The sequence below is a fragment of the Daucus carota genome, chromosome 5 (assembly GCF_001625215.2).
Source record: "Daucus carota subsp. sativus chromosome 5, DH1 v3.0, whole genome shotgun sequence".
Lineage (NCBI taxonomy): Eukaryota > Viridiplantae > Streptophyta > Magnoliopsida > Apiales > Apiaceae > Daucus > Daucus carota.
In genome coordinates this window covers 36,362,336-36,420,289 of record NC_030385.2, presented here as the reverse complement: position 1 = coordinate 36,420,289, position 57,954 = coordinate 36,362,336, and the positions used below count along the sequence as shown (strand labels likewise).

The 57,954-nt window shown below is 34.6% G+C and overlaps 9 protein-coding genes, 1 non-coding gene and 1 pseudogene across 11 annotated transcripts in view; 6 read left to right on the top strand and 5 right to left on the bottom strand.

Annotated features, from left to right (window-relative positions):
- Positions 1 to 1,194: 1,194 nt before the first annotated feature.
- Positions 1,195 to 3,426, bottom strand: LOC108220576 (uncharacterized protein At4g13200, chloroplastic). Its single transcript, XM_017394380.2, has 3 exons — positions 3,083 to 3,426; positions 2,017 to 2,171; positions 1,195 to 1,542 (listed from the first exon to the last, which is right to left on the bottom strand). Exons 1-3 carry the CDS (start codon positions 3,285 to 3,287, stop codon positions 1,330 to 1,332), a joined length of 573 nt encoding a protein of 190 aa, XP_017249869.1. The 5' UTR covers positions 3,288 to 3,426; the 3' UTR covers positions 1,195 to 1,329.
- Positions 3,427 to 4,998: 1,572 nt separating this feature from the next.
- On the top strand, positions 4,999 to 8,081 carry LOC108223470 (vesicle-associated membrane protein 722-like). The gene is made up of 5 exons (XM_064093493.1): positions 4,999 to 5,417; positions 6,720 to 6,861; positions 6,979 to 7,099; positions 7,248 to 7,310; positions 7,773 to 8,081. Exons 1-5 carry the CDS (start codon positions 5,228 to 5,230, stop codon positions 7,920 to 7,922), a joined length of 666 nt encoding a protein of 221 aa, XP_063949563.1. The 5' UTR covers positions 4,999 to 5,227; the 3' UTR covers positions 7,923 to 8,081.
- Positions 8,082 to 8,630: 549 nt separating this feature from the next.
- LOC108223469 (pantoate--beta-alanine ligase) lies at positions 8,631 to 11,580 on the bottom strand. Its single transcript, XM_064093492.1, has 5 exons — positions 10,861 to 11,580; positions 10,137 to 10,250; positions 9,496 to 9,627; positions 8,834 to 8,960; positions 8,631 to 8,706 (listed from the first exon to the last, which is right to left on the bottom strand). The coding sequence occupies exons 1-4, from the start codon at positions 11,434 to 11,436 to the stop codon at positions 8,844 to 8,846; spliced, it is 939 nt and encodes a 312-aa protein (XP_063949562.1). The 5' UTR covers positions 11,437 to 11,580; the 3' UTR covers positions 8,631 to 8,706; positions 8,834 to 8,843.
- Positions 11,581 to 13,534: 1,954 nt separating this feature from the next.
- LOC108220038 (uncharacterized) lies at positions 13,535 to 16,829 on the bottom strand. Of its 2 annotated transcripts, XM_017393676.2 has the most exons (9): positions 16,602 to 16,828; positions 15,497 to 15,577; positions 15,328 to 15,416; positions 15,161 to 15,235; positions 14,592 to 14,914; positions 14,366 to 14,497; positions 14,207 to 14,287; positions 14,070 to 14,129; positions 13,535 to 13,910 (listed from the first exon to the last, which is right to left on the bottom strand). In XM_017393676.2, exons 1-9 carry the CDS (start codon positions 16,722 to 16,724, stop codon positions 13,798 to 13,800), a joined length of 1,077 nt encoding a protein of 358 aa, XP_017249165.1. In that variant the 5' UTR covers positions 16,725 to 16,828; the 3' UTR covers positions 13,535 to 13,797. The 2 variants fall into 2 exon arrangements, with proteins under 2 accessions (XP_017249165.1, XP_063950612.1); XM_064094542.1 differs by lacking the exon at positions 14,207 to 14,287 and having other exon boundaries at positions 13,653 to 13,910; positions 16,602 to 16,829.
- Positions 16,830 to 17,862: 1,033 nt separating this feature from the next.
- On the bottom strand, positions 17,863 to 20,041 carry LOC108222622 (uncharacterized). Its single transcript, XM_064094523.1, has 5 exons — positions 19,812 to 20,041; positions 19,230 to 19,317; positions 18,711 to 19,132; positions 18,405 to 18,612; positions 17,863 to 18,082 (listed from the first exon to the last, which is right to left on the bottom strand). Exons 1-5 carry the CDS (start codon positions 19,815 to 19,817, stop codon positions 18,063 to 18,065), a joined length of 744 nt encoding a protein of 247 aa, XP_063950593.1. The 5' UTR covers positions 19,818 to 20,041; the 3' UTR covers positions 17,863 to 18,062.
- Positions 20,042 to 22,806: 2,765 nt separating this feature from the next.
- Positions 22,807 to 28,196, top strand: LOC108222960 (uncharacterized). The gene is made up of 4 exons (XM_064094234.1): positions 22,807 to 22,972; positions 24,200 to 24,454; positions 26,509 to 27,747; positions 27,828 to 28,196. Exon 3 carries the CDS (start codon positions 26,571 to 26,573, stop codon positions 27,711 to 27,713), a length of 1,143 nt encoding a protein of 380 aa, XP_063950304.1. The 5' UTR covers positions 22,807 to 22,972; positions 24,200 to 24,454; positions 26,509 to 26,570; the 3' UTR covers positions 27,714 to 27,747; positions 27,828 to 28,196.
- Positions 28,197 to 32,302: 4,106 nt separating this feature from the next.
- On the top strand, positions 32,303 to 33,510 carry LOC108222474 (uncharacterized). Its single transcript, XR_010292498.1, has 2 exons — positions 32,303 to 32,700; positions 32,796 to 33,510. It is a non-coding gene; the product is annotated as an uncharacterized LOC108222474 (transcript).
- Positions 33,511 to 40,650: 7,140 nt separating this feature from the next.
- Positions 40,651 to 44,829, top strand: LOC108219740 (probable pectate lyase 8). The gene is made up of 7 exons (XM_017393244.2): positions 40,651 to 40,859; positions 41,118 to 41,174; positions 41,862 to 41,912; positions 42,873 to 43,515; positions 43,597 to 43,700; positions 43,811 to 43,949; positions 44,029 to 44,829. Exons 1-7 carry the CDS (start codon positions 40,789 to 40,791, stop codon positions 44,248 to 44,250), a joined length of 1,287 nt encoding a protein of 428 aa, XP_017248733.1. The 5' UTR covers positions 40,651 to 40,788; the 3' UTR covers positions 44,251 to 44,829.
- A 1,685-nt stretch (positions 44,830 to 46,514) lies between these two features.
- LOC108220141 (probable pectate lyase 20) lies at positions 46,515 to 48,414 on the top strand (annotated as a pseudogene).
- A 193-nt stretch (positions 48,415 to 48,607) lies between these two features.
- Positions 48,608 to 50,877, bottom strand: LOC108220142 (uncharacterized). The gene is made up of 4 exons (XM_017393821.2): positions 50,567 to 50,877; positions 49,762 to 49,823; positions 49,538 to 49,642; positions 48,608 to 48,974 (listed from the first exon to the last, which is right to left on the bottom strand). The coding sequence occupies exons 1-4, from the start codon at positions 50,766 to 50,768 to the stop codon at positions 48,834 to 48,836; spliced, it is 510 nt and encodes a 169-aa protein (XP_017249310.1). The 5' UTR covers positions 50,769 to 50,877; the 3' UTR covers positions 48,608 to 48,833.
- A 5,217-nt stretch (positions 50,878 to 56,094) lies between these two features.
- Positions 56,095 to 57,954, top strand: part of LOC108223714 (26S proteasome regulatory subunit 4 homolog A) — a 4,151-nt gene continuing 2,291 nt past the window's right edge. The window contains exons 1-2 of the mRNA XM_017398101.2: positions 56,095 to 56,681; positions 57,766 to 57,954. The exon at positions 57,766 to 57,954 is cut by the window's right edge and continues 57 nt beyond it. Of these exons, the coding sequence (XP_017253590.1) occupies positions 56,208 to 56,681; positions 57,766 to 57,954 (663 nt within the window). The 5' untranslated portion in view covers positions 56,095 to 56,207. The remainder of the gene's footprint in view (positions 56,682 to 57,765) is intronic.

Below are 57,954 nucleotides of genomic sequence, written 5' to 3'. Positions count from 1 at the left end.
GTAGATTTCTAAAAAAAGTGATAGTTGAATGATAAAAAAATTCATTTTCCCTTTTGTTTACCGTTTTATTTCATCATAAGACTGTAAATTGTACCAAAATACAATATCGAAAGAATCAAAAAGTTTCTTTCATATATGAAAATTTTTCATTTAATTAAAGAACATTTTGAAAAATCCCACAAAATTAGATAAAATTCAGATATCTAAAAAAAAACATTCAAAAAAAAAGTAAAATGTACGGGGAAAAAAAATTTCATTCAAAAAAGTCTACCGACTAACCAAAAGTCATGGAGAGATGATCTCAAAAATTTAGCCAATAAAACTTTAATGACTCAAAAAAAATCCCCGATGAAAGACAAAAATCCGCAGAAAGGAAAAAAATAAAGAGAGAGAAAAGAAAAGGGAAAAAAATGGAGTATCGAGCATGAAAGGTTATGTCAGCCTGCCAGACACCGAAACAAAGTCATCTAAAATAACACAGTCGTTTATTAACGTCAAACATAATTGCAATATACGATCAAAAAGCTATCAACTATGTCACTGCCTCGACAGGGGCACAATAATAAAACTAAATATACAACAAACCTTATAAATCTAGTTATAAACGAATCAATAACTAAATATCTAACCAATTACAAAGGACCTATAAGACAAATATACTTAAAAGCAATAGAACAAAAAGATTTTGAACTCATACCATTATCGTAAGGTCAATTCACACGATCCCTACCTTATTGAATATAAATATATGTAATCATCGGCTATAGCTAAAATTGAAACAAAACCGCTTAATTCGTTATTAACTCATCTCAATTGATTTATCACCAAATCAAAATCTTAAAAATCGCAGAACGGATTTGGTGGGGAGTATTATTGAGAAAACGAAAACAAATCAAGAGAAATAAACAGATTCTAAACTTTTTATCGGTGAAAATCAATGAAATCTTCGACGACTGCTTGAAAAAAGAAACATAATCGCAATAATTTTGATCTTGGCTTTCATGATTGAATATATTTAAAAAAAATATCATACCTTATCATGTATAAATTACCAGTGTATTTATCCAAATCGATAGAAATTTATAAATCAATTTTTATTTATAGATAACTTTCTTTAAATCAACCCAGATGCATCTGCCCCACGTGCCAGTTCCGTGATCACTGCAAACATTATGAGATATTGAGATCAACAGAGGCAACTGTAACATGATTTATTCTTTTGATAGTTCTGAATGCAACTATATAGTGTTCTATTGAAAATTTTGCTTATATATAATAAAGAATTTTGCTACACCAATAAAATGGATAATCAGGTAGTATATTTAAGATTTAACTGTCGTTTGGTACATCCGGAGTAGGTGTACTTGTGGGTTTCGGATCCTCATCAGTGATTACTATACTCTGGGTCTCATTAACAGAAGGCACAGTTGAATCAATTGTAGATGCTTCAATGGCAGATGATTTGGGGATGAGCCCTTGAACTTCCAGGGCTTCTTTTGCTGCTTTATCTTTGGATCTTTTAGCTCTTTCCAAAACCTCTTCCTGCATATGCATCAATATATTTCACATCATTTTTGCACTTGCATATAGTGTACTAGACTACCAGGCAAGTCTCGACATTATAATATCACCAAAGAGATCCCCTACCATATTTTGACATCACGAGAAAAATCTTTTTTTTAATATTATTAGCTTGACAAGGTAAGCATAACTTTTAGTGACAGAGCTAAAATGTAGTTATCACATCAAGCATCGAAAGATCCTAAATTTCACATTGATCGCTGCATGGCCGGTCAATATTGTTATATTGCAACTAGTGTGCATCAACAATCAGGAGTGTGGAAGCATATAAACTTATGTAGTATGTAGCCAGGGATCGAGTAAACAAAATAGTTGTAGTATTGTGTTCAAACTGGCAGAAACAGGAGTAAAAAATTTATGTTTATTCCAGCATATGATGAACGTAAAAAAACTGCTCTGTAGCAAGTTGAAGTAACTGCTCGAACAGCATTATACCTGGAAGTCCTCAACCTGCTTTTGTTGCTCGGCTTGTAACCTACCAATTGTGCTTAAAATCTCCCCCACAGTTGACTCGATACGCTCATTAAGTGTTTCTGCCAGAGCCTTTCCCAGAAAAAATGCATCTAAAACAGTCTTATTCTCATTTTCACCTGAAATTTAATTCATTTTTTCATATCAACAAGAAACCACTGACTTTTATATAATGGTTAAAGGACTTGGGCCATCCCCCACAAGCGGAAACCGAAAAAGCATTCCAAACCAGAGATCACAAAATTCACCAGTCTATCATATCTTTCCAAACCAATTCATCTTTTAAACACTTAATGAGCAAAGAATATTAATATAATAGAATATATTAAGAACGATTTAATATAATGAGATCCCTCATGTATGAAAGCTGCGCCCCTTCATAATCATGGGTCATATAAATATTGCGTTAATTTTCCATTTTCGTAGAGTACCTAACAACAAAAATATGTATATTGTCTCCCACATTAACTAGTCAAAAAGAAAAATATTACATCAAACTTAATAACTTATAAACTCTAAAGTAGGATTAAACCAAATATAACTGTTTCACCCGACAAAGGGAGTATAACATAGTTCAGTAGTTCACCATAAAAATACGAATACGCTTTGCATAATATACATTGCGTATATAATCCTCCCTACACCTCAAGGATTTATGAGTTGATAACCTAATGAACATGGTATGGCAGCTCTATTGACCCAAAATTCTCGAGTTCAAAAATCAGTTGTAACCCCTCTATCACTCTAAAGTGAGAGGTGCTTATTAGAACAATGCTCATGATATGCCAACTAAATGCTCCTCTTAAACCCCCAACTATCTGTACTTTTTAGAACCTGTTGGTAATGCATAGCTTTTATCATTAATACCACTCTATTGTAAAATTATTCGCAATTGACAATATTTGATAAGTCCTCGGCCGGAATTTAAACCTCCCCCCATTAGCGAAAATGACATAGAACACGACCAATTAAACCGAAACTTATAGTTATAGAACACAAAATTTAATCAAATTTAAGAAAGATATACTACCAGGAGAAGAAGGGCCACCAGGTCCAGAGCTGCTGCTGCTATTACACCTCAAAATGAGTCTGGGTTTCATTCTCACGGCTCCCGAGGCAGGAGGAATTACAGAAACAACTACCTTGGAGCTCCATGAAAAATGGCTCCAAGAAAATAGAGATAATGATGACGATGATGTATATGATGGTGGGGATGATGCTAACAATCCCCGCATAGCTGTATTGCTCTCTTCACGAAATGGGGTGCGTTAAATCTTGAAATTGGGTTGAAAAATGAAAATCTGCAAATGTTGAATTTTGAAATGGTAGTGAATCAGTGGTGATGGTAAAGCTACCGTGTCAGTTGAATGAGTATGTGCACTTTTCTATGGGCCTGGGCAATACGAGACGTCCTAAATAGCCCAACAGGCCTTCGCTTTGGTGTTGTATCTGTCCCAAATTTGTAACATATCCAGTATGATTGTCATTCAGCCTCCCCGCTCGACCCAAGGGGATTCGTTCGGGTCGAGGATTCGGAGAAATTTTTGGAGGCGTAGCGGCATCGGAGGAAGTCTTATAAAAATTTTGAGGATCGGATCGGGGTTGAGGATTTTTCTCTATCCACCCCGATGCCCGACCCCGAATGTATATATACGAAAATAATAATATGTTTATATATATATATATTATACTAAATAAATTATTAAAAACATATACCTTTTATAATATTACTAAAATTAAAAAATATTCTTTACTTTTATTGGTCGATTATAATTATAGTGTAATATAATATATTTTATAATTTTAAAATTATCTTTAATTTATATTATAAATCAATTTTAATGTGATTTGATGTTGAAAATATGAGATTAACACATTTTATTAGTATATTAGGAGTTAGTATGTTTTTTTATTAAAAAGTATGTTATATATTATAAATCATTATTTTTTTAATTAAAAAATAAAATTCCCCGAATACTCGTGGGGATCCCCGTTCCCCGTTCGGGGTGGGGATCGGGAGGAAAAGAAACCCCGTTCAGGGTTCGAAGCGAGGTCATGGATGGGTTTTGAATTCGGGGATCGGGGGTGGGGATAGCACTCCCCGACCCCGAAGTGCCCCGCGCCCAACCCCAATATCCGGGGACCAGGGCGGATGGGAAAAATATTATTACCGAATCACATAATTATTTCATAATATTTTTAATATTTATATATTTGAGTTATAGAATAAAATAATATTTTTAAATATAATTTGATAGCGAATTGTGTAACGGTTCTTTGGAAAATTTGAATAATAATTTTTTTTCCTGAAAAATATGAAAACTTTGTTTTTTTTGTAAAAGCAAATTCTCAAAATGTGTTATTCAAGAAAACTCTATTTAGATATATTAAACAAATATTTATCTTAGAAAAAAATTGTTATTACTATTTGCAATAACAATCTTAAATGAAGCACTAGTCTAGATAAAAATGATATTATGCATTGATAATTTGATATGAATAGATATAGTAATATATATTATCTAAGCAATTAATTAATATTTTAATAATTCAACATTATTTTGTAAAAGGAATTGAAAAAGTGAGCTGGATCTTTAGAAACACTTAAAGGACCAGGTAGATGGAACATTACTTGGGGGTTTAGTTTAGGTAGCTAACTACAGGGCAGATGCATTTCATGTGTTTGATCAAATTCCATATTTCACCCTTTAAACTTAGTAATCAATCAAGTGACTCAACAGGTACAACTAATAACCAAATGCTTACGGTTGTATGTTCTTTCCTTAACAAGCAAGGTGCATTATAATAAATTAATATATTTTAATTTAAATACTAATTTGTCGATATTGGATGGCAACAACATCATAATGAAAATTTGTTCATTGAAAAGAAAAAACAAATCAATTATGTATACTATCAATTTATTTATATAATAAAATGACCGTGGGAAAAGCGTGAATAACAAGAGACAGGGGGGGTATTAACTGTTACCAACTCAGCCGTACACACAACACAACTCACCTCCCTCCCCCTCGGCAAACACGCACCCCCTTTTCTATCTTTTTCCAACCCTTTTCCATTTCCACCTCCCCTCTCTGTTACACAAACAACACATCCCCTACTCTCTCTCCCCGGGTTTATCGGCACCAATCTAGAGAGAAACACAGCGAAATCAATGGGACAGCAATCGCTCATCTACAGTTTCGTAGCAAGAGGAACGGTGATTCTATCGGAATACACCGAATTCACCGGCAATTTCACCAGCATCGCTTCTCAGTGTCTCCAGAAGCTTCCTTCTACTAACAACAAGTTCACTTACACATGTGATGGACACACTTTTAACTATCTCGTCGAAGACGGCTTCAGTAATCTCTCATTCTCTCCTCTATTTTTTTTCTTTTTTTTTTTCCCATTCATCTAGTTTTTTTATGTGTGTTTTTTTGGATCTGATCTGCTTTGTGTTCGTCGCATTTGTCTTTTTTGATATTGTTGTTATGTTTGGTTTGGTAAATTAGGTTTTTGTTTGATATTGTGATCTGTCTGGCTATTTAGATTACTGTGCTTGTGGTTAGAGTTAGGTTGATCGAGAAATAGATTTTGATTAGGTTATGTTTGAGTCTGATTGAATGTTTTTCTGTTATAAATGCGAGGAGTTAGCAGTGGAGAATGTTTTTAGTAGCTGCAATGATCTATCTGCCTCGATAATATGCTTGAGAATCAAATGCTTGTACAGTTAATTTTAGTTTGGTTTGATTGTTTTGTTGTTGGATTTGAATATATGTGATAAGTTTAGAGTGGAGGAACTCATTTACTTGTTTATCTTGAATGATCTATTTTTTTGGTCTGCTAATGCAATGTTTTTTTGTTGATCTACTTGCTATTAAAATTTGTCGATCACTATATAATGCAGATATGAGATATTGTAAATTGTAACATGTTCTGTTTGAAAGAATTATGCTCAAGCGCCTGAACGTATCTGTGTTCCGAATTTATATTGACATTTGGTGATTTAGTTGGAGGAAAGGGATCAATTTGAACTTATTTGGTTGATATTTTTAACAGCTTGGCTTGAATAAGGTTTTATAGTGTGTCAGATTGTTTGATAGGAGAATTCTGTCACCACTTTTAGCCTTTAGGATCAGAGAACTGCAATGTTTATCTGCCCGAATATTTATTCATTTGGTGACTGGATAATGAGCTATATTTACCTAATGGTTACAAATGTTTTATTACCACATTTGTTATTATTTTCTTGGAACCATTAGTTGATGCAGACATGTCCTATATTTTTCTTTGATAAATATCTTCTTATCTGTCCTGAAGAAATTAAGCTGAACTTTTTCTTCTGTTTGTTTTGTTCCGTTCTGATAATCCATATCACAAGTCTACTTTATAATCACATTGAATTAGGTGTGAACTCCATGCTATACAGGTGTGCCAGAAGTTCCTTATTCTGTTTGTAATATATTCACATATGCATAAGATCTAAAAACAATAAGTAATGTATAAGAATCATTTTAGACTACTTAAAAAAGTTGTTCACAGTTGTAGAGGAGATAGAAGTGTAAAATTTCATTACTAGAATTATCTGTTTTTGTGTTTTGAATCCAGTTTTATGTTACTTAGTTTATTTACAAGTTGTAGTACCAATGTGTTCTATAATGCAGCATTTTGTGTTGTTGCTGTTGAATCTGCTGGTCGACAGCTGCCTATGGCTTTCCTTGAAAGAATCAAGGAAGATTTTACCAAGAGATATGGTGGGGGCAAAGCCGCAACAGCTGTTGCAAATAGTCTAAACAAAGAGTTCGGGTAATTCAACCATGTATCCCAGCACTTTCTACCTCTCTATCCCCCCCCCCCCCCCCCCCCCCCCCCACACACACACACACAAAGGCAATCTTGTAATTTTGTTACTCTTGAATGTAGTCCGAAGCAGAAAGAGCAGATGCAGTATTGTGTGGATCATCCAGACGAGATCAGTAAGCTTGCAAAGGTGAAGGCCCAAGTTTCAGAGGTCAAAGGAGTAATGATGGAAAATATTGAGAAGGTAAGCCTAGGTAGATACCCTGGTTGGTGAAATTTGTAAAGAAAAGCAAGTGAATTTTAGTACTGGTCAAGTGGTCATCGAGCAGTAAATAACTTCTGGAAGCTGCAACCTGTGCATTTTTCTTACAATGTCCCTTCTGAGCTTGTAGGTCCTTGATCGTGGCGAGAAGATTGAGCTCCTGGTGGACAAAACTGAGAATCTTCGCTCGCAGGTCAGTGATTAAACATAATGTTCTTTAACAAACTGACATAATAAATGTATCTTCTACATGCTTTTGATGATTTTATGGTAGAAAGTAATGTATACTGCTCTCCTGTTTAGTAGCCAGCGAGTACCTGTACTATAATTGTACCATATATGCCGAATATTATTTTTAGTAGAGGGCATCTGATCATAGCAATGGAAGTTTAGATTGCAAATTAAATAAAGAAACCTTGGTTTGATAAAGCCCTTTATATTTCTTAATTTTGTGGAACACCATAGGACATTTTTTAATTTTGCGGAACACCATGAGTTATCATTACAAGTTAATAAGATCTATGGAGTCACTGTTGTATATCATTTTTAAAACATGCATACCTTTTGCTGATTCTTCATCTTACAATCAGAATTGCATTTTCCCTGTAATTTTTTTTCCTAATATGGCCTCAATAAAATGGTGACTTTGTTGCAGGCACAAGATTTCAGGACACAAGGAACACAGATGAGGAGGAAGATGTGGTTGCAGAATATGAAGATAAAGCTGATAGTTCTTGGGATCATTATTGCTCTAATTCTTATCATAGTTCTCTCAGTATGCAGTAACCACAACTGCTCGAAGTGATTGGTTCCTATGTGCTTGGTCGTTAACCAAATCCTTGAACATCTTGCTGCTTATTTTGGTGGCCTGATTTTGTGCTGTGTACTATAACTAAAATTGCGACAGTGTGTATACTTGTATTTGGATTTTCCTATCTGGTGATATAGTAGGTGTCTTTTCCAATTCTTTAATTTTTAAGGAGAGAATATACATTTATTATTTTGTTATGCTTAATGATAATTAATCATCAACTTAATAATTTTAATGGGAGAGACTGGCTTCGATGCATGTGTTGTCCAGCTTTTGTGCATGAATTGGTTGTTTGTATTGCAAACAAGAAAAAAGAAACTGTTAAGTCTAAGGTCAAGTATTGACAGGGAATCTGAACTAAGAACTTTTTAAAGGATGCATTTGTATTTGAATAAGCAACATTCTTTATTCAACATAAACTTTATGAAAGGAATTGATGAGTATTGTTATTATGTTATGTGAAAATAGTCCATAGGAGAAATACAAATGAACAATACAAGGGAAATGTAGTCACAAAGTGTTACATTTTCATTGGGTTTTGTGGTGCTAAAGATGCTGTCTGGAGGCACATTGCACCAAACAAGGGTAACAGCTGTTTGTTTTTGATACTAAAGAACAATCTTGAAACAATGCTTATAGCTGACATCTATAATACATTAAGCGCTTTGTCTCCATACCCCAGAACAAGAAGAAACAAACTGATTTTTATGCTTGCTAGGCTCTTAAGAATTTCACGAATACTTCTGATTATTATTGTTGCACAGACATTAATACATACCACAAAAAGAATCAATTCAGAGGACTAAATGGTATAACATATAATGCAAGTAATTGTAACAAATTGTAAATATTCAAGCATAGAGCAAGCTGAGATTGTTTAATTGTAGTTACTCTATGATATTACCAAAACTCAGTTTAGCCACTGATCTCAATGTTGTCAATCAGCCTGACTTTTCCAAACCATGCAGCAATGCAGAACACAACTGGACTTGTAATCTTTTCCACTGCCTTCAAACTCTCTTGATCTACTATCTGTAGCAACAAAGATATAGGAAGATTGCATTTATCACAATTTTTATTACTAAGCTCTATATTAGCTCGCTTGTGTGAAAGAGAAATGTCCTGTACAACTTTTAAAAGATTAAGATCACACCAAGTTCAGCTAAACAGCTACTATAAAACAAGATGTCAGATGGTAAGGACATCCATTATTCAATTCCAAGACACATTCTGCCCTTTCAGAAAAGTCTTGAAGGTTCGTACTTATGACAGTAATTAAGTCATTTGATGTAGCAATATGCTAGACGCTATTTAGTTTTAATTGAAAGTCAAAGTCCAAAGGCCTATCAGATAAGAACGAGAAATGCCTTGTTATTGGCTGAAGAAAATGCTAGGTCCAGGGACCCAATTTTCCAGATTTACAAAAAGAACAATCACTAATCAGATAATGCTAATTTCTTGACATTTTTTAACATCAGGAAAACCAGAAACTACATGAGAGAGACATTTTTGTGTGCGCATGTGTTCAATTAATTATTAGAAACTAACAGAGGACAAGATGCCATACCTCAGCATAATCAATTTTTCCGCCAGCTTCCTGGACAGATTCAATTACTGTATTTATCAAATCTCTGCTGTTCATTTGACCCATCCCTGCAGCAGCTTTAGCTTTTGACAGTGATCGGTTGATTGACAAGGCCTGCCAGATGTATAGAGTTCCTAGTGTCAGCAGAGACACTTTTTCTCCAAGGACGAGAAATAGGAGCAACTTTCTTCAACAAAGCTATTATCTCTGTGCAATTATGGACCGACGTCATATGAATAATGATCAAGTATAGGTGGGATGGTGTAATGGTAAAGATTATATATACCAAACACAATGGCGGAAGACAAAGTATCTTGAAGGAAAAATATAACTACCAAACATCTTTTGCATAATTTTTTTGAGAATTTACTTCCAAAATTGACTATGAATGTTCATCGTACACATACAAGTTTATAAATGCATCTAACAATACACAAATCAGTTTATCATGTTCTTCATAATATTTTTAAGAAAGTTTGCTTATACAACTACTATCGATGTTATTCATACATATACCAGTTTATAAACGCATCTATAATTTCATATACCTCAAGCAAAAGTAAATAAATGACCAAAGATGTTTGGATCTATCGTAAAAAAAAGCATTTTATGGCAGTTGAAACCTTTTCCCTCTCATCGGGTGAGAGGTGTACATTGCGTGAGCTCATTGCAAGGCCATCTTTTTCTCGCGCTATGTCAGAACCAATTATTTTAATGGAAAAATCAAGATCTCTAACCTGAAATCAAATCAAATATAGTAGTGCAGTCAATTCGAAAGAGAATTTTAAGATATTGCATTAGCGCACAGTGATGATGCAATCATACCCAAGAGGGATAAGATATAAAACTCAAATCTAGCAGTGTATACAGATAATATTGATCAAACAATAAGAAACTAACTAAATTACAGTTTGCATCATGCTATGCTATGTCACTTAATTACTTAAACATGAAAACCAATCTGCTGGATAAAACCAAATCAAATAATAGAGAAAAAACCACACTAGTAAACTCCAGATATACCTGTACAACTTGATCAAAATAGTATGCAATTGACATTCAATTCAGACCAGTAAACAATTTATGGAATAATTACAGCGAGACTGAAGATCCCTTTTTCGATGACAGCCACTCTTCTTAAAGACCAAAACCACATCCATGGAATTGGGAGGCATAGCATATATCCATGATCACAAAGAGTATTAAATTGTGTTATGCTCGGACACAATTACAACAAAAAGCGAAACCAAAAATGTCAAACACAAACCATATAAAATTGTGTAGTGTTCAGACACAATAACAACAAATGGCAAGCAAAGGCAAACATTAAGATTCTAAAAAGCTCACCATTCTAGTAATGATTCTCCACTGCTGATAATCCTTCTTCCCAAATACAGCAACATCAGGCTCAACTATATTAAACAACTTAGTAACAATCGTCGCGACCCCGCGAAAGAAAATAGGCCTACTTTTCCCACACAATCCCTTCTCCAATCTCTCAACTCTGACCCAAGTTTCATGCCCTAACCCTCCATCTTCCACACAAGACACCACCCCATCCCTCTCTATCCCACCTTCACTATTCCCAACACTACCCATACCATAATCATACAAATTATGGGGATGAAAAACAACATCAACCCCACCAGGAACAGACATGAGCTTCTTGATATCACCATTAAAATCAGATGGGTATGTTGAAAGATCCTCATTAGGAGAGAATTGACCAGGGTTTACATAAATTGAGACAACAAAAACTTGGGTATGTTTATGAGCTTCCTCAAGAAGAGAAAGATGACCTTGGTGCAAAAAACCCATCGTGGGGACTAACCCTATAGTCTTGCCTTGAGCTCTCATAGATCTTGACCACTCTCTCATTTCATTTTTGTCTGTGATGATTTTTGGTTCTTTGGGTCCTTCCATTAGGATCAAGATCACAATGAATAAATCAATTTGTACAACACAAAACAAAACAAAGGGGGCTGTACTTCTATCGAATATGTAAGTGAAATATGAGATCAAAAGATCTTGTTTGTCCAAAAAAGGGTAGATTAGAAAACTGACAAACCTGAAATTCTTAAAACTTTTCCCCAGTGGAGTAGGTGTCCGGGCCCTCAAAATGTGTGCCAATAGTTTTAGATTAGTTTTGACGCCAGAGCAGAATAACACTAGAGCCGTTCTGTTTTTTTACGGTGATGGATGAAAATCCCTGGATCCTGGTAAATATTGCTAAATGCAGTAATTTTTTACTTCGTGCACTAATCAGAGATTACTGTTATGTCCTTCACTTGTTTGACTTAGTTTTTTGTGTATACTTAATCCTTTGAGCCCGTTAATTAATTTTGCATTCAATACAGTCCATCTTGTGCAATACAGCCCACCTTGTTTTTCATATAATGATTATGTTATTAAATATTTATTTAATAAAAAACACTAAATTTTGTGCAATTCTAAAAGTTTATTCATTTACAAAACAAAATAATTTTTATAGTAAAGATTTTAATTTCGTATATTCTTTAATAAATAAATATTTGATTTTCTTTGATACCTTTTATGTTTGAGAATAAAAGTAAAGTTAAGAATTTAAGTTAATTTTACTGAAAATGATTATGATGAATATTTAAAGAGTGATATTTAAATTGATATAAGAGAATTAGAAATTTATATATAAACTTCAAATTAGTCGTAAAAAAATTATAACGGGTAGGAAGAATTTTTTTGTTTCTAATTTGCGTGAAAGACACGGCGAAAAATATAAAATCAACAACAACAAAACATAGAAAATAAAGACAATATAATAAAAGTAAAAATTTATCGTAAAAGTATATCAAAATTTATGTTACAATGGACAAGTAAAAATCCCTTTTATTACATTTTCCGCATGTTCTCGACGATTTACCTTAAAAAAGTTAATTGTTGTAATTAAAAGAAATAATAAAAAATTGGGTAATTAGTTTATAAAATATTCTTGTATTAAAATTTTGACCATTTAACACTAAAACTTTTCAAAACAACTGAAATATCTCATGGAGAATGAGATATATGGCTGCCTCGTGAATACATAACCTGGTTAAAGGTGTATTAGATTCATGGTCAACCAGCGCTAAAAGTTAGGTCTTATATTTAATGACAGGTAAGATATTAGAAGGTTAGCAAAGTAATTTCTGATTACTGCACAAAATAAAATTTTACTGCATTTAGCAATACCCTTTACAAGTGAGTCCACAAATTTGACCATGAAAGATTAGATTTATTATTTTTAACAAGACTTCTCGGTTTAGCTAATCAAGTTTCTGAAATAATAGACGATACACGCTATTATTTTTAACAAGACTTCTCGGTGTAACCATAGTCAAGTTCACGAAATAACAGAGAGGATATACGCATCGCTTGTCAGGTTAAGCCAGGATCAAATTCGAGTTTCATAGACAAGTTGCGCTCAATGTATATAAATTTTTTAGATAGTGCTCTATCAATTATTTGTGATTGTGGCGATGTAATGATAATTTATAAGGAAGTTTAGTTGTCAGTTACAGAGACAAGATAAATCCTCTAACATTCGAGACCCAGCTCCAGTGGAAAACAAATTACATCTTGGTTTTTTTTTTTGTCTACATTTCGTTTTATTTGTTTCCTTCAATACTCAGCCAAGTCGTAGTTCCTATGAATCCTGAAAATTCGGCAGACACTTCAGACCTGACCTTCTGCAGAAACAATCAGCAAATAAGCAGAACTATTTACATTTACAGATTACATTCCTAATTTGGTAGTACCTGCCCATTATTTCGTCTCGACCATGCCGATGAACCTCTTTCAATATAACTTTTTCTCACAGATACCTACACCAACAGTCCTCTTACAATATAACTATTTTACAACTTGAAAACGACATACAACAACAACAATACTTTCATGATGTTCTTAATACACTTAACAAATGTGTATATACAGGAGAAGAGTATATCATAATTCTATATTTATTTGGGAGTACTATTTTGCTACAGTATAACTAGAGCAAATGGAAACGTCAAATCTGGAGAACATGATATAGAAAGATATAATAATGATCACATGGGATAGATACAATGGTAAAAGGGAATAAAACTGACTTGCAAGCTTGGCAGTTCAAACTTCATAAGAAAAATCCCCACCGATAATGAAAATCACCATAAAAAATCAATCTAAAAGCCTATTAATGCTAATTAATCTTGAAAACAATGTAAACCAAAAGTTCAAGATGTCAAAACACCATGCTATCCAATATATCAAAAGCACCAGTCCCAACTACTCCTGGTTGATATCATCCCTTGCATAGTTTCCCATTCTTCCACGACCACGACCACGACCATAACCACCTCTTCCCCTTCCTCCACCCCTGCCTCTAGCATCTTGGTAATCTGCCAACATACAACATTGACAATGTTAAATAATTAATTTATATCACTACTACACCAATGTCACCCACTAGTGGACTTCAAATAATAGATGAGATGGGACACTGATCGAACAATGAGCTGCAAACATTGTACAGATAAGTAAAAGATATGTGAACTAACCACGATTGTAGCCTCCATCACGGCCTCCACCTTGGCCCCGGTTCCGGAAGTTGCCAGTTTCTAACATACATATTAATAATAATCATTCAGATTCAAGACTCATGGCGAATAAGACAAGTATGACATAATTCTGATACCTTGAAAGTTCTCTTGATAGTTTCCTTGATAGCCTCCATCACGGCCACCGCCTTGGCCCCAGTTCCGGAAATTACCAGTTTCTAACATATATATTAATAAAAATCATGTGAGTTCAAGACTAAAAGGCGAGGAAGACAAATGTGAGATAATCCTGATACCTTGATAATTCTCTTGGTAGTTGCCTTGATAGTTTCCCCTATAGTTTCCTTCATAACTTCCATATCCACCTCTACTCCAACCTCGCCCTCTCCCTCTACCTCGAGCTCTGCCACGAACTCGCCCATATGAATCTAAAATTAAAATCAGGTCCATATAATTTAATACCAATATGGAAAAAATATTGACTTTACAAAAAAAAAGATTGTTCTTGTTTGGTAATATCACCTTCATTAGCAACATTGTAATTTTGCCGTGCATGTCTAGCAACACTTGGCTGCTGCTGGTCGTAATTGTTCTCTGTCCTTGATTGCTCCTGTTGATAATTGTTCTGCGACCTTATGGGCTGGTGTTGCTGATTGTTATGTGTCCTTGATGGCTGTTGTTGCTGATAATTGTTCTGCGGCTTTACAGGCTGCCTTTGATGATTGTGCAGTGGCCGCTGTTGTTGATAATTGTTCGTTGGCCCTTGCTGCTGTTGATGATAATTGCGTTGTGGCCTCGACTGTGGCTGCTGCTTTGCTTGTTCTGCATTCAATGGGGCTTGATACCTATATGAAATGAGATAGGTTATAACTTATAATATAAGAACTTCTTCAGTTGTTCACATAAAATTACCTTCAACAAGACATGCTAAATGAAGAGCCAAGATTAGCATGAACAGGGAAGCTTTTAAACTATGCAATAAAATTCCTACTAAAAAAATTCAGACATATTTCTGTCCTAAGCACAATAGAGATTGCAGTAATTTGTTTTGTGCTGCATGTATTGGCTAGTAAAATGAGTCATATATTTACCCTGGAGAGTTCTTGTTCAGCTCCTTAGTTGACAAGGTGATTGAAATCACCGAGACATTGCGGCTTGTCTCCACACTGCATTGGACATTAAGGTTCAGACATGGTAAGAACGATAACGATATATAAATTAATATAAAATAAGGAAAAAAAACAGATGGGATACTTACGGCAGAAGACCCTCCTCAATGGGCTCCCATACATCCACTATGCTTACTGAACTGATGACGGTATCTTGGTGCAATTGAGGCATCCGTCTCTGTCCAAAATAAATGCAATAAGCTAACACGTCAATTTTAAAGGAAAGGAGACCTCACTCAGAATATAAGATAAACCAACCTTTATAATCTCTGTGATGGAGACTGTCTTGTTTATTGCTTGGCCCATAGCTTTAAGAACAATTTCATTTCCATTCCCCTCCTAAAATGTTAACAATAGATTGTCATGTTCCTCCTTCATGCCACATCAATTAAGCCAAATGAACTTTTATTTGTTCCCGGAAAATAGTTAGACACTCACATATATATTGGCTTACAATAACATGCTTACTATAAAGAAATTGGCCTAATAGTTTCAAATGTCAACACAGCATAGAATATACCACAGACAGTATAATTTATTTATTTTTTTACAGATTTCAACACAGCATAGAATATACCACAGAGAAATGCACACACTAAACTTTCAACTCTGTGCATCTGTTGCCTAGAAGTATAAGGTAATCAATATATAATTTTCGACTCCGGCATTAAGCAACCAGCAGAAAGTAAACATATTAATTACTACTTTTGGAGTGCACAAACAATCCCCTGCCATTACAAAATACGCTATTCCTGCCTCCACCCATGAATCATGAAGATAAAGATTTTAACCAAGTATCTATAAAAGAACTCTAAAAACCTAATTTACTACTTCAGTATCCAATAAGTATCAAATCAAAACAACTTGAGATACTCAACAATCTACTATTTGAGCTAGTCAAACTTTATTGTTGTCGCATTCACACCCTACCTACAATTATGAATCAACCTCTTTAACAACACAAACTCAAAATTAGCCAATAAGCATCAATTCAAACATCACGAGATACTCAACAAGCTATTACTCGATCTAGTCAAGCTCTATGATCATCGTATCAACACCCTCCTTACAAGCACTGACATATCGACCTCTTTAACAACAAAACAACAAAATTACCCAAGAAGTATCAATTCAAAACATCTCCAGATACTCAACAAGCTACCACTCGAACTCCTCGAGCTCTATCAACCAAATAGATTCACATCATCTCGAAAACAAATAACTAACAGACAGAGTAGCAACTAAATCTCATCTACTACTATAACGAAAACATAAAAACCAAACAATCAACACAAATAATTACACAAGAACACAAATCAAATGTAAATCGAGTGAATAATGAAGATTAAAGAACGATTAGTACCTGAAGGAGAGAAGTGGCATAGCTGATGTAATTACGAACCAGACCTTTAGAAGTGATTCTGATCTCATTCTCAGTAATGGCGGATTCAGCCTTGGGGTTTTGAACTTTCCTGTATCTATCCATGGCAGAGAGAGACAGAGAGAGAGATAGTTGTGTTTACAGATTATGATATTCAGCGAGAGAGCGAGTTTTCTAAAACCCTAGTTTTTGGTACCGATAAAACCTCAATTTATTAGATCCAGACCTTCACTTAGATTTTTCTCTTTTTTTTTTTATCTAGGGTAAATTATTTTTTTATGTTACGTAAATTAATATTATGGACCCCTTCGTTTATTAATATTGGAATTATTCCAAATGGGCTTGCTATATTATTTCATTGGTTGAAATTTTGACGCATGAAGAACAATAATCATGCAATCAATGCATAGAAAATTGGAAATCACCCGAGGTGCTTTTTGAGATTACCTTTTTCCAAATAAACATTAACAAAATATTTTTTACTTAGAAAAAATAAATTAGTTGCATTTAACTTATTATATATTTTAATAAATTGATTGATGATATATAATTAACTAAATAAAAATAATGATATAATATTAACTATTGGAAATCTTTTTCTTTTTCCTCGATAATAAAATTTACTTATTCCATTTCAAATAATTTTTTGTTCCTTTTAATCTAATTTTCTAAATATTAATTTTGTATAAAGAATAGGATATTAGACTTTTATAAATATTTTTAAAATCTAAAGTATTGATTTAATTATGAATTAAATATTGAGGAATACGATCTTTTAATATTTGATATTTTAATATTTGATAGATGACAGAGGAAATGATGTTGGCAGGTGTTTTGGATTCTGAATTGGGATCGAATAACATTTATTTAAATGCCTAGTCTTTTATTTAATTATAAAAAAATTATAATTCTGGATTGGGATCGAATAACCGTTATTTAAATACCTAGTTTTTTATTTAATTGTAGAAAATTATGAATGTTGTGATTATCAGATCATCAATAATCTTCATAGATAATTCGTACAATTTTTGAAATATTTCAAGTAGTAAAAAAAATAATCCTGTATAAACCGTCACTCACCCAAAATCATTATTAGAATATAATTTAGTTTATAAGATTACAAGTTTACTTAGTTCTGCTAAATATATAGTTTCTTTTTTTGAAGCAATGCTAAATATATAGTTTCTTGGACAAATTTTTAATATTATTCCTGGAGGTGTAAGATAAGATATTATCATGATTATAATAGTTGAATCATTAATCTGCTGAGAACATAAAGGCACATGAACTTCTCTTAATTATAGAAAAATGCACATGACTTTCATGGCTGGCTTTTCATAATGGACAGTAGTTAAAAATTACAAAACACCAACAGCTTTAGTACACAGGCTAGATAAACAATTGCCACATTCTACAAACTGAGACCCCCTTCAAGATCTTTCTTTATAGCTCGAGCACCACATCTGTTACAAACCAAGAAAATTATGCATGTAAGTAAACTGGAGTAACATAAACACAATACATACTGTACAAATGCCAAAGATGCAGTGATGCAGGGGTGGAACAACAGGAGTATGGTAGACTTAGTGCCTGACTGATCTCGTAAAATAAAGCTAATAATGATTTTCTAGCATCGACTATCTTCAAAGTTAATATTTTTTTATATTTATTCACTTTAATCTCAGATCTTCTAAGATCCTGGTTCCGCATGTAAGATATAAAAATGTGTGTGCGGAATAAAAATAGTTGCGAGGATACACGTGACGGTGACAGCAGACTACTTACATTCAGAATCTGTTGTGATCCAGCTTCCTGGTTTACTAATTTGGTCAGGAATCCTAATCGAAGAAGACACTGAAACAGCGGAGTTAACAGAGGAAGATACGTTGGAACTGATCTCCGCATCCCACCTGAAACTAATTTTTGGAGACTCGTTGTTTAATTCATCATCTGGAATTGCTTTCAGTGTTGCCTTGTTTCTGAAATGCAGAACCTGAAACATAATAAAAGAAATTTGTTAAAAAAGAACCTGAACCTTAAAACTTGGAGCTAAATAAAAAAAAAATGTTTCATTATAATAACTTAGTGTACCTTGCAACTTGTACATTTCCCTCTCATTTCAGTCTTTGCAGCAGCAACCCATCTCAGAATCTCCTTCACTTTAGACGGTGCCTTTGTTTTGTCAGGCTTAGCTTTCTGAGCACCTTTTTCGTAATTTGTACAATATTGAGCGGATGATAATGCAATTGCAGAATCAGAGATAGGCAAAACCTTAGTATTTCGGACATGAGACCCCGTGGAATCTACCCCTTTGTTGAAACTAATGCCTAGTCCTCTAGCTATATTTTCTCTCTTTATCTTCATGGTGTAGATCCTCTGTAGATTGAGAGTGCTATAAAAGCTAGTTTCTCTGTAACTGTCAAAGTTCTTGCATGAACTGATTATCTTGAAACTTACAGTCTTCTGGCTCTGGTTGCTCCTAAAATAATTACTTGGAACAACTTCGGATTGAGCTAAAAAAAGACCAGCACAGCAACCTTTGTTAGTGGAAAAACTATATGCATCGACATGAATTAGAAAAAATTGTGAGGTGAAAAATGTATGTCTTACCAACACAATTTTTCTTTTTGTTAGTCGGAGTGGTGGAAACTCTTTCTCTTTGTGGTTCTTCTACTATCTTGAGGAGCCACTTGAAAATCTGTATATATAGACAAGTACAGCTTATTGTCAATAATGTGTGTGTGGCACTTCACCCAGGTTGGCAGTAATATGCCTTCCGTACAATACTAACAAGTAACAAGCAATAGCAGATGAAGTGATTCTACTAGTTCCACATTAAATAGTAAAAGTTTCTCTGGACCAGCTCCATGTTGTGTGTGTTTACATGTGTATAAAAATTGTAATTATTGTATTATATAATAAGAAAATGGTCCTTGTGGTAGCAACTTGTGCTACCCGTTTGCACAAGTTTGTTTCGATCAAGAAGTCTGTTTGATTGTTATTTTCCAACGAAAAAGATAAATATAATTTTAAAAGCGAAACTTGAGAGTTTCTGTGATATTCGGTTGTTGCAGACCACCTAAGGCTATATGCAAATTTTGAAGCAAATTAGAATAAAATCATAGCTTCCTAATTATCTGCATGTTATAATTGTGAACAGAGGATATATTAAAATAAAAGCTAGCTAATTACCTGCATGTTATAATTGTGCTTAAGGAATATCACAATGGATACAGTGAATATATGGCAACACAGAATGGACAAATGGACAGCACAGGGAAGATTATGTGTGCTGTCTGGATTACCAGAGATTTCTTCTTCTAACAAGAGTTTCTGCCTACTATAGCCTTTTCTGAAGAACAAAACAAAGGACCTTAAACTGAATCTCAGAAGATGATTAACAGCCTGACAGTTAGTGTAGGTTGGTTGGATTATGATTCCATTGCAATGTGAAACTATCTATATATAATACTAAAGCTACTAGGAATATAATACTAGCTTATCATGCAGATGTTGGGAACTACTGATTGAGGAAGTTAATCAAAGAATTGCGCTCCAATAAGAATTTAGTTAGTAGGATAATGAGTTCAGCCTTGGTGGAGCATCGCTATGCCTTACGCGTGTGCAAACATCGATACTCTGATGTCTGTGGTCCCTAATACAATTCCCATCTTTTGGGAGTGTTAAAGAGATTAAAGAGTTAAAATGAGGTCACTGCTGACATTAATGTTGTACTTAAACTAGATTACCCCTTGTAATATCTGCAACTGGAACTCAAGCTGCTCCCTGCCAAGGCAAGTTAATTTAATGAATGGAAGTTTACAATTGGAGCTTTTTATAGAAATCTGAACTTGCTAAGTTTATACCAATAGTTGACCGTGTCATTGTGAGAAACATATATATAGGACTAATACTGAGATATATTTTAGTACTATACATTATATATGATAGAAAAGTCATAGACTGTGCACAAGTCTCCCCTTCAGGGTAGAGTTCCACGCAACAAGTACACACTTGACTATCACGACAAATAGAACTTGATCTGGCTAGAGAGGGTAGGCACTCTGACAAACATTGCCTTCAGGATTCAAATAATACTATAATAGAAAACTTACTCTAGGACTCGGACTGAGATATATTTAGTACTTTACTCGCATATACATTATTTATAAAAGAAAAGTAATATATTGTGCAGAAGTCTCCCCTTCAGGGTACACGCAAAAAGTAGACACTTGATTAGCGCGACAAACACAGCTTGATCTAGCTAAGAGAAAGTAGGCATCGCGACAAACACTTCCTTCAGGATTCAGCTAATACTGTAATAGAAAATTTACACTAGAAGGAACTTGTAGCTATGTTACATTGGGATTGTCAAGTATGCATGTGTTTTGTGGTTTTCCAGCATTCTTCAGCCTTCTCCCTGTTTCGAGTAGTTTCAGGTGTGTAAGACACTGACGTGTTACTTTATTCTCCATACATCTAAGGTTTCGGAGGTTGACTTTCCACATTCAATTGGTTGCAGGTTGAGATAAACAAGGAGACGCTTTACAGCAAATCATATACAATATCTAACATGAACGAAATTAAGATATTTTGGGAGATATCAAGATAATTTAAACACCAGCAAGGTGAACCAGAGGTACTTATAAGTTATAAGCACTGTTTGGAGACTATTACAATATTAGGATTTGTGAGCTCAGATATGATTTAGTCTGGGTCATTTTAGCCGCTAACTAATAAGAAAAAATGTGTTATTTTCATAGCTGCAGTCTGTAGGCATGGAAGTTCCAAAAATCTAGTCTACCCGGAAAGCTTTGTACGAGCTTATTATAATGTCTACTTGCTATCTTTTAGGTCGTGGAGATGAGGATTCACGTCAAGATTTTTATTTCTACGGAAAGTGAGGAGCCTTATATACTGAAAATGCATGAGCCTTGTATACCTGAGTAGTGTGAGTACTAGTGTCAAGGTCTAGCTTGATGGCATCTCAGAAAATTAAGTAGCAACCTTTCATCAACGTATTAAAACAAAACTTTCGCTATGAAAGTAGCACACAAGTATAGCTTAAAAATGAAAGAGTTCGATTCTTACAATTCCTTCTCGTATAGTTGAATTTAAATGTAATAACAAATATATTAACTGAAAAAAAAAAAGAGAATCAAAAGAGATAAAGCAGGTTCAACTGTCCAAGCACACACATGTTGACATGGGCATGGCACATACCTGACCCAAGAATTGCAATATCTTCGGAGAACCCAAAATGTAACCAGAACCAACTCACAGAGGCATAGTACAAGTCCGCAAAAGCAGAATTAAGGATGTGTTTGGACTGTGGGTGCAAAGAGAATCGGAAACGAGGACATAACAATGGATGAAACGAGTATATGTAGGGAATGATTTATCCATGAGTTTGAGTTTCTGCCTCGCCAAATAATATGAATATAATAGTAATAAAAAAAACGCATTTAGGCGGTTATTCAATTGAGATTTCAATGATATTTTTTTATTCATGAAATTTGAGGGTATTTAATCTGAATTGAGATCGATGATATTTTAATTTATAATATGCTGGTAATATATTTATTTATTTTGAAAGATATATTAATAACCTATTATTATATTAGAATATTTCACATCATTACTATGTTAGAATAATATATATATTATAATAACTTGAAATATATATTGTTTTTATATATAGCACACCACGAATAAATAATTACTTATGGTTTATCCTGATTTGACGTGATAAAAATTACATATCACTAATTTCTCCCTTTACACAAGGTCTCAGTTTATTGTAATTTTAATTCAACTTCTGACTTGATATACAAATAAATATATTTTAGTTTAAAATTGAAAATGATTTAAATTCGAATACTAAAACCGAGAATGATTTTAAGTCTCGATTTAAAATATAGACTGTAATATTGAAATACAATGATAAATTTGATATTTTTCGAAATTTGACGTTTTTAAAAAGTGTATATTAAATTTTTTTGCCCAAGTTAAAATAGCATTTTTTTCCGGTTGTTTCCATTTTTGAAAAAAAAGAAAAAAAAAAGGCTGAGCTTTCTCATCAAAAAGGAGACGACCTAATTTTCCAACCGAAAAAGAAAAGAAAACAAAAAAATAATTAAAACATGAGGCGACTTAATAAAAAAACACACAAATCCCATTAACGTATAACTCCATTCTCTATATTATTCAACCCTCTTTCGTCGGTTACAATACACAAAATATGTAAACACAAATTCATATTCATATATATCCAATCTACAACCTCAATATTACGCAATTCTTGATCAACCAATTCAATCAATACAGACATAGCGTGAAGAACCAAAATTCTTGTAATTCCGTGCCTTTGATTTCTTCGTTTCGATTTTTATTTTGATCTGTTTATTTTTTATTGCTCATCCGATTGCTGTTTGTTGATGACTTTTGTGTATGTTCAATTATGTATTTAAGCAATAACTGCTTGATTCTGTATACAATACAAATAGATTTGATGATAATTTTGGGTGGACTAAACTAGGGTTTGGTTGGTGGAGAATTGAATTAATTGTTATGCTTATTGTTCTTGCCTGATCTTAATCTGGATACTGTTGTAGGGAGATCGTGGATAAAGTTGAAATTTTGACTTAGTTGTTAATCTGTTTGTGTATTTACGGGCTAAAGTTCTCTTTCGTGCGAGAATCTGCAAGAATCATTTGTTCTGTTAGGCAAATATGTGTTCGAAATTATATGTTTTTTCTTCAAATAAAACTGCTAAAAAATTTAGTTCGAGAATCTGACAGGAGTTTTCAGTAAAAAATATTGCAGAACTTAACATTATAAAGCGCAGGATGAATAATTCCCACACGAAAGTGGTGCCCTCCATAGTACGTAGCCTATATATATAAATATGCGCGCGTGTCGTTTTAATGTTTTGAACATAGTATAGGATGTCCAAAATATTTAAAAAATCTGAACTTTTAAAGTAATTTTGCGTCTTTTCCTTTGTAGGTTCTGTGTTTCCTTTTTATATATGTTGAGCTTTAAGTGTGATTTGTTCGTTTCTCACTTGCAAATAAAATGGGGCTTGTCTGTTTTTACTATGTATTTTACATAACAATTTATAATAATAATTTTCTTTAAAGAATGTTTAAAAACTTTATCAGTAATATAAATATAAAGAGACTGGAATATGCATTGTACGGTGTACTATTGGCTCTGTATATGCGAGATCAAATGTGAATCGTGCTATTATGATCCGATTATAGTGTCCCTGTTATGTTTTAAATAAAAAAGTTATTGTCTGATGTGTTTGGCTTCATCTTGTATCTGGTTTTAGTATCTTTTCCGGGGGTGCTAAAATGGGTCATGTACTCATGTTGTGTCAGTGTTCTCCTTTGTTTGTCTTATAAATTTCATCAACTATGTTCAGTGATATTTTGTACTCTATGAACCTTTGCTTAAGAAATCCTCTTGTTATAAAGTCGAATAATCTTAAAAAAAGTGATTAATGTATTTGTGGATTTCTGGACCGCAGTGCTATGTGAATAGCTTTTGCCTTATATTCTATGGAACAAGTGCAGGTCTTAAGACAGATTGGTGATTCTGACAAAAGAAAGAGTCAAAAAGTTTCTTTTTCAAGGCTGTTTTGCTTCAAGGTTATTAGAATTGTGTTTTACTGAATTATCTGTTTAATCCTTTGGAGCATTGCACGTGGACTTACATCGGATACTGTAAAGTTGCATAAGGATTCTATTTTCGTTCTGTGCTTACCTTGATCGTCTCACCAAGATAACGAAGCTCATATTTGGGAATTGTTCTAAACTTGTCTCCTCGTGGTGAGTGTCTGTGTTACTTTGATTACCTGTATGTTATTCTTGACCAGTGTTTTTTATTTTTCTAGTAAATAAATATTGAACATATTGCGGAACTATATCACACATTGGTTATATATGTTTAAACTATCACCATTTGGCATTTGTTTATATGAACTTCAGCTCAATTTATTGATGTGAGGCCACAAGATACGTCAGGTGTGTATATGTGAGTCAATGTTGAACTTCTTCTTGGTATACATATTTGTTTTTACAAATGTGTCAGAAATTAGCGAGAGTCAACATTACCCAACCACTTTGACGAACATAAGACTATGCCAGGAGTTCCGATTACTATGAAGCATATTATTGCTCCCAAGTTTGTACCAGTTACAGATGGAGGTGACTTATAAGTATAGTATGATTCTGCAACGTGGTCCACAAAATCCCGTGGATTTCTAATTTCCGGGAAAGTCCGCCCTCTTCACCTCATAGTTAAGAAGATGACAGACTTTCTTTAAATGCCGTTAACTAGTTAAATATTTTGGATAGTGTTAAGGCATGTATTTTCCTCGACTCTTTCCTATAGTTCATTGACGATGTATACTAGAGATGTGAAAGTAATTGATTGAGTTCTTGAAAACATTGGGGGGCTTGAAGGTAAAAAATCTCGAGACTGCGGCCTGGCCGGTCTCTAAATTACCCTCTAAAGACCAATATAGAATCAGGTTGGTGCTGGTATGTTTGGAGGTTCTGTATGGTAGTATTGATGGAATGTAGGCATGATATTGTTGCTATATCTGTGTTTATTATTATTATATTTAGTATTATTATCATTATCATTATCATTATTATTATTATTATTATTATTATTATTATTATTATTGGTAATTTTATACACTACATGAAACATTATTAGCGTTTGAGTTTCTACATTTCTTCGTGTTCTGTTCAGGCTTTTGGCTATACAGAGAATATTTCGCTTCATTTTTGTTTAACCTAAAAGTGTTCGAAGTTAAAAGATAATGCTAAAAAGAGTGTAAGATTTGTTAAATTACTTTGAAAATATAATATATATGTATACTGTATAAATCGTTAAATTGTAAAAAATTACTATTTTTGAATGTCATCCTTTGCTTTTACTTATCTTGTCATGTACACATCTGTGTGTGTGTTCTCGTCATACTGGTATCTGACAGGAAAGTCCTTCGAGTGTTGTTTGGGTTGGACTTTGGAGAAATTCCCTGATTGCTGGGTACTTTTAGAACTGCGTCTGCTTTTCTTGTCAGTTTGTAAGATTACTTGAAATTTGGTGCTCCACTCTCCTTTTTTAATTATTTTTTGTTTTAGGCCTGTGGGTGTTAGTATAGACTATAGATGCTTAGTTGGATCATTGGCATTACCTCTTACTGAAAATGCTATTTTTTTTAGTATTTAGTAGTGGATCCCTGGGAGCCATCTTTTGGGGAAATATTCAACCTTAACTTGCAGAATAAAATTAAAAGAAAATTGAGGGCATCAGGTTTTAATTTGGGCCTCCCATAGTACGAGCTCCTACCACGATAGCTTGGTAAGCTGCCAACTCCCATAATATCTTAGGTAGAAGACTAGAAGGCCTTTATAGACCATATATCCGTAAGTTGATGGTAATATTCTGATGGAGTTTACAGGTGTGTAAATATGACACGGAATAATGTTACTGTAGAAAGCAGACCAGTGGAATAGTTTTGTTGTTAGTTTCTAGCTACCTTAAGTTTACTTATAATTTATAATGAACTGGTAACTTGATTATTTGTATTTTTCTTATAAACACTTTAATTTTAAACTTGTATCTTTTAACTTGGCTAAAAGAACAAATGTATATGAATTTTAACAACAAACTGCAGATAATAGATCTGTAAAGGGATTAAAGCATGTAGAAAAGAGAAAATAACAGAAGTCATTGATATCCCACCAATTTATTAACACGCTGTCTCTGTTCATTCTGAGGATTCAACTGTGTATTTGTGAAACACAAGATATCTTGATACTTAATAATTAACATTCAGTTCCTTGTTTCCATGCTCTTGTTGGACTAGCACTGCTGTCCTGATCATTTCAATATTTGAGCAACATACTACATTCATTCAGTGAAACATAGATGGCTAGTAGAAAACGAAGCTTATCAAATGATGTAGATAGTAATGCCCTCCACAAGGAATGGGATGAAGCTTCATGCCCCATTTGCATGGACCACCCCCACAATGCTGTTCTTCTTTTGTGCAGTTCCTACAATAAGGGTTGCAGATCTTACATTTGTGACACCAGTTACAGGCATTCCAATTGTTTGGATCGCTTTAAAAAACTCAAAGCACAGGATGAGAACAGCACCTCTCCACCTGCATTGTTACCCAGGGATCTGCACAGAGACACTAGAAATAACACAAGTGACTCTACTTCAGTTCGTGCTCAGAATTTAATTCCTAATAATGCCATAGCATCTGAAGATATATCTGGAAGATCAATTGAGAGTAGAAGCAATGTTGCTAGTAGGTACTCTGGCAGGCCAGCAGGAGATATGGAAGATGGAGGTTCTGATGTATCCAGAAGGATTGTTCCAGCAGAGATCAATGACGGGAACTCTTCAGAACCAAGGTCAAAGTTGAGATGCCCTTTATGCCGTGGGGATGTACTTGGCTGGCAGGTTGTTGAAGAGGCCAGAAAGTATCTTAATACGAAGTCTCGGAGTTGCTCTCGTGAAACATGCTCTTTTTCTGGTAGCTATGGAGAACTGCGTAGGCATGCTAGGAGAATTCATCCATCAGCCCGACCTTCTGATATCGACCCAATTCGAGAACAGGCATGGCGCCACCTTGAGAATCAGAGAGATTATGGTGATATTGTCAGCGCCATTCGTACAGCCATGCCAGGTGCTGTTGTTTTTGGGGACTATGTAATTGAAAATGGAGAAAGAGCACCTGGTGAGAGAGGAAGGGGTTCAGGTGAGCGTGATGGACCTTGGTGGACAACATTTTTCTTGTTTCAGATGCTGGGCTCAATGGATCATGCTGCTGACCGTAGGAGTGGGAGGTCAAGGGACTCTACCAGGTTTAGGCGCTCTAATGGATCTGGACGGAGGTACTTGTGGGGTCGAAATTTGCTGGGAGCACACGATGATGACGATGACGATGATGACAATGATTCGGATGTTAATATATTAAGTGATACAAATGAAGATGTCTCTCCCATCCCAAGAAGACGTCGACGATTGACAAGATATAGATCAAATGAAGACCGATCATAGTCGAAGCATAATCTGGCAGTTTCCCTCTTTCTAGGTATTAATATTTACCCTCAGGAATAGTGATTTAATGTTACCATTTTGGTATTTATCACGATTCTTTCTGCTATTGTGCAGAATAGCAAACAGGACCTCCAATCTTGTCCAAGAACTTGGCTTCCTTGTCCAAGAACTTGGTTTCAAGTCTGCTTCATATAGCTGTATTAAGGCACCAGACATCATAATATCGGTGTGTTTCTGTAAAAGAATAGGCGAAGAACAAACAAAAGAAAGTGTTCAGTTTGGTTCTTGTTTGGTCGTCTGTACAGTTTTCATTTAGTTTGTTTTGTTGGATTTATTGTCGAACTAACAATGTCACCTTCATTTCATTTACATATCCTGCTCTAGTTATAAGGTGTGGCTCTTGCAATGGAAAAATATTGTTCATTTGAATGTTGGATTAATGTAGTTTGAAAATTCATTCAGTGGGATATATTTTTTGGTTGATATCGTGTTTTGCATCAGTTTGATATTCAGACACTAACGCCCTGCTCCCGAGAGAGTTATAAACAGGGAGGAAAGCTAAGTGAAGAGAAAGTAAAGTTATATAACTTTTGCTCATATTTGTGTTCTTAGAGTTTTTTAAAGGGATGAAAGCAAGTGAAAATGGATGCAATTATAACATAGTTTCACTCCAAAACTTTCACTCTAAAAATGGGATGAAAGTGAAAGTTCATTTGCGTTCACTTACATTCAAGTGCTTTCCTCCCAAAAAAACTCAGGAGCAGGCCTAAGCCTCTGATGACGGTTCTTTCCCAAACCTTAAAAGGGTTCCTCATCAGTTCAGAAAACAGAAAACCATTATCGGGCGTAGCTTTTGTTGGAAAACAACTGACGCTAGTAACAAAAGAAATGGGCTATTTTTACTGGTTAAATACAAGGCACTTTTAGACTATGCATTTCGGCTTTCAAAACAAAGAACACATTTCATTTGCTAGAACACATAGCTCTGATGATAAAGAATGCCGAACACGGGAGTATCTGTACCAATTTTTTGCCTGAGAAAATTAGTCGTTTTTCTTGGAAGTAACGGAAACTATCAAAAACATGAACTCGCTCATGGATTAGGCTTCATTCGGCCTCAATAAATTTGGTGGCGTTTACATGGTTAATTCGCAGGCTTGGACGCTTGGTTGTTTTTTGTTTGTAGCCACTTGTACGGTTTGCCGGTGCCAGAGCTAATTTAGTACTCCCTCCGTCCCAGTCATTTGTATACAAATGGTTGGGACACGGAGACCAAGAAACTGGGTAAGAAATGAGTAAAGTTGGATAAAAAGTAGGTATAGTGCTGGGACTCATTTATATTTAATAATAAATTTGAGATAGTGGAGGAAAGTAGTGGGTGTAATAGTGTTTATATTATTATAGAATGGAGATAGTGGAAGAAAGTAGTTGGTGTAATGATGTTTTATATTATAAAAGTTTACTACTTTTGGAATGTATACAATTGATGGGACGTCCCAAAAAGGAAACTGTATACAATTCATTGGGACGGAGGTAGTAGTAAATGTACAACACTACAAGTACAAGATGTAATGAGCTAAATTTAGGGGCCGTTTGAGTGAGTTTAAAATAAGTGCTTTTTGCTTAAAATAAAAAAGTGAAATAGAAGTTAGAAGTAAGTTAAAACTTACAATTGATTAAATTGTTTGGGAAACAAGTAGAAGTCGTGAAACAAAAGCTAGGAATCTTAACTTCTTCTAAGTGCTTCTCGACCTTTTGTACAAGATAGTGTTTCTAACTCATAAACCCAGAAGTCTCATAAACCCAGAAATCGGGCTTCTAAGCGGTTGCCAAACACCACCTTAGTAGTGGTATAGTGCAGGGTTTTATATATTTACTTATTATTTATTCATTGGTATTAGTTGATTTCAGAAATTAATTTAATCACAGAAATGCTGCCACTGAGCTAAAACCGTCCATCTCTTGCATCTTTCGAAAGGACGCAACCAGTAGGCAATTAAATCTAGAGATTCGCAGGAAACATTCCAGGGCGCTCCGGAAGGGAAGCTTCCAATAAATTAGCCGGTGCTAGAGAGCACAGATGGCTTGGAGAAGCAAAGCATCTGAGTCTGCAACAAGTATGGGGCAATTGTTTTTTCTTTGAATATTGTGTAGTTTTGGTGTAACTTCCTTCTACACGTCAATTTGCAGAACATGCAAGGAATATCAAGAAAAATCCGACAACTTGCATGACTTTGGCCTGGACATGTCAGAATGCACCTATATATATAATATTACAGCTACTTCCACCTATTTATTTCTTGGACTCTGGTATAAAAATTTTACTGTCAGTTAAATCAGTTACTAATTTACTGACGAATTTTCTGGTGCGTGCCCGTTGGGACACATTAGAAAGACCCCTTTACTGATATTGGTTTTGGCTTCTGTAATTCACACTCTTGCTAGGTGAAAGTCTGGAGAGTGTTTACTCTTGAAGTCATGAGATTGATATGGTATCGTTCACAAATAGTCTGTGTCCGAAAGAGGTACACACTCTTCCCTTAGTTTTCCATCATTCGGATTAATTAATGACGGATAGATAACCAGTAGACACTTGACCGTTGCCAAAAAATGCCTTGAATAATGTCTTGCAGTGACCACTGAACATTTACAAGGGCTTCTTTCATGCTTCAGTACTCTCTAAATATGCAACCACATGTAATTTGTAAACATGATATAATCCTATGGCAGCTCGTCTGACAAATGATAGTAGCATATGTCCGACGGAAAAAAAGTGCAGGACATGAAAAATCTGACGAATGATAGTAACATATGTCCAGCGAAAAATAGCGTTGGACATGAAAAATTCTAGAATATTGAGGTAATTTTGTGTTTAATGATACTTGTAGCACCCTTATATACATTAAAAAAGCCTACGATTAAACTATTCAGCGTTCTTTTTTCCGTTAAACATATGCTACTAACGTACGTATGTCAACGAGATCGACGTGGATCATAACATGCAATTTGCAGTACAAATCAGAACTATGACTGAACTTTACATTTAGTCACATCCTTTACAAACTAACTAGAGTCTATTCCATATAGCCCCATAACCTACTGAGTGCGAGAAAATGGAAAAGAGAGTAGTTGAGCTGAGGCCATTTGCATGCAAGAGATAAGAAAGAAAAGAATGCTATGCCACTTCTAAAATGTGAAGGCCACCACTACTACTAGAACTAGGGGTGAGCAAAACCGAACCGGAACCGAAAAACCGAACCGAACCGTGTAAATTCGGTTCGGTTCGGTCCTAATTTTCTGAAAATTCGGTCCATTCGGTCCGGACCGAATAGACCGAAATAAAGTTCGGTCCGGTCCGGTCCGTAAAAAAATATTTTGGTCCGGACCGAATAGACCGAAATATATATGATTTTAATTAATATTTATATTATATATCTTATATGTTACTCCCTCTGTCCCATTTTAACTGATGTTTGACTTTTTAACACGTATATTGAGGCGTAAAAAAACAATAGCTACACTCAATAAAAAAATTCAATTATTATATCAAATAAAAGTTTAGATTCCAAACTTTAATTTGATATAAATTTTATAAAGAATAACTATGTTTAGATTTGATTTTTTTAATATCTTAAAATACGTGTAAAAAAGTCAAAAGCAGTTAAAATGGGACGGAGGGAGTATAATTATAATATCTAATTTGTAAATTTAATTATATCCATGTTTAATGAATTGGGGGTGATTAATTAATATGAAAATTTTAAAATAAAAGATGAATTTTAGTTTTATTTATAATATAATTTTTTATTTTAAAAATAATTTCGGTTCTTTCGGTCCGGACCGGACCGAACCGAATTATTTTGGTTCGGTCCGGTCCGGTCCATTATAAAACTTCGGTCCGGTTCGGTCCGAAAAAAATTAAAACTTCGGTCCTCGGTCTATTCGGTTCGGTCCGGTTTTGGACCGGACCGACCGAATGCTCACCCCTAACTAGAACACTGACCAAGTGGGGACTGATTTTTCAAGCTTTTAAGTTCACCCCAATCCCTTGCCTCGCCCACAGGCCACTCCATTTCTGATTACCACCCACATCATTTACTGCCTATTGATGCCCCCATTCATTGCTCCCACCCCACTTCTCTTTCCCTTTGCCATATAAAATGAATAATATTTTACGGTAGATAATAGTAAAAGAAATAATTTCCTACAAAGAGGTGTTCGTGGAAACACTCTGATATTGAGCGGGACATTAAGCGGAACATGCTGGATATGTTTGATTTGATTAACCGGAAGAAAGAAAAACATCAATTGATGAGTTGTGGGACATTATGTTTGTTACTTAAATGGACATGATAAACCTTGAGACACTGATTTTAAGGTTGTGCAGGAAGGACTGTGGAATCTAGCTACCCTGCCTGCACTATTACAAATTTGGTTAAGCCTTTGTCAAACACAGAGAGAAGAACTATTGTAATGTACTATTTATGACAAAACTTTTTAACAGTTTCACAGGAGAGCTAGCAGTACATAACTGTGAGAGGACTACACCAAAGAAACAGAAACTTACTGTAAAAAGAGCAGCAGAAAAAGGAAAGCCCAAGTAAGTGGGCATGAAACCAGATAAAATGTCAGAAAGAGAGACAGATTCCATTTCCCAATTCATGCATCTCTCTTCCCACCAATCACTCTCTTTGCCTCTCACCATGCACAAGCATCATAACCTCATTGGAGTCTCTCTCTCCCCCCCTCTCTCTCATATCTTCTGTTCCCAAGCCCATACATCATCTTGCATCTTCTTCTGCCATTACCATTACATTACATTACCTCCTTTATTAAATACCCCCACCCCTTGGCTTCACATTTTCCAACACAAAAAACTCTTTCAAATACCCCCTCTTTACATCATCATCAGCTTCTAAAGCCAAACCTAAACACTTCATATGTACTTTGCTTGTTTCTTTACATTCTCTCTTGCCTAAACTAACTAGTAACTACTTCAACTCATCTTTTCTTCATTAATTTCTGTTGCATGTTAGGTTCTTGTAGTAAAGATCAAAGCTCTAATTTCATTTTTTGTTGCAGATATGGATGGTGAAAACATTCACAACACTGCAGAGGACTCGACAGCAGCCGGGGCAGCAAGATCATTCCCCTGTCTATTCTGTTCAAGAAAGTTTCACAGCTCACAAGCCTTAGGAGGCCATCAGAATGCTCACAAGAAAGAAAGAACCGCAGCCCGAAAGGCGAAAAGAGCTTCTTCTACTTACAATCTGGCCTCAACTTTCCAAACCCCTCCCCTGTTTTTCACTCCAAATCATCAATTTGGACTCCTCAATCCTTCCCTCTACATAACTGCCCATGCAGCTAACCTCTGTGCATTGCCTAGCCCCCCATTTTCGGATCGTCTGGTCTCGAATGCCGGGGCTCCAAGATTCGAGAACCTTGTGTTCTACCGCGGGAACTACATGAACAACAATTCATATCAGTTCGAAGATGATGATCAGCAGAGCCTCATGAACTGGCAAAGAAATGGATTTGTTAAAGAAAGTTCATCTCAGAATAGGCTTGTTAGCACTAGTGGGAATAATGACAGTGTGGTTAGAGATCAGAAGCTTGATTTGTCTCTTCATTTGTGAGCAAACAAGCTGAAAGATTTCGGTTTTGATTAGACGGCGTTTATTTATGTAGAAGATGCAATGGCAAAAGTAGATTTTTCTCTTACTGTTTCATCACCATTGTGTTATAACGAGTATTAGTTTTCTTTTGAGAATAAAAAGTATGCTATGACTTATTTGTTTATTGCTTTACAGTTTACATCGTATGTAAAGGATATTTCTCTTTTCACAAAAATTTTGCGAATAAATTTATTTACGTACAACTTACTCTCTCTTATTTCCGTACATCATATTGTTATGTCGCATTCTGCTCGTGCATATATGTTTCTTTCCTTTTCTTCTTAGTCTGAAATTCTCGATTTATTGAAAAGTCCATGATTAATTTTTAATATATATTTTATTGATTTTTCAATTACATCATGATTTAACTAAAGAATTTGTACTGTATTTATAAAAAAATCTCCGAAAAATTTCTGATAAATACTGAATTGGGAAGTCAAACTGATTAATTTTTGATTTTTATAACCATCAATCATAACTCGTTATTTTGTGCTAACGATATCAGCCTCGTCTATATTAAAGATTGATATAGATGAGAATAGCTATAGCCATCAATCATATGTCACTATTTTGTGTTTATGACATTAGCCTCGTATATATTAAAGATTGATATAAATGGGATTAGCCGTGTATAGTTGGCATAATGAGCATCAGGTGCTATTATATTTAGGGTCCAGGTCCACAGCCATTGTATGCTGTGGAGCTGTTAAAACACATACAGGTTCCTGGCCGTTGGATGCATATCCAGCGGCCAGGATTAAAACAAAATCTTAATATGTCCAGCGCTTTTTTAGTGCTGGACGGGAAAAACCAATTTTTCCCACGTACAGCGTTTTTTTAGCGCTGGACAGGGTTTCCCCCGTCAAGCGCTAAAAAAGCGCTGGACATATTAAAACTTTATTTTAATCTTGGCCACTAAATATGCATCCAACGATCAGAAACCTGTATGTTTTTTAACAGCTCCACGGCATACAATGGCTGTGAACCTGGACCCTTATATTTATCAAGGTAGTCACTACTCACTGCATATAAAGTAAAAATACTGAAGGGACAAAGAAACGAAGAATAGAGGCCATTGCAAGTTGTTTAGGCTAAACTAAAGATACTGAAAGCCCAAGTACTATATAACCATACAAAGGCCCAAATCAGCCAATTTGGTAAGGTTTACTTTCTTCTATTTCAATAAGTAGAACCGCCCATAGACTGGAAAATATTCTGCCTATCTGAACATCCTGCCAATAGGCCTATTCTTCGCAGTGCATCTGAGTTCTGACACACACATACCCCTGCTATAAAAAAAATTATAATTATAATATATTTTTATTTATAAAAATAAAAGTATCAAAATAATAACTTTAAATAAATAAACTAAGTATTTGAAAGTGTATGTCTAAAAAAAAAAAAAGCAAGCAGTATTTGATATTAAAATTTCTAAAAGATGTTAAAAAAACGGAGCTAGTGGGTTTATCCAGTTCGCACCCGAAGAGTAGCGGCCGCGGGAGCCTAAATAAAAAAAAAACTGGAGTTTTTCGAAATAATGAAGATTGAACAGATAAAAAACTTCTATTTTACAAGATTAGTGTGGACTTCAACCCTGCTTGTAGTGAGAAATTTTATCCGATTCGTTATCAAATAAGTAATAGTTTTCACTCAAAGGATTTATATGTACATATAATTTTGGGAGATCATTAAAAATATTATGCTTTTTCTTGAAAATTTTAAACTTACTGTCTTTAAAAATATTTGCGGAAAATAATTTTGTATATGATTTATAATTTAAAGTAACTGTTAGACCGTCTAGCGGTTAAAAGGTGTTGGACGTATTAAAAAAAATGTTACAATCCTGATCACCGGATATTCATCACACGATTTGTGTTGTTTAAAGTGTTGTTTAACAGCTCCTTGTCAATCATATGTCAGGGATGTTAGCGAATGAAAGATACTAAAGTATTAAAAAAATGATATAATACTAACCGGATATTCATCCACTGTCCAGTATCTGTGATTTATACTATGAGTTGTTTAACAGTTCATGCCAATTTTAGAATCGTCATCCCTGTATAAAAAATCTTAGTTGAATATAAAAAAAGAGGAGACGACGAAGGCTTAACTGATGGCGCAAAGTGCTACCCTGTTCTAGATATTTTTTTGCGTAGTTGCGTACACAGACGATACTACTACTATACTAGCAGTATGTACTCGTACGTTTAGGTGAAACAATTTCAATTGGGGCGCAAATTGTGGACGTGCTATTTCGAATGTCGTTGACAAGTACCAGCTTGTGTTATTTTCTACGGTAGCTTTATTGACTCCATTTTCTCAGTTATTAACATAACAAAAAGAAAAAACTTCTCTTTCAAGAAGCATTCTTGATGGAGTTGAAATCACTTAATCGAGGCGCAACTGGTTCCCGTGATGACTGCACTAGTAATTGTTTTCCACAATATTTTTTATCGGTATGCTCCACTAAATCATAGCTCGTCTCCACCATTCCTATAACTATTATACTCTCCATAACACCCGTATTTAATATATTAATATTAAAAATCATATATTATATTATGGGTCCTGTTCCTTGACAACCACGTGTTAAATAAGGGTTATCTAACACACTATACGGGGGCCGTTAGATCTATATTTCAAAGGCTTAGATTCAATCTGAGATTTTAATGTATCCGCTATAAAAAAACCGCGGATAGGGAAAACTCCCTTCCGCGGTAAATAACCGCGGACAGGGAGTTTTCCCTTCCGCGGAAAATAACCGCGGATACATTAAAAACCCAAAATTGGATCTGAGCCCTTGAAATATAAATCCAATGGCCCCTGTACAGTGTGTTAGATAACCCTTATCTAACACGTGGTTGCTGTAAAACAGGACCCTTATATTATCATCTTCTAAATAGTGATTTAAGAGTCACGTCGGAGATGTTTAAGTCCGTAATATCCTTGCATGTCTTAAAATTTTAGTATATTATTTTCTAAAAAATGATTTAGAAACTTCGTTAAAAATGTTCCTAATCCATGTTTTCATACAATAAAATGATCGATCGAGAATCCGATTCTCGATAAGCTCACGCTGGTCACGAACCGAACATCCTCTGAGGGAGAGATAGTGGTGCATGTGAGCGGTGTGTATGGCCTCTGCGCATGTACATGTAGTATAATTTAATTTTCTTCACCGACATGATATAATAGCTACATACACTGCCCGTGCTTGTCCAAGCGGAAACTGACAAACAAATCCCCTACTCATCTTTTTTCTTTTAAATATCAATATAACATACATCCATCAATGTACAAACTAAAGTAAAAAAACCCCACTTCACGGAATAAAAACACTTAAATGAAATATGTTTCGAAGTATCGATCCGTAAATTGTATCAAAATATTGTTACAAAATCGAACAATACTAGGTTAGAACGTTTGGCGAATAGATACAAGAAATAAATTAAAGCAGTCTGGCAGACGCAGATGTATAGAAATCTTTGAGATGGAGGAAGAGAGATTGATACAGTAGATCGGGGCATTGAAGGGAAAGAATGTAGTAATAAATATGTACAGGTAGAGTTGTTTCACTTGATGAGTCGGTGTGATCCGTTTCTATTTTTCCTCATGCCCAGTTGTCACCACCGCCACTCCACACTCTATACACTGCAGTTGTGTTGTGGTTAATCTAAAGTTCGATCATCACTTGTTATTTCAGCCTCAAAAGTCTATACATCTGCATGATATCACACTAATATTTTACTTTTAATTTCTTTTTTATGTAATCCAACGTGAAAAAACTGTTATTTTATCTCATTTTACGTGAATCAATCCTCTTTTAAATATATTAAAAAGAACGAACGTTCTATCTATCTAAGATTATTCCTAACTACACCTTCGTATACATATATTTTTATTTACACAATAAAAATCTCAATTTTTGTGGTCTAATTTAAATTCAAACGGTCAAACTTCTAAATAACATGTTAGAGCAAGTCCAACGATGTCCTAGCAAATGCCTTATAAATATAATAAAATATAGTGTCTTAGTGACTTCGGACATCATCTTAATATATCAACTCCAACAACAATGCCCCATTATTATGCCTTATTATTAAAATAATAATATATGTTTGAATTGTTATTGGAGGGAAATGAAAAGGAGGGAGGAGGTAGGAAATTATTTTTTAATTGATAGGGCATGCATAGTGGTGCCTCAAAAATAAGACACTTGTTACATGTCCTAGTGTTTTAAGGCACTACTAGGACACTGTTGGAGCATTGATTTGCTTCAAGTGCCTTAAATTTTGATTTAGGACATCAATATAATGCACTCTTGGACTTGCTCTTAATCACTTAACTTACATGCGACGAAAGAGAATTTATTTTTACACATTATTTTTTAAATTCTATAATTTTTGAATAAAATAAAAATGTTAAAATTTTATATAGATAATTTCTGAAAAATACTCCCTCCATCCCATTTTAAGTGTCCAGTTTGCAAAAAAAAAATTTCCCAAAATATGTGTCATACTCTTTAACCCATGTAAAATTTATACTATTTCCAATATAGTATTAAATACAACCAACAACCCCTCATAAATATATTTAGAAGCATTATGAATGTATAGTGTGATTTGAATTGAGAGAAGGTCCAATACACAATAATTAATGAGATATGTAATTAATATGTATGAAAACTAAGCTGATTAGTTGTGGAAAGATGATGATAAAAATATTACATTAATTGTTTCTTAATATGTGTGAAAATTGCAAAGTTGACACTTAAAATGGGATGGAGGGAGTAATATATATATAAATATATTCTTTTAACATAGTATCAAATTGTGTGTAAAAATCAAACAACCATCATTTTGAGACTATTACTCCCTCTGTTTTTTAATATATGACGTTTGACTTTTTGGCACACATTTTTAAGTGCTTTGACCGGGTAGTTAAAAACATTTTTTTCGAAATTTTCTTTTCCTGAATAAAAATATGAAATCAAAATTTTAATTCACAAAAAAAATCAATTAAAAATAATGATTTTTACTACCCGGTCAACCCACCTAAAGTTACGTGCCCAAGTCAAAAGTGTCATATAAAAAAAACAGAGGGAGTATTATACAGGAACATGTTCATCTTTACTTAAAAAATAGAAACACGACAACTGTGAATCTGGTGGAAGAGTACTACTCGTTCGCTGAATTATATGGATTGGTGGCTGCCTGCGCTGAAAGTTATGTCAAGTTTGGCATTAAATTGTCAGATTAAAGGACACCCTGTCAAGATACGAAGGATCCACTGAACGAGACTACTGCCGTACGCTTCCCCATAATGTTTCTTCATTTTATCTTTTCGCATTTATGCATAAAATTCTGATAATCCCACCATTACATTAACATCAAAGTTTTAACAACAATCACAAGTCATAAATGTGAGTCTTTAGTATTTTTTTTGACAAATATGGCTTATAACCTTACATATGAGTATCTGCTCTACGAAACTCTCGGGGTGAGCCAGGGTCGAACTCATGACCTGGGACGACAGAGGATAAGCTCTTTACCACTGAGCTATCAACCGTGCTCAGTCTTTAGTATTTTAACCATACAAAAAATTATATGAGTACATATAGATCAAGAGATTATATGTCAGCTCCATGATCAATCAGTGTCTCGAAATATCGAAAAATATATTTTCAAGTAGAATTGTCTGTAGTTGCATTTTCTAATAATACTAGCTTATAGCCCGTGCAAGGCACGTGAGCTTTTTAATTATTTATAAATTTTTTAAATATATTTTAAATGGTGTGAAAAAATTTAATTTATAAATAATAAATTAAAATTGTATGTATCATGCCAAAGTATTAATTCTTTCTATCAAATTTTAAATTATTTTAAGTAAAATATGTGACGCCAACTCCTATAAGATTATATTTATAAATGTAATTTATATTAGCATTATTATAATGTGATTAAAATATTTTTTTTAAAAATTTTATGGTTCGAGATTAAAATTGATAAACACAGTTTGTTTTAAATTAAGAAGATGAATCATAAACATGCAATAAGATGGTAGAATTTGTTTTGGATTAAATAAAAAGTTTTTGTATTCGTTCCTCACATAAATCGGGCTTATTAATTTTAAAATATATTAGATAAAAATAATTTTGTGACGGCGCGATTTATATGATTCTACAAATAAAATTGGTAGAAAATATTTATTTTCGATTACAAAAAATCATAAACACATGAAATATAGAATTTGTTTTGGATTCAGAAAAGGAATTATAAACATGCAAGTAGATATCAGTTGTCTTATGGAACGGGAGTTAATTTTGTTCAAATCTAACGGTGCTTATTTGTTCAATATACGATCCGATGGATAAAAATAATTTTGTGACGGTGCGATTTATACGATTCTACAATTAAAATTTGTAGGAAATATTTATTTTGGATTAAAAAAAAACCAAAAACACTTGAAAGACAGAATTTGTTTTGGATTCAGAAAAGGAATTATAAACATGCAAGTAGATATCAGTTTCCTTATAGAACAGAATTTAATTTTTTTTCTAATCTAACGGTGTTATTTGTTCAATATACGATCCAACGGATGATAAGCTTTTGGACCATAGGACCATGCGACCAAGTTTCCTTATAGAACATAATTTAATTTTTTTCTAATCTAACGGTGCTTATTTGTTCAATATACGATCCAACGGATGATAAGCTTTTGGACCATAGGACCATGCGACCAAATTATCTCCCTTACGCTTATTATATATAAGTATATAATATATTTTCCTATAATTCTTTTGCCAATTATCTTATCAGTAAAATTCAATTAAGTTGGGTTGGCTTCATCATAAAAAATCAAACAAAGCACATTAATTGTGATAGAAGCAGTATTTTTGAATAATTGAAAATTTTATGCATTTAGTATCAAAGTAAATACCGAGCATGATGATTGATGAAATAGTATAGTGATATATAGGTATTTTGAAAATTGTTAGACAATTTTTTTACAAATCTTAATTGTCAATATATGATTGGTTCACATTAATAATAATAATGACAATCTTTATATCCAAATAAATTATTTAATTAAAATTATTTTATCACATCATTTGAGAAATAATTTTGGGGTCCAATTCGGGATAAGTAGCGTTCCTCGCGGAAGAATTGCCTCTACAATTTTTATTTATTTATTTTGTCATAAGATGCTTCTACAATTTTTGATTTAACCACAATTATTAGGTAATTATTGCAAGCTTAGAGACAGAGTAAAATTCACTCTCACTCTTTCTCTGGTTTTCTGCTATAAAAAGACTGCTGCGTTCAACCTTTCATTTGCTCCCAACTTGTACGAGAACCTCAGAGAAAACTTAAGCACTCAACTTATCCTGAGTTACCACAATGGAGGTCTTGTTGAAACCTCTCTGCATTTTTCTGCTCTTCTTCATTGCCAAAGTTGTAACGGAATCAAGGTGTGTATAAATAGCTAATCACTGCATAATGCAATGTGCGTGCGCACGGTCATCTCAAATATCTTACTTCATTTTTCCGCAAGTCCATATCGTATTTTGAGTATAAAAAACTTGATCAAGCTAGTTCATTTGAACTGGCTAACATATTAGCTGAACCGCGTGATTTATGCTTCTTGTGATCTGTTTTTTCTTTATTATTCAGCGCGCTTTGAATATCTCTCTTGTCGAATTAATAACAACATAAACTGGTGATTACAGTGGGGAAGAAATGATTCAGGTGCAGAGCTCAAGTAACACGACATTGCGTGCCTACAAGTAAGTATTTCAAATTCTCAACTGTATCGAACTGTTTCGTCTGGCTATTATGTGTGCTCCAGTTTAATACAAGAATTGCGCGACAATCATAACCTTTAGTTTAAACAGAATAATGAATCAATAATCATCATTTTCCTAGTAAATGATAAGATAATGTTACTACAATGGCTCTCTGAAACCTAACTGGCAATTGATTAAGATTTTGTAAGGCTTTTACTTCTCATTGCTCTGAACTTATTCACTGCATTATGCTCACAGATCACTAGAATGTAGAATTTTAGACAATTACATGTGTTGTTCTCGTTTATCCAATAGCGTATTTCTAATTTAACTAGACACTTGAAAATCACGCCAAACATGTACTCGGTATCTCGTAAAAGTCTCCCGCCAATGGCATCTGCTCGGAAATTGTCTCCAAAAGTGTGCGTAGACTGTAATATATTCGCTCTGGTTTTCCTCCTATTATAGAATCATTTCACATGACAAGTCTTTATGGAACAAATCTTACATTTTTATCTGCTGCTACTTTAACTTTAACAGTCAAATAGCTACTCTGCCTACGCAATAGAATTATTCTTGCTTTAGTAAATATTACCACTATATCACATTAGTAAATATTGTAGTTAAACAGTTAATTTTGCAATTATTATAACATTGTCGGTGTTGTGTTGTGTATTATTTTTTTAGGCATGAGCATGCAGTGGATGATCCGGAATCAGTTGCAACCATGGTTAATATGTAAGTCTGTAACTGCTTGTTTTAGAACAGATTTTTTAATGAATTATATGTAAATCAACAATTTATTTGGTTTACTTATTAATTATTATGATTAATCTTGAATGTCTCTGAATTTTTTTAATCGTAAGTTCATTTGTGATCTGTCCATGTGAGTGAGTAATGGATCATACTGGAGACCGGAGAACAGAGTAATTATACATTGTTCAGTATCTTCTTGTTACAGTGTCATGTTGTTTACTAAGATGGTTTTGATTCAACCTTAATGCAGCCGGTTAACAGTAATCGGAATCTCGACACTGTCTCTAAATGCACACCTTTTATTTCTTTCTCTGCTTTCATATGTTACACGTTACGCAGTGGACTACCTGCAGCTTCTTGATTGATTAGTATTAAAACGGATCGCGTAATAATAAAAGGGTAGTTTAAGCACAACTGTTCTGCAGAATGTCATGTAACCCAGCTGGTGTAGGCCACATGAGTTTCTGTTTTGCCAGTGCTTTCTGGAAATGTTACTAATCCGTAACTTACACAACGAGTTGTCTGCTCTTTATTACTTCTCATCTTTACAAAACATACCTCGCCTCACCGACACTCCATTACTGTAAATTAATACCCCACCTTGTGCATTTCTTTTAAATTGAAAACATTTACGGAGGGTACTGCCCCCTCTGCATTCACCGCATCTTCGAGGACCGACAGAGTTTGAATTTACCTCCAACTATTCAGTTCTTTTGTCACGGTTTATAACATCGACATTGTGCACCAGCTGTAAACTCAAAGGGACTCCCTCCGTGCAGATATGTTTAGTCCTAGAAATCTATTCAATAAGAAATTTGCAAAAACGCCAATTAGTTTTAGGAGAACTGGTCACTTAAAGAGTATGTAATGTCACAGTGTCACTTAACTAGATGGATTATGTAAAGAAATTCCAAAGCTGACTGGAGAGTGTGAAATTTGCAGGGCAATTAGGAATAGCACTGAAAGGAGAAAACTAGGTTTCTTCTCTTGTGGGACAGGGAACCCTATTGATGACTGTTGGCGCTGTGACCGCAACTGGGAACGCAACCGCAAACGCCTTGCCAACTGTGCCATTGGCTTTGGACGCAGTGCTATTGGCGGCCGTGATGGCAAGTACTATGTGGTTTCAAACCCAAACGATGACGACCCTGTAAATCCCAGACCAGGCACGCTACGTCATGCTGTAATCCAAGACAGGCCCTTATGGATTGTTTTTAGACGAAGCATGGTGATCACACTAAAACAAGAGCTGATCATGAATAGCTTTAAAACTATTGATGCCCGAGGACATTCTGTGCATATTGCAAATGGGGCTTGCATTACGATTCAGTATGTGACCAATATTATTATTCATGGTCTCAACATCCATGATTGCAAACGAACTGGCAATGCCATGGTCAGGAGCTCACCAAGTCATTATGGTTGGAGAACAATGGCTGATGGTGACGGTATCTCCATTTTCGGATCAAGTCACATTTGGATTGATCACAATTCTCTTTCTAAATGTACCGATGGCCTGATTGATGCTATAATGGGATCAACTGCCATTACAATATCCAACAATTACTTTACTCACCACAATGAGGTAACCAATTACAGCCTGCACATATCATTATTTTTAACTGGTTCTGAATTCAGATTAATATAACTTGCGCACTATGACCAGGTGATACTATTAGGCCACAGCGACTCATACTGGAGAGATAAGGCTATGCAAGTGACAATTGCTTTCAATCATTTCGGAGAGGGTCTTATCCAGAGAATGCCAAGGTAGAATATAGTTATTACCAAGTTTGATTCCTTACAGGCACATAGGAAAAGAATTTTCTATCCATTTTTACTTCGCGAGTTCATAAATCATTGTTGATCTGCCACTGCAGGTGTAGGCACGGATACTTTCATGTGGTGAACAATGACTACACCCACTGGGAAATGTATGCCATCGGAGGCAGTGCTGATCCCACAATAAACAGCCAGGGAAATAGATATCTCGCCCCATCAAACCCTTTTGCTAAAGAGGTCAGTCAGAGCAGTAAAACCAAGAAAGACAGTCTCTCATCATTGTGTAGATGTTTACTGTATTGGTTTGAATGTGCAGGTGACCAAGAGAGTTGATCTCCGTACACACAGGTGGAGGCACTGGAACTGGAGATCAGAAGGAGACCTGATGCTGAATGGAGCTTATTTTACCTCATCTGGTGCTGGAGCCGCAGCAAGTTATGCCAGGGCCTCGAGTTTAGGAGCAAAGTCCTCTTCCTTGGTCGGATCTCTCACGTCTCATTCTGGTGTGCTTCTCTGTCGTATAGGCCGCCAGTGTTAACACAGAATTTACACATTTCGTAAAACTAGCACAAAACGGCCATAGGAAGAAGTCTTTTACAAATTACAGTGTTCCTTTACCCTATAAATTATGATAAGCAACATCCAGTTCAGAATAGTAGGTCAATTCAGTTTTCAACCGAGTGCCCGAGTCTCTTTGTTTGTTAAGTGTATATCTTTTCCCTCCATACACACACAATATATTAACCTTCCTTGATCAACCTCTAGCTTGCTTCAACTGAAAAAAATCACAGTTCTTGGATCAGGTTCAGAAGCGTTGTTCTTCCTGTTTTCGTGTTTGTTTATTATACTGGGATCCATTACTTCTTAGCAAAGTAATGCTTCCCTTTCCTATTCAACTCTTGTGGTTTTTTTACTTTGTGTCTTTTTTCTTGGGCCATTTATCATCCTTATGTCTCTAAGCCATACCTTGCTGTTGAGAACAGACAACATAAAGAAACTAAAGACTAAGCTTTGTCGTCTGTTGATGTGCTTCAGAACTCTGAGTCTGTTTTGTTGATGTGCTTAAGAATTCTGGTTCAAACCCTTTGATTGAATGTAATTATGATTTTTACTCTTATCTCTGTTTGTATTTGTAAATCTCTCTGTTGGTATTTACACACTCGATATGTTGCAGACAGCAAAAAATATTTCCAGAAGTTATCCGGCAGTAAAACTAGTATAAATTAGCAAAAAGTTTATATAAAATGAAGCAACATAAACACTACCTAGCTACAAAACCGCTGAGTACACATCTGTAGAGAAAAAGTAGGGTTAAAAACGGAAACGGGGACGGGGACGGGGACGGGGGCGGGGGAATAGGGAACCCGCCACAATCCGGTCCGAATGGGGCAGACCCGCCCCGCTAATATGGGGAATGGGGTAATGACGGGGAATGATTTTCTGTCCCGTCAAAATATGGGGCAAGAATGGTATTTGTTGAATCCCCGCGGAGATTCCCCGCCCCGCCCCGCATATATTTAATATAAATAAATAATTATATTTAATATAATATATTTATTAACATTAATATTATTAGTTTAAAATACACAAAACTATAATTTTACAATGTATAACATGTCTCTTTGATTTCTATTATATTTAATTTTTTGCTTTTAATATACATGTCTCGTATATTTTTATTAAATTTTAAAGAAAAAATTACTAAATTCTAAAGTAATTACTTAAAGTGTAATATTATAACAGCGGGGCGGGACGAAATTATATTAAATCCCCAGTGTGACGGAGATGGGGATTAAAAATAAATACTCACGGGGAATGGGGCGGGGACAGGGCAGAAAAAATATATATGGGGCGGGACTGGGAAATTAAATCCCTGCCCGAATCCGCCCCATTTTTAACCCTAAGAAAAAGTGATTACTCCCTCTGGTCCTTAATATAAGACGTTTTGACTTTCTACATATATTTTTAGGAGCTTTGACCACATATCTAAAATCAATATTTTTAAATATTTTTTTTTTCTGAATAAAAATATAACATAAATACTATTATTAAAAAAAAGAAAATTTTAAAAATATTAATTTTAAATATGTGGTCAAAGCTTCTCAAATTGTGTGTAAAAAGTCAAAGTGTCTTGAGGACCAGAGGGAGTAATACAGTAGATCGGGATTCGGGGGTAGTGAGAACTGAGAAGAGAGTGTAATTAATATGTGCGGGTAGAGTTGTTTCACTTTAAGAGTCGGTGTGGTCCATTTCTTATTTTTCCTCGTGCCAAGGTGTAACCACCGGCACTCCACTCTGCAAGCCACACAGTACGCTGCAGTTGTGTTGAGGTACACCTAGAACTACCGCTATATCTCTCTTGTTTTTTACAGCCCTTCCAACTCGAAATCACAGTATAATCTGTGTTCGGGGCTAATGGAAGATTCACATGTTCTTATAGGTCTAAGTTCTATCGTATTACAGTCGGAGATCTTCACCGTCCATTTGATAATAAGACAGGATGACAGATGACAAAAGCATATGTAGATTGCAGAACATGAAACTGAAAATTCTGGGCATCTTTCACCGTTGAAGATAGGATAGATAAAACCTTTTCCATACAACCTAGTTAAATCGGTTTAAAAATTTTCCTCACAACCCGTAAAATATTAATTTATAACTATAAAATCTAATTGGGTGCGATCATACTAGCACTAATGCACCGGATCCAAATTTATCAGTACACCATGCAGTAGTATAGTATGCACTAATATCTAACTAAAGATCAGTGCCGTTTACTTGGCAAAAAAAAGAAAAGAAGATCAGTGCAGATTATAAAATTTAAACTTAACCAAAGTTATTTGGTAACCATTACACGTCTAATGACCGGGTAAAATTCAATCTCTCTGTTTCTCTTATAAAGGACTGCAGCATTCAAAACATGTCACTTCACTCATCAATTACAACAATGGAGGCCTCCTTAAGGCCACTCTGCATTTTTCTGCTCTTCTTCATTGCCAAAGCAGCGACGGAAGGTGACTACCAACATCCCGAATCAAGGTGCGTATAAATAGCTATCACAGCACAATGCAATGTGCATGCGCACAATGAAACATGCAACTCCGATACAAATCTTTCTGCAAGTAAAAACAAATGTTCTAAAAATAACATATCTCTATGTTATAAGAATTCCAAATTATTCACATTCTCATGTAACTTCCGATTTTAAGATGAATTCAAAGCTGACAGAAGAGTGTGAAATTTGCAGGGCAATTAGGAATAGCACTGGAAGGAGAGAGTTGGGTTTCTTCCCTTGTGGGACAGGGAACCCTATTGATGACTGTTGGAGCTGTGACCGGAACTGGGAACGCAACCGCAAACGCCTTGCCAACTGTGCCATTGGTTTTGGACGTGGTGCTATTGGCGGCCGTGATGGCAACTACTATGTGGTCACAAACCCGAATGACGATGACCCTGTAAGTCCCAGACCAGGCACCCTCCGTCATGCTGTGATCCAAGAAAGTCCCTTATGGATTGTTTTCGGACAGAGCATGGTGATCACACTTAAACAAGAGCTGATCATGAACAGCTTTAAGACTATTGATGCCCGAGGATATTCTGTCCATATTGCAAATGGGGCTTGCATTACAGTTGAGTATGTGACCAATATTATTATTCATGGTCTCCACATCCATGATTGCAGACGAACCGGCAATGCCACGGTTAGAAGCTCACCAAGTTATTATGGTTGGAGAAGAATGGCTGATGGTGATGGTGTCAACATTCTGGGATCAAGCCACATTTGGATTGATCACAATTCTCTTCCAAATGTGCTGATGGCCTGATTGATGCTATAATGGGATCAACTGCCATCACAATATCCAACAATTACTTTACTCACCACAATAAAGTAAATAATTAAACCCTGCACTGCACATATCATTGTTCTCAAGTAATTGTCAACTCAGACTAATATAATTGGTGTAAATGACCAGGTGATGCTATTAAGCCACAGCGACTCCTACTGGAGAGATTACCCTATGCAAGTGACAGTGGCTTACAATCATTTCGGAGAGGGTCTTATCCAGAGAATGCCAAGGTAGATTTTTCTAGCCGTTGTTACCAACACGAAAGCATAATATTTGTGGATCTGCCATTGCAGGTGTAGGCACGGATACTTTCATGTGGTGAACAATGACTACACCCACTGGGAAATGTATGCCGTTGGAGGCAGTGCTGATCCCACAATAAACAGCCAGGGAAACAGATTTCTTGCACCTTCAAAGCCTTCTGCTAAAGAGGTGAGTCAGAACAGTAAAAGCAAGAAAGACGGTCTGTCATTATTGTGCAGATGTTTACTGTATTGGTTTGATTGTGCAGGTGACCAAGAGGATTGATCTCCGCGCAGACAGGTGGATGCACTGGAACTGGAGATCAGAAGGAGACCTGATGCTCAATGGAGCTTATTTTACTTCATCTGGTGCTGGAGCTGCAGCAAGTTATGCCAGGGCCTCGAGTTTTGGTGCAAAGTCCTCTTCCTTGGTGGGATCTCTTACTGCCCATTCTGGTGCGCAGCCAGTGTTAACATAGTGCGCAAAACGACCATTGATAGAAGTCTATTACAGATTGCAGTTTTCCATTACCCTGTAATAAATTATGATGAAGCAACATCTAAGTCTCTTTGTTTGGTAAGTGTATATCTTTTCCCTCCGTATTTACACAATATTCTAATCTCCCTTAATCAGCCTCTAGCCTGCTTTAATTGAAAAATCACAATTCTTGGATAAGGTTCAGAAGCGTATTCCAGCAACTCCACCTACATCACTCGTATACCAGCAAAATATTAAGAATATCAGCAAATTTTCTCATTTCGCTCATGTAGATGAACATGGTAAAGTATGTAACCATAGGCTCAATTGAGGACTTTTACTTCTTAGCTATACTGAATATTAAACACATTTGCTAAAAAATATCTATAATCCAGTATTCACTGTAAAAGTATATACAACAGAACATAAAGAGAACACATGATTTCTTGGGAATTTCATTCTTCGAAGAACAACTCATACCCAAGTCACCAGTCACTAGAAATGGGATGGAATCATTGATAGATAAAAATGAGAACCACCAAATTTAGACCTTCTATTTGTACTTCTCCATTATTCTTCTTGCTTCTTCCAGTGAGTCATCTGTAGAAGATTCGGTAAACGTAGTTCCTCCCCCTTTCGAGCTTTCATCCTTGTTTAATGCCAGAAATGCAAAATAGCAAAGTCCCATCACAGCCTGGCATTAAGTAGTAAACACAAAATTATCTTATGCACAGTTCTGAAGCAATTTAGACACATTTTACAAATTCTCTACGACATCCAAGCAAACAAAATATTTTCAACAGAGATCAGATAGCGCGCTGATCATACATTTGAAGTACTGATGCCACCAGTTCAACTTGAGTTTACAAGAGAGAGATAAACAAAAAAAACAAGCTAGACAGAATCTACTTGTTTACTTGATCTATAAATCTTAGGATTAACAACAATGTTTTTGTTGTGAAGCTGCACTGTTTTCAGGAAATAAATGTTAATTGAGTTTGAAAGCAACAAAACCATCAGAAGGAATGAATGAATTACGGTAAGCTCCTATTTCAACAATTAAGTCTTTGTGCAACAACTTCTGCAAGATCTTTCTCAATTTCTATAAGCTCCTATTTCATATAACTTCATGTAAGAGATACCCAATTGCCATTTTTAATTTGCTTATCAATGCATTAAAATTTCATTATAAACGAGCAGCAATTAAGCCATTGAATGTATAGTTTTGTCTCCTGAAAAATGAGCAGTAAAACATACCAGCGCAAAAAAAGCCGTGGACAAAAATGACTTGAGTACAAAGAGTGCAAGAGAAACTCCAACAACAGTCACCGAAAGCTTTGCTACCGGTCTTGGGACAGAATCCTAAATATCACAATGAATACAAGTCCGGGTTAAAATTTGTATTTGAAGTTCAAACATAAGGGGTTGATGAAGTTAATATGAGCAACTTCTCAATAAGAAAGACGTAAACATTAGCTTACAGGCACCAAATCCGTTCCTGCCTCAACTCCATCCTTCCCAACCTTCCACACTGTCTGAATAACTAATTCACCGATAACAAAGAGAAAGTTAAAACAACATATGCATACACATTGCCTCATTTGAGTTCATTCGGTTAAGCGATAAAAGATTAGACAAATTCCATGAAAGTTGCCAAGGGCATTCAACATAATTTAGAATGAGCAGATACAAGAAAAAGCCCCTCGATCAGGGTAACTTGTACTAAGCAAGCAGGCAAATTTTTTTCATCAGTTGCTTGAAGCAAACAATGAGAAATAATTTTTTAATAAAAATCTATAACAGACCAAACCAAACTCTACAATCAAATGATCTTGAAAATAAGGCCGATCAAACCCTTACTTCACTACTGATTATCTTCCCTTAAACTACACTGATTGATTTCTTTTAAAATCAGTCTACACACTTAAAACAACAAAGTATCGAGAACATCCCACAACAAATGCAACATTGTCATAACCTTTGGTCTTCCTATACCCCAATTTATCATCCTCACTAAAATCCTCTAACAAGCAAAATCTTAACTTCACTTTTTTATTTCATTTTCAGCCTAATAATCATATCCTCATAAACCACTTGTCATCCACAGACAAAATGCTCTACATAGAATACAAATTAAGTTGTTCAATTACACAATATGCAAGCATTCGGTTTTATCAAGAATCAGACAATTACAAATTATTAAAGCTTTTATATTCCACATAATTCAGAAGATAATATGTAGTACAAAAGAAACGAGTGGATAATAAAACAACACTGCAAAATTACCTTTAATAAAACTGGATTGTGCAGCGAAGACCACAGGCACGACATCATTTTGACGGCTTTTTAGCTTGTTGAATCTGAGTGAAGACCGACCCTTTAGCTTTAGCACGGATTTCGAGGATGGAAATAGAGATGACCTGAATGATTCTAGGGTTTTTGGGGAGCAACAGTTCGAATAATTACATAAAATCACCGTGGAAGCCATTGATTTTTATCTACGCTATCGAATTATATGTATACTCTGTATGTATCCGTACACTTGTACATGGCAGGGCTGACTGCTGAGCCACTAATATAAAGTTCTTATAATTGGTATTATCATTAATTTTATTGTTTCGTTGTTTGGTGTTTTTTTTTTTCCTTGATAAAAGCTACGGTCTTAAAATCCTTCATATATCAGAGGGCTGTTTGATTCGAGTGCTATAAGGTTGAAATGAGAAATCAGGTTTTATATTTGATATCATATGTTTGGTTGGGTGATGAAATCGATATATATGCAATTTTTCAAAAAAAATAAGCTATTAATTTATATTAATTAAAAATATTAATAAATTATAATTTTATATAATTTTTACATCATTGATTTAATTTGTTATCAAGCATTAATATTTCATTACTTAAATAGAGAGAAAAAAACAAAAAGATTGTATCTCACAACTCAATCTCATACTCACGTCTTTTTGGGTATTAAAAATCCATAAGAGTTCCATTTTCCGCTGATGCAGGCCGATTGGGGTTTAAGGTATGGATTTGAGATTTTGTTTTTTCCAACCAAACACCGTATATGCTTTTGGAATGGACAAACCTCATAACCGATTCTAGGTACTCATGATCTAAACCACCTCAAGTATTCGAGTTTGTTTAAACTCCTATTTTTTTTTTTAAAAAATAATTCAAAAGATAGTCGCACGAACATGAAAATAAAATAGTACAATTTTTTTAAGAGAAGTTCAACTCCCATTCTTTGTTATGCATTAGAAGTTAAATTCTTTTTTTCTTGCTCTTCATGTAGATTTTTCCGATATAGATAAGTTTGTAGAACTCGAATTTTTTCTTAAAAATGGACATATAATTGAAACGGAGAGAGTATTCAACTAATTTCTTTTGGATGCGGTAATTTTTTCAAAAAAGACATGTAAAAGGGAACAAAAAAAATATATCATAAGATGAAAAATGTTGAACAAAGATGAGAATAAAAAAGCAATCATATATTAAGCTCGTTGGACGAAGAAAATTTATACATGTTATCTAAACATTCTGACATTCAGGATCTAGCGGCTGAGGAGTGCGAGGGGAATCAGGCTTTAAGCAATAGCAGTGATCAGGCTCTCCTGGAATGGTGGGCATACAAATGCCATCTATATATCCTGCACCCTTGCAATAGCAACGGCAATTCGGTCTGCACCTGATACATGGTCCAACATCCACCAATACTGGACTAGCCCCTGCGCAATTAAAGACATACATACATGCTGAATATTGCTGGGGTGAGCGGAATTAAAAATCGAAATCGATATCGATATCGAAGAAAATCTTATTCGAATGACATGAAATTTACAGTAATCATAGTAATAAAGAGATGGAAATAAAAGGAGTGCTTACATGAAATCGTGTCCAGAGAAAGGAAAAGAACGGCAAGGAAAAAGCCTATGTATGCGTTCTTGCAAGCCATTTTCTTTAGAACTGTAAAACACAGTTTGTATGCGTATAGTAGTACTGCTGCGAGTTTCTTTGTCAGGCCTGTTACTTATGTTAGTTGGAGGCTGTAGCTATAGACTATATAGTATCTGCTACACCAGAATTTATCTTTAGATGAATTTGCAATTAACGTACAATTTGACTATTTTTATTATTCCCTCAGTGGGCCCTGCCCCACAACAAGAGTGGTGAATCTTTTGATTATGTATTATTCCATCAGCGGGCCCTGCCCCACGTACAGGTGGTTTTGATTTTTTACATGTAATTTAAAGGAGTGTATTGGATTGAAATCTTAATCAATTGTTTTGATCAATATATTTTAATGCATTGTATGTGATTTTGATTTTATGTGAGTTTTTAATAAAATGTCGTAGAGTTGATATAAATTCTTTAGGTAAACACTAAACACAATACTCCAAATCTCATAATTTTGATGGGATTTCAAAAACTTAAAATATACGGAGAAATCTAAAAAAAACCATCATTTTATGAAACTCAAAACATATCCACCAGCATTTGAATACCATCAGATTTAAGTCAATTTAAACAATCTCAATTAAATAACTTAAAATCCTGATGAATACCGCCAGATTTTCTAGCATCATTTAAAATCCAATTAAATACCCAAAGATTTTAATGAACTTTAAACAATCCCAATTGAGTTTCATGAATGAAAAAAAATCATTTAAAATCTCAATCGAATATACCCCTGTAAGGCGTAAAAAAATCATACTTCTATATATTTTTTATTTTTTTTGAATAAAAATCTAATATTTGTATTTTTATTCATAAAAAGAAAAAATGAAAAATAAAATGTGAAAACATATTTTGACATCTCAAATTACATAGAAAAAATCAAAAAAATCTTATCTATGGAAAGAGGGAGTATCGTTTTGGGAAATTTTTATCCTTGGGCACACACAAAAGTCACTAACTCTTATTAGAATAGTAATTTTTGATTGGTGAATGAATAATAAATTTAAATGAGTCCCTGCTATGTGCTAAAGACACATAATAAACACCAATTTTCATTTAACTCCAAAAATCCCAAAATTTTTAATTATATAATTGCATGAAATTTGCATAGAATGCTAAATCAGTCTATACAAATGCAATGATCTGGCTCTCCTTTAACTCTTTGCTCACAATCACCACTTATGTATCCCGCTTGCTTGCAATATTCACTGCAGTTCATTCTCAGTCTGATACATAATCCCACGTCCACGTAGATATCTCCACTCACCCCTGCATAATCATGCAACATATTTGTATCTTTGTAAAATATACCCCTTTAATAACAATAAGCTAGCCATAGATGAGAAATACACGATACTTCAAAAATTTCCGATGAGTAAACTTCTAACTAGAAAAATAGAAATTCTAATATTCTCGATGATACGTGGGCCCTATTGATTTTCGTCAGTACTGTTTTGAATCTTTGATCATTGATCGATTAAAATACATGTTTTGTCTATACAGTATTTTTCAAAAAAAAAAAAAAAACAATATATAATTTTATATCATTATTATACTATAAAAAATAAAATTCGATCACCAATTTTCTATCAATAAAATAGTCAATCAAGAACGGTCACATGTTATTAACATACATTCAATAAAAAAATCTCGACCAGTTTCAAGTAGAAGACTTTAATCGAGAGAAACTCTCGAATGAGGATTAATACTCCATCTATACATATAAAAAATCAGAATTAAGTGACAAAAATGCAAATAATACTATTTACTGATTTTTATACATACCCGACATAGCAAGGAGAACTTACTTGAAGTGAGGGCGACAGAAACAAAAAGAATAGCAATAAAAAAGCTGATAGATGTATTCTTGGAAGCCATTGTTACCCCGATGAAGGTCTTTCAAAAGAACAGTCTCGGGGTCTTACTTTATATTAATAGTTATAAACTTATAATACCTTCATATCTAAATTCATCAGTATCTCAACATTAATTATAATACCTTCATATCTAAATTTATCAGTATCTAGATATTAATTTTGTAATAGTAATAACATCTTTTACATTTACTCCTCATTAATTTTGGAGGTGTATTTGATTGATATAAATTTCAATCTTTTTTTTCAATTCAGATTTTAAAAAATTATCAAATCTTCAAATATTCAATTAGAATTTTAAAAAATCCTACAAGATCGGCGGTGTTCAATACAGATTTTAAATTATACTTAAAATTTTAAATTATCCTGCAAGATTGGTGGTGCACTCTAATGTTCCCAAAAACTACAGTTTCATAATTTATTTCTATTGTTTTTCTTCTTAATAAAAGTTTAGTATTTTATTAGAAAATATAATTTTAAAAATAAGTTATAATATTTAAATTTAATCGGATAATAAAAAAATCAGTAGAATGCAGGGAATATAATTTTTAGTAGAAGAAATAGGGGTGAGCAAAAAAAACCGAAAAACCGAAACCGAGCCGAAAAACCGAAAAACCACACCGAAAAAAACCGAAACCGACAAAAACCGAAAAAAACCGTAGCTCAACCGAACCGACGGTTACGGTTTTACACCTAAAACCGAACCGAAAAACCGAACCGCTTATATAATATTATATTATTTATTATATATTATATATTTTATATAAAATAAATTATTACATTGGTATTATTGGTATATCATCTGCTAAGCAAGGAACTATCCACCTCAACTATAGTTACAAGTCAGCAAGATACAGTGGTTTGTTATATTTAAGTAGAGAGAGAGTAGTAGAGTAGTTAGTAATTAACATCATTTCCGTAAAGAGATACTGTGTAACTAAGCCTTGTACTGAATTCTGATAATTTCTAAGTAATGCAAGTTCGTTTCCTTAAAAAAAAAACACTGGGCTGATTCATATTTTACATTTCTGGATCATCTTTACATACCGTAATAGTGCTCATCTACTTCATTTCGATTATATTAATAAGTATTTATATTTTAAATATTTTTTTTCTTATTTATTTTGGTAAAATACGTACTAATGAATAATATTTAATTAGTGATTATACTTTATTTTTTATTAATAAAATTTTTGAGTTGATTATTAAATTTGTATAATATTTTTTATTATAAGAAACCGAAAAAAACCGTAACCAAACCGACGGTTAACCGAACCGAAAAAAACCGTTTGAAACGGTTCGGTAACGATTTTAAGGTAGAAACCGAACCGAACCGACATGTACGGTTCGATAACGGTTTTAGTTAAAAACCGAGCCGAACCGACCCGTGGGGGTCGTTTGGTTCACGAGACGGTATGGGTTTGGAATCAGGAATCGGGTTAAGCTGGTATGGGGTTGAGGAATCATTCTTGATATCTTGTGTTTGGTTTAATACTGGAATGAAAATAAATAATTTATGTACTGGAATGAAAATAAATAATTAGTAATAACTAATATTACTAATTAATAGTAAATAAAAATAAGTATAACTTATTTCAGATTAAAAAAATATCATATTTAATTTATGTGTTTTGAGATTGTATTTAACTTTATAAATAAAAATGAATTAATAAAATTTTCATTTGATACCTCATACCCACCTCCCCTAAGGTATCAAATCTGATTCCAGGTGGGTTTGAGGTATGGGTATCAGATTATAAAAATAGACAACCAAACACCAGGTATGGGTTTGGAATGAACAAAACCCATACCTGATATCAGAATCAGCTGAACCAAACGACCCCGACACAAAGTATTTTTCTCCGCAGATTATCTCAAGTGCGAGAGAAAAAGTTCCGAGAATTGGGCTTGAACTACGAAACCATCAAACGTCCCCTGGGACAAAGCCCATGTAAATTAAGTTCACGTCCCATGTTACTTCAGGCCCATAGTCTCTTATATCTTTCTCTCTGTACACACTCCCAACCATTTCTTGAAAAGAAAGCCACTCCCAATCCCAAATCTCTCTCTCTCTCTCTCTCAATTTTAACGGAAAAATGGGACAAGGAACCCCAGGCGGCCTGAACCGCAACCCCGGCGACAAAAAACCGGACGGCGACAAGAAAGAAAAGAAGTTCGAACCGGCCGCTCCACCATCTCGAGTCGGCCGCAAACAGCGCAAGCAAAAAGGCTCGGAGGCGGCGTCACGGCTCCCAACAGTAACGCCGTTAACAAAATGTAAGCTGAGGCTCCTAAAATTAGATAGAATAAAGGACTATTTGTTGATGGAAGAGGAGTTTGTTGCCAACCAGGAGCGATTGAAGCCTCAGGAGGAGAAGACTGAGGAGGATAGAAGTAAGGTCGATGATCTACGGGGCTCGCCGATGAGTGTGGGGAGTCTGGAGGAGTTGATTGATGAGAATCATGCTATTGTTTCGTCTTCGGTTGGTCCTGAGTATTATGTTGGGATCTTGTCGTTTGTCGATAAGGATCAGCTTGAGCCTGGTTGTGCTATTTTGATGCACAATAAGGTATATTTGTGTGTGTATTGTGTTGATTTGGTGTTTTGTTAGGGTTTGATATAAATCCGGTAGATATAGGGCTTTATGTTATGATATATATGTATGATGTTCTGTTAGGGTTTAATTCTGCTGAAGTAGAGTTAGGGACTTATAATTTTTGATGGTGATTGAGCTTAGTTATTGATGGTGATTGAGCTTAGTTATTGAGGTATACAGAGTTCATGCTTTGGAATTGGTGTTTTGTTGTGGTTTAATTGTTGTTTCAATGTTTTGTTAGGGTTTGATTGTATTGAGGTAGAGTTAGGTTAGGTCAAATATGATATATGGATGTTGATTAAATTTAGTTGTAAAGTTAGGGGTTTATGATATGTAATATTGATGCATAATAAGGTAACTATATCTATATGCTGTTGAATATTTTCTGTTATAGTGTGTTTACTTTAGGGTGGAGTGGAATTTATGTTATATGATGTTGATTAGACTTGGTTGTTGAGTCGTGGTGAGGTTTAAACTTGAGCTGAGGAGATTCAAAAGCGAGGAGAGGTTAAGTTGTTCAAGTTTGAGTCTGTATAATTTTTTTAGGATATTGTTTGAGATATTGCTTAAATACATGATTGAATGCTTTTTAAACTTAAGTCTGGTCACTAATTGTATGTGTACAGCGGAATCTGCTTGGGTTTATTAGTAACTGGAATATATGAGTGCCTTCGGTCTGGCTTGGAATTCATGAGCATTAGACGTATGAAGTAGGAAATCACTTTGGGAGGGTCTTTGTATACTTACATATACGAAGTCTTTGTTATACATTAAATGTGGTAAACTTGAATTTATCGGTGAGAAATTTGTGTTTCCTTTTGCTGTATTGATGCTGAATAAGATTCGAGAACTGATCTGTGGGATATGATTTGACATATTTAATTACTCTGTAGTTTTTGTAGAGGAGGTTGGTGCTATTTATTTCCTGCTAAGCTAATACATAATTGTTAATCTCGAATTATCATAAAATCCCTTGGAGATTGGCAGAGGGAAGTTGCCTGATGCAGTACATGAGAGGATAATGTAGTATTTAAATTCATTTATATTATTGTTCCAGGTCCTATCTGTTATTGGACTGCTACAGGATGATGTTGATCCTATGGTGTCTGTAATGAAAGTTGAGAAAGCCCCTCTAGAATCATATGCTGATATAGGCGGCCTAGATGCCCAGATACAGGAAATTAAAGAAGCTGTTGAGCTTCCCTTGACACACCCAGAGCTGTATGAAGACATTGGTATCAAGCCA

What these genes read in the sequence shown, in the direction of transcription:
- LOC108220576 (XM_017394380.2), bottom strand. Translation starts at nt 3,287, where the DNA reads ATGCGGGGATTGTTAGCATCATCCCCACCATCATATACATCATCGTCA. An exon ending in TGGTGGCCCTTCTTCTCCTG is followed by an intron (nt 2,172 to 3,082) that starts GTAGTATATCTT and finishes ATTAAATTTCAG; the next exon opens with GTGAAAATGAGAATAAGACT. An exon ending in AGCAGGTTGAGGACTTCCAG is followed by an intron (nt 1,543 to 2,016) that starts GTATAATGCTGT and finishes ATGCATATGCAG; the next exon opens with GAAGAGGTTTTGGAAAGAGC.
- LOC108223470 (XM_064093493.1), top strand. Translation starts at nt 5,228, where the DNA reads ATGGGACAGCAATCGCTCATCTACAGTTTCGTAGCAAGAGGAACGGTG. An exon ending in TCTCGTCGAAGACGGCTTCA is followed by an intron (nt 5,418 to 6,719) that starts GTAATCTCTCAT and finishes TCTATAATGCAG; the next exon opens with CATTTTGTGTTGTTGCTGTT. An exon ending in AGTCTAAACAAAGAGTTCGG is followed by an intron (nt 6,862 to 6,978) that starts GTAATTCAACCA and finishes TCTTGAATGTAG; the next exon opens with TCCGAAGCAGAAAGAGCAGA.
- LOC108223469 (XM_064093492.1), bottom strand. Translation starts at nt 11,436, where the DNA reads ATGGAAGGACCCAAAGAACCAAAAATCATCACAGACAAAAATGAAATG. An exon ending in CACCCGATGAGAGGGAAAAG is followed by an intron (nt 9,628 to 10,136) that starts GTTTCAACTGCC and finishes TACATCTGGCAG; the next exon opens with GCCTTGTCAATCAACCGATC. An exon ending in GAAAAATTGATTATGCTGAG is followed by an intron (nt 8,961 to 9,495) that starts GTATGGCATCTT and finishes TTGTTGCTACAG; the next exon opens with ATAGTAGATCAAGAGAGTTT.
- LOC108220038 (XM_017393676.2), bottom strand. Translation starts at nt 16,724, where the DNA reads ATGGATAGATACAGGAAAGTTCAAAACCCCAAGGCTGAATCCGCCATT. An exon ending in CCATCACAGAGATTATAAAG is followed by an intron (nt 15,417 to 15,496) that starts GTTGGTTTATCT and finishes TATTTTGGACAG; the next exon opens with AGACGGATGCCTCAATTGCA. An exon ending in ATTGAGGAGGGTCTTCTGCC is followed by an intron (nt 15,236 to 15,327) that starts GTAAGTATCCCA and finishes TGTCCAATGCAG; the next exon opens with TGTGGAGACAAGCCGCAATG.
- LOC108222622 (XM_064094523.1), bottom strand. An exon ending in CAAAAAGAAAAATTGTGTTG is followed by an intron (nt 19,133 to 19,229) that starts GTAAGACATACA and finishes GTCTTTTTTTAG; the next exon opens with CTCAATCCGAAGTTGTTCCA. An exon ending in GATCACAACAGATTCTGAAT is followed by an intron (nt 18,083 to 18,404) that starts GTAAGTAGTCTG and finishes GGTTTGTAACAG; the next exon opens with ATGTGGTGCTCGAGCTATAA.
- LOC108222960 (XM_064094234.1), top strand. Translation starts at nt 26,571, where the DNA reads ATGGCTAGTAGAAAACGAAGCTTATCAAATGATGTAGATAGTAATGCC.
- LOC108219740 (XM_017393244.2), top strand. Translation starts at nt 40,789, where the DNA reads ATGGAGGTCTTGTTGAAACCTCTCTGCATTTTTCTGCTCTTCTTCATT. An exon ending in AAAGTTGTAACGGAATCAAG is followed by an intron (nt 40,860 to 41,117) that starts GTGTGTATAAAT and finishes TGGTGATTACAG; the next exon opens with TGGGGAAGAAATGATTCAGG. An exon ending in CTTATCCAGAGAATGCCAAG is followed by an intron (nt 43,701 to 43,810) that starts GTAGAATATAGT and finishes CTGCCACTGCAG; the next exon opens with GTGTAGGCACGGATACTTTC.
- LOC108220142 (XM_017393821.2), bottom strand. Translation starts at nt 50,768, where the DNA reads ATGGCTTCCACGGTGATTTTATGTAATTATTCGAACTGTTGCTCCCCA. An exon ending in CAGGAACGGATTTGGTGCCT is followed by an intron (nt 49,643 to 49,761) that starts GTAAGCTAATGT and finishes TGTGATATTTAG; the next exon opens with GATTCTGTCCCAAGACCGGT. An exon ending in CCACGGCTTTTTTTGCGCTG is followed by an intron (nt 48,975 to 49,537) that starts GTATGTTTTACT and finishes ACTTAATGCCAG; the next exon opens with GCTGTGATGGGACTTTGCTA.